The sequence below is a fragment of the Accipiter gentilis genome, chromosome 19 (assembly GCF_929443795.1).
Source record: "Accipiter gentilis chromosome 19, bAccGen1.1, whole genome shotgun sequence".
Taxonomy (NCBI): domain Eukaryota; kingdom Metazoa; phylum Chordata; class Aves; order Accipitriformes; family Accipitridae; genus Astur; species Astur gentilis.
Window position 1 is genome coordinate 24221357 of NC_064898.1, and position 66328 is coordinate 24287684.

The 66328-nt window shown below is 43.4% G+C and overlaps 1 protein-coding gene across 2 annotated transcripts; it reads left to right on the forward strand.

Annotated features, from left to right (window-relative positions):
- The first annotated feature begins 4016 nt into the window (after nucleotides 1-4016).
- On the forward strand, nucleotides 4017-56664 carry NARS2 (asparaginyl-tRNA synthetase 2, mitochondrial). Of its 2 annotated transcripts, none has more exons than XM_049823092.1 (14): nucleotides 4017-4250; nucleotides 7131-7240; nucleotides 8099-8219; nucleotides 8886-9026; nucleotides 12663-12743; nucleotides 21764-21864; nucleotides 35724-35856; nucleotides 42342-42440; nucleotides 42876-42913; nucleotides 44713-44779; nucleotides 46269-46406; nucleotides 47575-47672; nucleotides 49816-49842; nucleotides 55858-56664. In XM_049823092.1, exons 1-14 carry the CDS (start codon nucleotides 4119-4121, stop codon nucleotides 56000-56002), a joined length of 1431 nt encoding a protein of 476 aa, XP_049679049.1. In that variant the 5' UTR covers nucleotides 4017-4118; the 3' UTR covers nucleotides 56003-56664. The 2 variants fall into 2 exon arrangements, with proteins under 2 accessions (XP_049679049.1, XP_049679048.1); XM_049823091.1 differs by having other exon boundaries at nucleotides 42342-42439; nucleotides 42869-42913.
- The last annotated feature ends 9664 nt before the right edge of the window (nucleotides 56665-66328 follow it).

Genomic DNA, 66328 nt, shown 5'->3' on the forward strand with positions numbered 1-66328 from the left:
GGTTGTTTAGTCTGGAGAAAAGGAGGCTGAGGGGAGACCTTCTCGCTCCCTACAACTACCTGAAAGGAGGTCGTAGCAAGGTGGGTGTTAGTCTCTTCTATCAGGTGGCTGGAGATAGGACGAGAGCTCTGGGAATACAGTAACCCCTGTCTGTCCCTTTGCCATCTTAAAAAAAATTGCTGGAGACTGTGCCTGTCAGCACATGAACACTGTCTGCAGTTCAGGAGCCTGGAACGTCTCACAGCAATGTAAGTCTTGGCAGCATCAGCCCCAGGTGAGGAACTCCACAAGAGGGAGTATGGAGCAGGTCAGGGTGTATGGAGCAGCAGCTGATGTAGAGCTGAGCTCCAAGGGCAGAAAAGCCATCAGAGAGACCATCAGCTTTGCACTCTGCTAGTGCTTCATCATCATTTTCTTTTGGGGACTGATGGACCAAATTCCTGCCCTCTCCAGTGATACCATTTGGTCTTTAGAAGGAAGGATATTCAGCTGGATGGGAAAAGTTCAAGTCTGGTGCTAGAAATTTGAGGACAGACCTTCCTGCGTTACCCCCTTCCCTCCAAAGGCCCACAGCTGGCCCTGGGGCAGACGGGTCTGAGGGGAAGGACCTTACCCCTTCCCTGGTGTATTTAGATACTGTCATTGGTGTTCCTCCCTATTTATTCCTTAAATTAATTGTTTATCTGGCCTGGAGAGGATTTTATGAGTCAAATAACCCTGGAAAAAAATATTCTGGGCAGTATGGGCCGAACAAGAGAAGAAAAACCTATAGCAGAGAGCAATAATAAACGCACCATCTGTGACCGGGCAGAGAGAACACGTAACGTGCACTGAACAGTCATTACACACTCGTTTAATTCTCACATTAAGCCAGGAGTTCCCTGAATGATAGAGCCCTAATTTCCTACCAATTTACATCCTGTATCTCTGCCTGACACTGCAGCAGCACCAGCTCCTTCCCACGCTGTGATTCTCTAAGAAACCACATCATAACGCTGCACCAACATACAGCAAAGCTCAATGCTGGCCCTTACAGGAGGGGATGGTGACTGGCATTAAAACAAAACTAATTTTGCTCACTCAGGAGCACCAAGACGTGTGTGTCCCTGTGTTTCCACCCAGCACTGAGGCAGTAACCTGCATAAGTCCAGGCGGTCTGCCTGATTCCTTGCAGCAGCACGGAGGACAGATGTTGGACAAGTTGTCCTCGCTGGCTGAGGATGCACTTCTAGCCCAGTTCTCACTTACCCTCCCTGAAGTGTCCTGTCCTTCCTCTGAATGTCTTTCTCATCTACCCAGTTACTCCCATGCCCCTGCTCTGCAGCTCTAATTCCTCAGGACGGCCTTTCAAGACAGCTCGGAGCTGAGGTCTAGACTGAGAGCCACGGGTGGGGACATCGGCTTACTGGGAGCAAAGGCAGAGGTGAAGGAAGGCTCTGGCAAGCAGCATGGGGACTTTGAGCACAAGAAGCTTTTCATGCACAGATAAAAATCACCACAGGGGGAAGTCAAAACCAGGCATCTACAAAGCTTTCCTCTTACCCATGAGCCCAGCTTGTTTCTTTTAAATGAGGTCTCTGGCCAGCAATTCTTTTCTGACCTGAGACTTTGCAGCAAGGCAGGGATTTGTCTCCCTATAAGCGGTGTCACTACCAAAGCTGCCTCCCAGCACCTCCCGGCCATGGGGCATCACACTGCTGCTGTCTTTTGTTTCACCCACCATACTCCAAAGATCAATGCACAGGAATGAGACAACCTCTGACGACAAGCACAGCAGACATGTTCAGCCACTGCCTTCGTGCAGTGTGACTGCGCAGAAGAGGGACGCGCGTGGACCAGGCAAAGGGCAGAGTAGAACAGCAAAGTCCAGGCTGCATGGGGAAGTGGCACTGACTTTACCCCTTTTTACAGAATTGTAGAATGGTTTCGGTTGGAAGGGACCTTTAAAGATCATCTAGTCCAATCCCCCTGCTATGGGACATCTTTCACTAGACCAGGTTGCTCCAAGCCCCATCCAACCTGGCCTTGGACACTGCCAGGGATGGGGCAGCCACAACTTCTCTGGGCAACGTGTGCCAGTGCCTCACCACTCTCACTGTAAAAAATGTCTTCCTTATGCCCAATCTAAATCTATGCTCTTACAGTTTAAAACTGTTGTCCCTTAACCTGTCTACAGGCCTTAGTAAAAAGTCTCTCTCTGTCTTTCTTATAAGTCCCCTTTAAGTATTGAAAGACTGCAATAAGGTGCCCCCAGAGCCTTCTTCTCTCCAGGCTGAACAACCCCAACTCTCTCTCAGCCTTTCCTCACAGCAGAGGTGTTCCAGCCCTCTGGTCATTTTTGTGTCCCTCCTCTGGACCCGCTCCAGCAGGTCCCTGTCTCTCCTGTGCTGAGGACCCCAGAGCTGGACACAGAACTGCAGGTGTGGTCTCATGAGAGCAGAGCAGAGAAGGAGAATCCCCTCCCTCGACCTGCTGGCCACGCTTCTTCTGATGCAGCCCAGGATACGCTTGGCTTTCTGGGCTGCAAGTGCACATTCCTGGGTCGTGTCCAATGTTTTGCCCATTAATATCCCCAAGTCCTTCTCCGCAGGGCTGGAGACACTCATCTTCTTGACAGCTGCTTCTCACCTGCCACTCAGAGAAGCTGGAAGAGGCTGAGGGTCATGAGGCTGAAAAAGGGACAGGAGAAGGGTCTTGTCCCCCAGCAAGGCTTGCAGAGCAGAACCAAGTCCTGGGTCCCCAATTAGAAAAAGCATGGGCCAACACCGGGCTTATCCCCCTCCAGAGAGAGACCCAGGAGGACAGAAGAGTGGCAGATGGTCCCTTGAAATCCACAGCACACCATCCCCAGGCCACGCTGCCGCTGAGGAGGGCGGCCTCTCCCCTCACATTGCTCCCAAAAGCGCTCCCCGGGCCGGGTGAGGAGCAGGGCTGCAGCCTGGCCTGGCTGAGAGCCCAGCCGCCATCACCTTTTCCCCCCCAGAGGCTTCGGCCCGTCCCGTCCACAGCCCCCTTCACGCAATGGAGCCCAGCTGGGGCTCCTGAGGCAGAAGAGGCAGCCACAGCGCAGCCGAGGTCCCAAAAAGCAGCAGGATCCCATTACCCACACCCCCCCCGCCACAGAGATCCTGTCCCCCCCCGTGCTGATAGAATATGTCCATACATTTGATGTGGTTTGTTCAAACTTGTATGGTTTTAATATCTTGTACCTTCTGTGAAAACTGGTTTGCTGCTAGGTGACTGTGCAAGTGAGATTTGAGAAATGATATATATATATTAACACTATGGTTGAAACAATGGACAAAGGGTAACCGGGGAGATAATTACCAAGTCTAGTCAAGTGATTAGGTAGTAATTATACCTAAGTTTTGCAGTTCTTTGCTCTTATGACCAGATGTTCCTGTACACTAGATGAGAACAATGTTGAGACTGAACACATGTGACTGAAACTGCGTTAAGCTTCAAGATGAAGGAACAAGGACAAGAATAAAGACTTCAAGGACAGCCAGCAGGAACTTCAAATGGGTTGGTGGTCATAAAAGCAGCCCTTTGCCTCAGATGGATCATTTATTGCGCATGATCAGATGAAGGCAGTATACCTTGATAATCAGTTGCAACCATTGTTATGTATATGTACACTAATCTGATTAACATGCAATTAGTTATTCTATATAACCTGTTAGTGTTAAAGCTGTGGCATGCACGCTAAGTGGAATTATCCCCCGTGCATCCAGCTCTGCCATAAAGAACGCCTGATTTCTAAAACTCCAAAACGAGTCTTAGAGAGCTTCTTCGACCGGCTTTTCAGGATCAGTGCCCTGCTTGGCGCCATCAACCCACCCCGGCCGCCCTCCACACCTCACGCCGCGAACTACATTTCCCAGCGGCCCCCGCGTGCAGGGCGGCCGGAAAAGGCTGCCCTTCGGGGAGGGAGGGGCCTGGGCTCTTTTCCGTTCCGATTGGCTCGCTAGGGCAGCCCCCGGCGGCCATTGGATGAGGCGGTCACGTGAGGCGGCGGGAGGCGCGTCGCCTCACGGGAGTCGTGTGGAGAGCGGGCCGGGAGCGGAGCGGGATGAGGCGCGGCCGCTGAAGGGAGCGGGCCCGTTAGGCCTCCGCCAATGCTGGGGCCACGGCGGGGATGGCAGGCCCTCCGTCGCTGCGTCTCCTTGCCTCGGGCGCAGCGGGAGGTGCGGCTGCGGGTCCGGGAGGCGCTGGGGGCCCGGAAACCGGCTGGCGAGGTTAAAGTGCAGGTGTGTGGCCGGGAGGTCGGGGTGTGCCTGGGAAGGAGCCCACCCAGAGCCTTAACGGAAGGGACGGGAGCTGGAGTGGCGTGGCCCGCGCCGGTTTCACTGCTGTGCTTCAGGGAGAAAAGCTAAAACCTCTGCAGCACGGGTTACTAGAGGGATGGGTTTCCTTTATGGTCTCTGGAGCCAGCTCTGGCTGTATTTGTTCAGTTTGCCGTTGTTCGGTCAGATACAACCTTTTGAAGTTACTTGGCACGTGCAGGGAAAGGCTGTTACTGTGATGGGTTGTGCTGAAACATGCTCTTTACGGTTTTGGTTTTGTGGCCCATTTAGTTTGGGAGAGTGAACCACTGCCTCTGTGCTGATGTTTTTAAAGCTTTGCTCTAGGCCTTGTTCCACATCTAGGTTTATAGCAGCGTTGGGTGGAGCCAACAATAACAGTTTCACTGATGTTCGTGTCTAGCTCCTGTTGTGAACCAAGGCAGACCGAGATAAATGGACTTTTTAACAATGGTGCTCTTTCCCTTTCCTTAGCACAGGGTTGTGTGTCCCCCTGTTTTCTGGTGTTCCCAGCTGACAGAGTGGTGGTTGCAGATGCATAGTCCCTGTTTTAGTGCAAGGCCCTTGGCTAGAACTGTGTAGTTGTCAGTATTTCTGGATGCATCTGTAAAGGACTAGGGTGTTCGGTAACAGTCTTAAACTAAACTGAAAGACGGTAGATATAGATTTATAAGGAAGAAATTCTTTACAGTGAGGGTGGTGAGGCACTGGCATAGGTTGCCCAGAGAGGTTGTGGATGCCCCATTCCTGGCAGTGTTCAAGGGCAGGTTGGATGGGGCTTTGAACAACGTGGTCTAGTGAAAGATGCCCATGGCAGGGGGCTTGGACTAGACAATCTTTGAAGGTCTCTTCCATCCCAAATTATTCTATGATTTTACTGACCCAAAACCCAGGTTTTAGCACACAGATATTCCTGTACACATACAGATGAAGCCTAATAGGGTAGGAAGAAGCTCATCAGTAGAGGTGCTTTTCAGCTGTAGTTTTATGAATAATGCAAGATGGAATAAACTGATGCTAAAATTGGCAATACTGCCTTTTTTTTGCCCCAGGTCCTTGCTGCATTGTTGCTCTTCCCCTGTGCTAGCAAAAACGCTTTTGTATTAAACTGTGTTGGGGAACTGGACTGGCTTAAAACCAGCCTTATGGCCAGGTTATTGGAATGTGCAGTCTGGTCTGAGTCAGGATTGGCACTTGCTACATGTTGCTTCTGGTAAGGTGTGAAGTCAAAACACTGCTGCCACAGCCTCTGCTGCTCCAATACAAGTCTGTGGGTATGCTCTTATTTCCTGTTGCGGGATGCAAACTCATCTCCTTATTTAACAGATCCCAAAACAGCCTGATGAGGTAGAAAAGAAAGCTCTTGAGAATGTTTCTTTGTTCAGGGATTTTGTGTGTTTCATTAAGGAGCGTTTAGTTCTTGCATTGAAAGGCCTGTCTGAAATTGTGAGGCTGGAGCAAAAGTCAAAGTTTCTTTATTGGTTAGGTTCATGGCTTTAAAATCTTCCATAGTTCTTGTATGCAGTTGTCCTCTTTGTTTTATACAAGCCTGTCTAATGCCTTGTCTGTGTTAGTAGTCATGTTGTAGTTTTAAGAATGCTTTACTTTTGGTACTGTTTAATTCTTGAATTTGTTCAGTCTACACAGCAGAAGTAGATGGATTCGCATTGGTTTGTCTGGTATAAAATCCCTAATGCACTTGTGCAGTCTGAAGCCATTAGAACTGCTTGGGCACTTCGAGTTAAGCAAAAGGCAAAACTGTTTGGAAAAGAGGCAGTTTGGTTGTGTAATCGGCACTGTTCTCAGTTGTTCTCTACAGTATTACTGTAAGGTGAACTGGAAGCTCCCCAGTGGATAGTTTTGCTTTCAAGGGCAGCTTTGACTCAACTCTTGTGAGCTGGGGAGCAAGTAAGGGAGTTGTATTTTGGATGCTATTACATTTGCTTGGTGCCTTGGTACTGACTTAAATTTTAATTTCTTTTTAAAGGAAATGTTGTTTCTCATTGAAAAGCTCGAATTAAGACATTAGCCTGACATATATGTGGTCTCTTCTGCTGTTACAAAGAACCACTGTGTTACTGTTTTAATTCTTTTAGTCAAACTGGACAAGAACACTGCTAGATTTTTTTCTTAATATTTTTTTCCCCATGGGGACGGTGTACTAGTCTTGATTTTGAGGTGTAAGGAGAAATACCCAAGGCATTAACTTTTATTTTCGTTTTGCATGAATATGTAATTTTTCACTTGAATCTGAATTGGCTGCAGCATCATTGTTTTAGCAGTCCAGTGGCTTAGGGCATGCAAACAACTAGTGAACAAATTTCAGTTGGAACCTTCCTACAGGTGATACAGCAACAAAAATTGGTAATAAGAATCATCAAAACAGTCTTGAGTGTGTTATCATAAAGAACTATGCATTACAGGTCTCTCCTGTTTCGGTAAGAAGCGTTTTGAAGGGACAACGCTAATAAGAATATGTACTTTGCTAAAATGCTTTTCATCTTCAGAGCACATTGCTATTTTCTGTGTTCTCAGCTCCCCAGAGATGCAGGTAGATCTTAGTTTTCCCTGTTGTACTCAGGAGGAGAGTTGATGTCTCTGCCTAAGGATTTGTTTCTCTTTGCTTTGAAGTCAGTAGAAAACCTGACACTGACTCTTTTTTTTAATTATTTTTTATTTTTGTGGCCCCTAAAGAAATATTTCCTTTGACTTCAATAAGAAGTTGAAATAGGCCTGAAGTAGCATGTCCAGCTCAGCTGCAAGAAGAGCATGACTACACAGAGTAAATGCTAAGAAATAACAAATTTCTTTTTCTTTAACCCATAGGGCTGGGTCCGCTCTGTCCGATCCCAGAAGGAAGTTTTGTTCCTGCATATAAATGACGGAAGTTCTCTGGAAAACCTCCAGGTGGTTGCTGATCCCAGCCTGGAAAATAGGTTGGTCAGTTTGAGATAACTGGAGAAATACCTGTGTTGACCAGTGCTTGAAGGGGTCTGATTAGGCCTCCTTTCCTGTGCCAGTGACTCACCAGCAGCTGGCACCTGGCCACAGGAAAGGCACTACTGCAGTTTAGGGTCTCCGGATGTGTTTTTAGAATGGAGACTGACTACTCTCTCTCCACTAGCTGAGGCCTTGTGGTTCAGTTGCTTGTCCTGTGAGATTAATTTGGACCTAATTTTCTTAATAGCTGTTAGCAGTATGGACATTCTGGACTACTGTTGGACTTGCTTGGAAATCAGACAACGTAGCTGGGGATAACTGTCCCCAGGTTTTGAAGAGTGCTGTTGCTCTTCCTATAATAACTTCAGTGCTGGCTTAGTAGGCATACCCCCTAGATAGGCATGCCTGTTCTGTTATAATAAAATAATGCACTTGGTTTACAGCTTCATTTTGTTTGTTACTCTCAGTTGTTCTTTGGGCTAGGGTTGGGAGTTCTGGGATGATCTAGGAACCTTCTGCATGTAACTTGATTTCTAAAAATTTTTTTTAATTATTTTTTTTTCTGTAAGCCGGGTTTGTCCTCACCAAGAGCCCCTTCTAATAAAAGGCTGTCTCTTTTCCCCTCACTTGTTCAACAGTCCTGTCTTGTCCCAAATTCTTCTGTAGCCTTGTGAATCTATTCACATTCCCACCTATGTGTTTAATAATTTTTCATTTCATCAATTAAGCCCTATGGCTACAGTATCTCTTGTGATCTCAAGTGGTCCAGCTGAATTAACAGGAATCTCTCTTCTGAATGTAATTGACTTTGTATCAGTGCCTAGTTAAGCTGCTGTTTTTTCTTGGTTTCTTAGAGATCTGACTTTTGGAAGCGCAGTAGAAGTGCAAGGGAAACTGGTCAAAAGTCCTCATAGGATGCAAAACATGGAGCTGAAAGCTGAAACCATCCGTGTGGTGGGACCTTGTGATACTTTGGTATGTCACTGCAACGGGAGTCCAACTGATAGGACAGCTTTGGAAATTAATTTCAAAAGGTCCAAGTATCCAGCAAAGCATGCTTCAAACTGTATTTTCTTTTAAGTCTGAGTGGTCCTGCAGGCTTTGATTTGTCAGCAGTGTCTATACGGTACATCAAAGGAGAAACATGGGATCACCATGAAAGCTGTCCTCTGGGACAGAGCTGTTTCTACGTGGAAACTGTCCCACCTTGAAGCACTTACCTGTGCCAGGTGGTTCACCTGGTAAGTCTGGCTGGGATACAAATTGGAGAAGCAATGGGACTGGCAAAACGCTCCATGTTATGCCGGTGGAAGAACCGTATCTGCCACAGGCACGTTTGGAACCGGCTTCCTGTTGAAGCAGTGAGATGAACAGCTGGCTTTCAGGGTAGCTCAACATCAAAAAGGTGGAGCATTTCAGAGTGCTACTACCTTCTCTTGTATTCATGGCTCTTGCTCTGCTGTAAGCATTATAAAATCCACAAAATGACTAGAAAAGATATGCAAAAGCCTCTAGTTCTCTGGTCTGTAACAATGATTGAGTTTTAGTAGGCAGGGATGGTGTTCCATGAATAGCAATAAAACTACATTGACTCCAAGTTCTCATCCTCTTATTTTTCTTTTTTTCTTTCCTTGTTTTTAGGCATTCCCTCTGAAAACGAAGGAGAGGCACCCGCTGGAGTATGTCCGACAGTTCCCTCACCTGCGATGCAGAAACAACACACTTGGATCCCTCTTGAGAATCCGCAGTGAAGCCACTGCAGCCATCCACTCATTCTTCCAGGTAGTCCCTTCTGTACCGAGCCTTATTTGTAAAATGTTCCCCCAGTTTGGCTTCACAGGAGCACATTAGGAGGGAGGGAGGGATGTTGATGTCTCGGCTGCAGGGCATGGATTTTGGACACAGTGGAGTTTTTTTCCAGGCCTGGGCCTGGCTGAGGCCTTGGCCAGACTGTTGCTTATGATCAAGTTAGCACATCTGTGGTCTTGTTAGTGTCTTTCCACCCATTTCCTGTTAGTTATTTTATCCCTTTCACTAAGTTGCAATATAATTGCCTGCAAGTGTGTGTGGTCTGTGGAACACAAAATAATATGGAGTTGTTTAACCCATCCTCAGCAGTGACCTTATGGTCCTTGGACGGAAGCCTCCTCCCACAATGAAAAATCTGTGGTGCAGGAAGGCTACTGATGAACTGGCTTAGAGCTTCGTGTTATTCTTCCCCGTTTTTACCTTTCTATTACTGTGTTACAAGTCTGGGTGGATGCTGTTAGCTGAGATTAGGAGACTCCTGTTTCAATGCATTTCAAACTGATGGGTGGGAAGCACCTGTATTTTATGAATGTGTCACTCTTAAGCTGTGGGCATGGTACAGGCTTTGTGCAGGCGGTGGGGGCAGTGAATTAACTCTAATTACAGATGCCATATAGAGTCTGTGTGATTCTTTGCATGAGTAGATAAAGGTAGCAAGTCCTCTAGCGCACCTGAGCCCTTTTTTTAAAGCCATTCATTGAAATAAACATATTTAGATAAACTGGCTTTAGTTTGAGTAGAATCATATTTAGAGCATTCTGATTACAAAATTCATGTGTAGTAATTAGCATGGCCCAAAGAACAGGTCAGAGTTGTTGAGGTTGAAATTCTCTCCCAGGTATGCTGGTACTTGTCACCTGCAGTGGCAATGAAGGCTTGCTTGCTCTAGGAGTTATCTCCTATAACCTAAAGTTATGTGTATGGAATACACGGTATTTAACAGATTTTTTATTTATTTATGTATTTATTTTAAAAAGAAGAGCCTAATAGAAATGCTTTGTCAGTTAAAGCTGCTGTTGATGTCAGCGTTGTGCCGGCTTGAAAGACAGAACCCAACTGTTGGGAATCAGTCTTTTCTGGCGTCGAGCCGCTAGATGGCATTGCCTACAACAACTTGTGATTTCAAACATGGACACAAAGGCTTTACTTCTCCAAATTAACTCCAGCTCAGACTCTGACATACCTTCCTGTTTAAAATGCTCAAGAGCTGAGCAGTATTACAAAATATAAGGTATCGTTAATTTAGCAGCAGCAGCAGCTAAACTCAAGTTATTTTTAGAGGGATAAGGGAGATTTGGTCCCAGACCTGATATCTGCGAATGCTTATGTCATGACTCTCCTAGCACCAGGAACATCTGTGGTTTGCTCCATTCCTCATGAAAGGAAAGCAGTCTTTTTAAATTGCCACCTACATTATCCCAAGAGTGTTGGAATTTCTGACTTGACAATGCCAGAACATAGATTAACTAGAAGGTGTAATTGGAGTGTTTTCACTCTGCAAAGCTGTAAAGAGTTTAATGGTGAAAGAAAATAAGTGGGGGTTTTTTAAGACATGCTTGAAATTATCTAGACTCTCTGTAACTTTACAAACTTTTCTCGTTTTTTAGCCTATTCATTTCCAGCAGTAAATGACTAATGCCAAATGACTTCTGGATTTGGTTTGGATGTTGAAGGCTAAAACGTTACCTTTAAATCATCTCCTGAGTATCATGGTCCATACGGGATAGGAACATTGTTCCTAGGCACAATAAAATAGTTGCAGTGTGAACGGCAACCTCCACTTTGCACATTAACTAACTACCAGGTTTGTCAGAGACAGTAACGTGACTTGCAGTCTTTTAGAAGCTTTTTTAAAGGGAACTATCCAAGAGCTTTTTATGGGATTCTCATCTTTCAGACCTGTGCAGTTCATTCCTTTCCAAAGCATGTAAGAGGTCTTCTGTGTGAAATATGCTTCTTTACAGCAATTGTTACCACAGTATGAGGAATTTAGGCAACTTTCCAAAATCTCATGTAGGGTTGGGAGGCCACATGACCAGCGGGTCTGTGGACTATGCATGGGATTGTGGCAGAAACCTGCATTTTGTATTGGTAGGCTGAAACTACGCTCCCTGGGCAAAGCAAGTAGTTCTGGCTCCAAAACTTCTGTGTAGTAACTGGATTTCAATAAGAAGCTCCTGCCAGGCACTTGGCAAGCTGAGGTCTTTGCACCTGTAACCAAGGTAGCCTAGAGCTGACTGCAGGGACTTTGGTCCCTCTGGGTCATGTTATGGTACTTCCACAAAATGCATTGGATGTCTGTATGAACTCTTTGGTCAAAATTAATTTTAGTTTGTTTCTCAGGATGGGCAGTAAATACTGCTCCTGTCTTCCTAGCCTTTTAACTAGCTGGTGATAAGGACCAGGACCTGTCATGTGAATGGTCGATTTGTATTATTTTGGTAAAAGCTGTGAAACTAAGCTTTTAGAAACATTTGCTTTTTAATCTTTTTATTAGTGTTATGTGTAAATAGGCAATGGGTTATGCTACATCATTGCATGTATCATGCAATAATATTTATTTATAATGACTTTGTGTCATTTTTCATCCTCCAAATCAGATGTAATCTCATGTATCATGGTAATGCAGGCACACCCTGATTTTAAAGGGGTTCCCTTTGCGCTAGACACTACAGTGATGCAAGAGAAAACAAATCCTTTGTTCACTGCTGAAATCAGCTAGTACCAGATTCTTGTTTGCCTTGGCATGCACAGGTATGATCTCTGTGCTCCAGCAGTGATCTCTGTAGTGAGATTAAGTTAGGAACGTGACAGTAGAGTTCTGTTCCTGGTTTTGTCTCTAACATGCTGTATGTGGTTGTCTGAGGTCTGCTTGATGTACCCATCCACTGAAAATTGGGTTGCAGCTGGCTTAAAAGTGGCTGCACTGTAGAGAAACCCAGAGAATAGGGGCTCTCTTTTTATACAGCCTTCCTGGTTTCAGAGGCCTCTGGTGGGTCTATGAACTATTACAGGAATGGGTAGTTCTCCAGGTACCTAGAATATGACCAAGCCAGGGTTTACCCTGTCTCTTAAAATCAGTTTGACTTAAATATCTCGGAAGATGCAAGGTGGGACTGACATTTTCATGGTGGTTGGGTGTTTTTAAGTCCTCTCTCCCATAACAGTGTGTGATTTCTGTGATCTAACGCACTTGATCATTTCTCTTGGTGGAGAGCACTAAGTGTCCTCTGCCTAACCACCATCCTCCAAAAGCTGGAAGAAGCTGAAGTGTTGAGGCTGTAGGGGTGAAAATGCCCCAAAATGTAAAAATACCAGAGGTGGTGAGAAGAAAGGGCAGTGGTGTTTAGATGGGCAGTTGCAAAAACCCATAGTATCTTTATGAAATATGGAAGAAAAGCACAAGTAGTAAACATTGATTTGTAAATCATGCTAGCATTTAGTTAGTCCTCTGTCTTTGTCCACGTAGGGTAGAAGTTGTTTAAAAGTACATATGCTGTCCTGGTTGGGGGCTAATAGGTGAGTTATGATATGTACTGGTTGATGTTATCTTTGAAGTTGATGTTTGATATCTTTAGCTAGTTAACTTTAGTGTTCTGTCTGTTCCAGGATAATGGCTATGTGCATATCCATACCCCCATAATTACATCAAATGACTGTGAAGGTGCTGGGGAACTCTTTCAAATTGAGGTAAGTTGGTTGCATAAAGTTTTTTATTTTTGCTTGCAGAGCAATTCTGGAGTCATTGAAGGTTAGAGGAAATGTTTATCTTTACAAAACCTTTCCTTTATGTACTTCTATGATTATTTTTTTAATATAGCAGTCCTTTGCTTCAACTAATAATTTAGTGTTAAACAGGTGCATTACTTTTTTTTTACTGCTGTTTTGTGCATTAATCAGCACCTTTTGTACTGATGAGGTTTTACTATCCCTGATGCTGTGGAAAAGTTTACAAAGAACAACAAAGGGAAGTGGAACATCTTAGTAAACAGAAAGATGTGATCATAAGTGCCCAAGAGATGGGGTGGGACATTCAGGACAGCCTACTACATGCAAATATTTCTTAGCTTTGAAATTAAGAATATAATTTACAGGTAAAAAGGAGTTATCTCATTGTATATATGTTGTTCCTTATAAGATACTCCTGTTGTATGTTGGAATTCTCCCCCAACATTGCCTAGTCTCCCCACCCATCCACCAAATTACTGTCACAATCTGTCATTATATGAAGTACTTCACATTTTGGGTCAAAACCTCCTGTGACTTAAATACAGCTATAACCACTAAGATCTTCCCCACAGATTTCTCATGATTCCTAACCACCACATCCATGAATCATAAGAAATTCCATCTGCCTTTTATACTTCTCTATATGAAATTAACTCTTCTCTCAAACAATTGCATCCATCGCCAATTACGCTTATTGGCTCCAGCCTTGCTGATGAATCATCTGTAAGCAAAAGAATAATTGTTGAGGTAGCAGTTGCTTGCCGCAGGATCACGTCTTCCACTCTCTGCACAGCCTCATGACAAAAAGCCTCTGTGTACTGGTTCTTCAGGATCTCAAGGTCTAACCTGTGCTACTAGAGCTTCCCTTCCAGACCAGTACATGTGGCTCAGCTTTTTGCTTGCTGGGACAATAGAGTTGATTAGCTAAACTAAATTGTTCCTGTTTAATTGAGATCCCTTAATGCTACCAAAGGTTCGTTCCAGGCTGTTGCATGCAAATTAAGATGTGAAAACAAGTGACACTTAATGATGAGAACATTATACAGTTTGCAGCTGTACAGTGTATTACGTCTTTGGTACAAATTGTATCCACTTGAAAGCTGTAGAGGATGCAGGACTACAGCGTAGGTGGCTGGTAGTAACAGAAGCACTGATGCAAATGTTGATTGAGGTGCTAAATTGTGAGTCTGAAACTTGTATAAACTGAATGTTAACTAAATGCGTAGTTCAAGGCAAATCTCTTGCTCTCTCTGCAGTGTGATTGCTTAGGTGTAAATAATACCTGTCTTGGAGAAATGTAGTGACAGCTGTGCCTGAAAGGTGTGGAGCAAGTGCTGAGTCAGATCCCATTAAATGGCCTGTGCCACAAAGAAAGGGCTTCAGAAACCCACTTGCTGCTGGGAAGTGGGAAGTTCTCCCTGATTTCCTCTTTCTTCTTCAAGTACCAGTTCATTGTCTGGCCTGATTTAGGGCTGCATTTTGTTTCTGCAAAGCTCTGTTCGGAATTGGTATTGGCTAGCAGAGATCTAAGACCACTTGCTATCCTACTGTGACCACTTCATTCCACTGGAGCAGTGACACTGTTTATTGACAGTGGAAATCTGAGGAAAATTAAACCCACATTGGGCCATGCATGTGAGGCTGTCAGACATAAAAATAAGGGTGACAGGAAGCATGTCAGACATAAGGGTGTGGTATTTGCAGCAAAGCCTAGAACCTCTACATGCATTTAATCAAATGAACCATCAAGACATTCCCCGACTGCTGTATTCAGTCGCTTTTTAAACTAGCCCTTAATTCACTGCTTGGACAGGCCAAGGGAGAAAATAAATTCCTGTTCCTCTCATATTTGAGCAGAAGCCGAGAATTATGATGATGGGAATCAGTGAAAGCTACCTGCATATTAGGTTCTTCAATTTAAAAAATGTTTAAATCCTCTACTTAAAGTTTTAAGACCTATCCTCCAGTTGCAAGCAGAACATAAATTTGCCTATTGCTCCTGAATTTGTAGTAGTTACAATACACCTGCAGCTTACAGATTGTTTTTTCTGCCTTTTTTGGTTTTTTAGCTCCCTTGGGCAGTGTATAAAACTGATAATCTCACCAGTTAGCTGTCCCTCTGTTAGTGGAATAAGTTGAAAAATTTGGTTGAGTAGCCTTTAGGACCCAATTGAGAGGCTGCTTTTGCACGTACTGTGAACCGTTGCCTTTTAATAGCTGTCTTCTCCTGACTGACACAATTTTAATACTCTGACTGATGTCTGATGCCTGCTCAGGCCTGTGCATTCTTTGGAAATGGTGGAAAGTGAAGAGATGGGGGAAAAAGAGTCTTGAGTTAGAAGGAAAAGGCTTTTTGAAGGCATATGATCTTTGATTCCTAGACCTCTTAATCCTGTAGGATTTGTGTTTGTTTATATGTTCAGCTTCCTCATTATCTTTGTTTGGTTTTGGGTATAATGATTAGTCTGTACATAGCTTTGGCTGGGATTTTCTCATACCAGGACTTGGGATGGGGAAGAATCTCTTCCCTCTCTGCTGGGCAAATCAGTTCAGCTAAATATTTTAAAAATGAAGTACTGTAACAGTGAAAAGAGGGCGGTAAGCAGAGGAGGTTTTAAAAAATAAATAAATCACAAGATGGTAAGAACTCCAGAGAAATCTTTTGCAGTTGAGACCTTCTACACCTGAAAAACGTAGGTTTGAAGAGAAGTTTGAGGAGAAGCTGCCAGAAGTGCGAAAACAGCCAGGCAGACCCTAACCCACATGGAGAACATCAGCAATACCAACTTGTGGATTTCTGCACCTTTGATGGTGTCTGCCTTTGGTGGAACTCTGGAGTGGGGAAGAATCTTGCTTGTGCTGCCTTTTTTAAAGTAAATTTACTGAAAACACCAAAAAAGCTTTGAATATTGAAAGCTGGGGTTTAGTAAAGCACAAAGTAGGAAGAGGTAATTCTTGAAATAGGGGGAATGCAGATCAGCAGGGTGAGGTGGCGTTTTTTATTTTATTTTAATTTAATCTGACAATAATTCCTCTGTACCAGCAGTCTTAGCACTTCAGGGCAGATACTTTCCTCGCTTTTTTCTTTTTTTTTCTTCTGAAGTCTAAAATTCTTAGCAGCTTTGTATGTTGCAAGAAACTTTACCCAGTTCCCTTCTGGGTCTGCTTCCTAGGAAATCTGCCTTTCTTTTGTCTTTGTGACCCGGCTGCATGTCTGTTCCCTGCTATTTTCAGTAGCCTCCCACTCTGTCTGCAGTGTTGAAGGCTCCCTACTTTTTGGGTCTCTTGCTCTCTCTTTTCCACTTTGCTCCCTGGAAAGTTTCGTTGTTTGACTGTCCTCAGCTGCTGTGGAGAAGTTAGAGGCTCCTCTACATTCTGGAAAAGTCTTTCTGGCCCTGGACACTCCAGCTGGTGTGATGAAGCCCTGGACAGCCACTTTCCCTGCTGCCCAGCTGCAGCCTTTTAGGACTCAGCATGCAGTCAGTTGGAAAGCACAACAGCTCTATTGACATTCACAGCTCTTTAAAGTAGATCTCACGTGTTTTGTATTGCCTGTGACCTTATTCCTTCCTGGGGACCTTGCTCTATGTGTAAGGAGTGCTGCACTCTACCTTTTGGCTCCAGTGGAAGTAATGTGTGCTCTGTATTAGGCTTGTCTCTTCCCACACACGTATCTCATTGCATCTGGGTGGTGTTTGACTGAACTCAGGGTCTGAATCAGGCTATTTTCATTATTTGAAAGGATACTTAACTATAAACCTGAAGAACCATCCAGGTATTCTTCTCTAAAATGTATCCAGAGATTGTATAGTGCTTGGGTTTTGGGCTTTTTTTTGCCACCTGCTCACAGGAGTGAACATAAAAGTTTCTAGATCCCTGAAGGGTACAAGTTCATGGTTGTGCCTACTGTGGCGCCAGAAATATGTGCCTGCTGCTGAAGATGCAGAAACTTACTCCTACTCTTCCTTTGCTACTGCTGAAAAATAGCCCTGTCAGCACCAAGGAAGGCTGGGATCTGCTGGGGAGAATCACCCCTAAATGCAACAGTATTAGTGTCTGTCAGGTGTTTTCCCCTTTAGAGATACATTGTAATATGGGAGGCGGCCAGTCACTGGGAGACTGGGACTTCAGGGAAGTGCTCAGCAGGGATCAGGGTAAGCTGGAACTGAGCTGAGGGAGGGCTTGCGCTTGCATTTTCTAGCTCTCCCATTTTCTACCTGGTTCATCCCCACATGTAATTCCAGCCCATATTTGAGATGTTTGTCTCAGCAGAACCAGCTGCTATTGCCCAATGCAAGTCCAACTGATCAGAATTAGGACCGGATTTGCAAGCAGGACTTCTCGGAAGTTACAAATTTTGCAGTGGTTGTCTAAAAAGGAAAACCCAATCATTTATAATGGGACATCACAGAGGGCAGGTCTGGATTAAAGATGTGGTGCTGTGAAGCTTCAGCAGCATGGTGTTGTGGGCCTGGGCTAGAGCTACAGCAGTGATTTCTATGAGCTTTTCAAGTCTTCTCTGATCCTTTCATGCATTTGGCTTGCACAGAGTGAAAGACAGAATCAAACGGTTTTAACTCTCCTGAAGCTAATTGCCTCAAGTAAAAGTTAATATAAGACTGACATCAAAGGGAATAATTTTAAATTAAATCATTAGACATTTGAGGAGATGGAGAACAAAACAAGTACTAAATCCAGTTGTTCTCGTATTTAGAATGAGAATAAAAAGCCTTTGATGTTGACGTTGAATCCTAGTATGTTTATAGCACATTTACTCCGAGACACCAAGATGTTTCATACAGGTTCCCCCTCCTTCTTTCCCCATTGTAATTTGTGTAGTTTTCAACTAGGGTATGGAGAGAACTTGAAAGCCAACATGTTATTCCTCTCTAATCTTTTATCAAGTGGGTATTTGGGGGTTGGGAAGTGGGAGGAAAGTCCATCTAATTGAAATAAAAGTGCCACAATGTTGTCGCTTCATTTTGCTAGTCATGGACATGAAAAACAATTTCACTCCATGTCAGCAGTGGAGGGTTAGCATCACCTACTATTTATTATTTGTCTTCTACCAGCAGCTATGAGGCTGAACATAAACCAGGGGTGTAGGCACCTGAAAACATTGGCCTGATCTTGTTCTTGAATGTGTAAACTGGAGGAACCACCTCTAGTGGGTTAGTCGATATTTGTACATGTGAAATGTAAAGTTGCTAATTATGGGATGCCTCCTTGCTGAAGGGGTCCCTTCTGAAGGAAAAGGAAGGCATTTCCTTTTCCCCGTGTAGCAATTGGATTGACTTTTGCAGCTCGCAACACCTGTTCATCAAGCTTTGTGTCTCAAAATGAGGGAGAGGAAGTGGGCAGCTGTGGAGAGGTGAGGTGATCGGATGGTGATGGGGGAGTAAAAGTTTATCTAAATGTTGCTATGTTTGCTCTTCACCTTCTGTTGGAAGCCATGCAGGAGCTGCTCACAATGCAGACATGCATCTCGATCTCTCAGTGGCCTCTCAAATTGGCTGCAGGTTTTTGTAAGTCTAGTTGAGCTGTAGGCTTTCTCACACTCTTCCTCCAGTCACTTACTGTTGTGTCTATTTTCCCTTTGCCTCCCTGAGATTACATCTGATTTGGAGGATGAAAAATGACACAAAGTCATTATAAATAAACGAAGCCCCAGCTTCTGGAGACAGCTGTATCCTGTTTGTGGATTTGGGGGGGAAGTGTTGAGATTTCATGGCTGATTTCTTCTGTTCTTTTCCTGCTTCCAGTCTGTCTCTTTCTCGTTGTTTAGAAGTTGCATCCTACAGGATTAGGTGGGATTTTTCACTGATGGAACAAGGAATGTAACTGAACTAAGCTTGCAGTAGGATAAACTAGAGTGGTATGTGGTTCATCTCTTTAGTGTTCTGGCCATGGCTTTGGGGCTGTGGTATGTGGATGTTTGTATGTTTATTAATATCCTTATTGTTTTTGAGCAAATACTCTGGGTTTATTTGAAGAAAACAATAGGGGCCTGCTTCTGCATCCTTGGCTTTTGTTGTTTGGTTTTTTTAGAACTGCAAAACCTATGAAACAAAGGAAGCAGTCCTGGGGTTACAGCCACAAATTGTCTTATTTTCCTTGTTCTCTGTGGAGCAAGGCAAGCTTGCTCATTTCTTTAGTGTGATGCTGTGAAGAGATAAAACTGCCTTGTGATCTGAGGTCTTTGGCAGTATCTGTTTTATCTTTGTGATGAGCAGTAGAGCTTTTTGAGAACAAAAGCAACACCTTCCAACTCATTGAGAAAAATGGCAGGTTGTAGAATATCAAAGGCTGGGAAACAAGCCTGAGCCTAGCAACCTCCCTGTGACAAAGCAAGTTGGGGAGTAGGGTGACTGGAGGCAGTGGCATACTTAGCTGAGCTAGCAACACTTAGCATAACTCCTAGGAACTACACTTTGAAAAGTGAGTATTTCAAACTTATCTCAGAAGAAAGTATTAGTTTGGAAGTGAATGTAGATTATCTTCGAAGTTTTTTTTCTGTCTTTCTACTGAACCTTTGACTCCTCCAAAGCTTAGGGATGACACTGAAATATAGAAAATGCTGAAACAAAAATCTCATTCATCTTCATGTGTTTTCTTTAAAAGTCACAGAATTGTGACCTCTAGAGATCATCTAATCCATTTTACCACGCTCAGTCAGGGGCAGCTGAACTGCTGAGTTTTTAATATCTCCCCAGATGGAGACTTCATGGCATCTCTAGGCAACCTGTTCTAGTGTTTGAGCACCCTCGCAGTAAATAAAAAAAGTGTATTCTTGTTTTCAGATGAAATTTTGTGTGTCTTTTTTAAAATCTGTGAATCTGTGCCCACTGGCTCTTGTCCTCTCCGTGAGCACAGCTGAGATGAGTCTGGTTCCTTCTTCCTTCCCTTTCATCAGGTATTTATACACAAGGATAAGATTCCCCTCTGAGCCTTCTCTTTTCCATGCTGAACAGTCCCAGCTTTCTCAGCCTCTTCACATATGAAAGATGCTCCAGTCCATTAATCATCTTTGGCCCTTTGCTGGACTCACTCCAGTATGTCCATGTCTCTCTTGTACTGGGAAAGCTGAGCACTTCACCCAGTGATCTTGGTGAGTCACCAGTGCTGCGCAGAGGGGAGGGTTCCCCTCCCTTGACCTGCTGGCAGTGCTCTGCCTAACACAGCCCAGGAGGCTGGTGATTTTCTTTGCCGTGAGGGCTCCTTGTTGTCTTATGGTCAGCTTGGTGTCTGCCAGGGAAATGGTGAAGCACAGTTCTTATGCTCAAATGACTTTTAAAGTGCTCAACACGGAGATCTTCTAATTTTTCTTTTGTGCCTGCCTGTAAATTAAAAAAACAAAACCATACCATCACTTTAATGGGGCTTTTTTTTTTGAGCATTTTTATAAAGAAACACTGAACTTGCTAAATTTTCCATTACTCATAGTTTTTTATGCTTAAAATGTCTGGTGACCTGAAAAATATGCAAAAGCTGAAATGAAACATCATTTGTTTTTCAGTGCCCATATAATATGTAAGATGTGATTTTTTTCCAACTCCATATTGTTTCGGTTCTGCTTTTTTTGAAGACTGAATAACAAGTCTTTAGAGGATATTATATTCCTTTTTTTTTCTGATTACTGTTTTTCTTTTTGCAATAGAAACAAATTCATTTGCCCATGAAAAGGAAGTAACACTGGGTTTAGAAGTCTTTGCTAAAAGGCAGTGCACCTGACATGTAAAATACTCCTCCATTTTGTCATCAGACTTAACTGAATTTTGAAGGCAATGCTGTCTGAAGCGTCAAACTTCCAAATGATAGAGATTCTTCCCTTCCCCCTCACTGTTCATCTTGGTAGGAAAGAGTGAAAATCAATACGTACATTTGGAGACTGGGTTAATAGGCTGGCATCTTTTTCGTATGTTGCTGGGCAAAATGTTCTTTAACAGATGTTCCAGAGGGATTTTAATTTTGTATGTCTGCATTTCCCAGAAACATGGGATGTGGTTTTTCCACCTGTTCCCAAACTCCTAGGTAGACAGAGCCCTTAGCTGTATACATGATACTTTACTGGCGAGCCAAAAATCAGAGGCTACTATAGAAAATCTGCATTTCTACCACTCTTGTTCTCAGACTTGCTTGTAAAATGGTGAATATGTCCTTTCTGACATTTTATTTTACATTTTGTTACCTCCTTCCTTTCTACAATGTCATTCCTAATTCAGCTCATCCATGTTTAAACATGTAAGGTACAAAATTCTTTTATTTGAGTAAAATTTAGAGCTCCTGACATACCCACATACAAAGTCAAGAGGTGAGAAGTGAAGAGCCTCATATTCATTTAGCTTTGTATGAACTCTGTGCTGCCCACAATGTTTTGGGCAAACAGTCAAACTCTATGAAGCTGTGTCATCTTAATGAGTTACTTCCCACTCAGCTGATCTGATATAACTAATTGCTGGGGATCCAATTTACTATCCCTGTTAGTTTGAGAAATGTATGAAAGAACTGCATATCCTTCCTCTGTGCTGACATGTCCAAGCTTTGCTGGTAACACTGGAGGCATGTGACACAGTTCACGAACTTGTTCTGCAAGTTGTTGTGATACCTACAACGCATATTCTCAAAAGTCACTAAAAGTAGAGATGGGAGCTGTGGTGTTTCCCACTTAAAGTATGACTTTTCACTACACAGACCCATTATTTGCATCGGACCCCTAGAAAGAGAAGTCCCCAAGAATCATTTATCTTGGAGCTTTTTCTTAATGTGTTTTGCTTGAATAGGATTTAGAGCCCATTAGGAGTCTGAGGAAAGATGGGAAGCGTTGTCTTACGACTTACCACACTGTTGGATTCCATCTCAGCAGTGTTTGGGTTCAATCTCATGGAATTTCTTAAGAGGAAAAAAAGGGAAAACAAGCCAGGAGCTGTGCTTTTTATTCAAACACTAGTAGTCTGATTTCTTGCTCGTTTTTTGACTTACAGACATCAAATGAGGCAAGGGAACCTGCAGAAAAGACCCATTTCTTCAATGTGCCTGCCTTCCTGACAGTTTCTGGCCAGCTCCATTTGGAAGTGATGGCGGGGTGAGCAAGACAAGGAATTTTTGGCTTGACCTGTGAGATCTTCTTGGTTGTTAATTTTGCTCCATTGGTGTCCGTTAGATATCTGCGATGTGTGCCAGAAACGAACTGAGCAGCAGTGGGTGGGTGATGGTGTGAGGCACCAGCCTACGCAGGGGAAAACTAGACTGCTTTTCGATTCTGTTCTGTGAACTAATTTTAAATACTAGGAGTCTCCTGCTTGCCATGGATTGGGAATATTGGATGGAGACATAATCTTTATGGGAATGACTGTAGGTTTGTTGCTAGTAATTGTAATACCTTAAGTGTCTTTTTGTTGTTCACATTTGACATGTCTAGCTATCACATTCCTTTCCTCTTTTCCTCTTTATTCCCCAAGCTTCCTTTTTCTGTCTCCTTCAGTCTTCCTGTTGTGTTTCTTCCTTCTGTCAATTCTCATTTTTCCTGTTTTATGGCTTTAGCACTTGATGCTTCGTCATAAAATAGAATCATAGAATGGTTTGGGTTGGAAGGGACCTTTAAAGTTCACCTAGTCCAACCCCCCTGCCATGGGCAGGCACATCTTCAACTAGATCAGGTTGCTCAGAGCCCCGTCCAACCTGACCCTGAATGTTCCAGGGATGGGGCATCGACCACCACCCTGGGCAACCTGGGCCAGGGTTGCACCACCCTCATGGCAAAAAATTTCTTCCTTAAATCTAGTCTTTGTTCATTCTAGCCACTAAAGTGATCACAGTCAAAGAGTTAATACTGAATTTGATTACAAAAATAAAATTATCCTTAGGCTTTTAGTGTTAATGTTTCACTGAGATTGTTAGGGGTGAAAGTGTCAGTCTGTCAGAGAGACAGTTCCCTTTGATTAGGGTGTTTGGTCCTCATCTGCACTGAATTTTCCCAATAAATTAACTAAATCAGTACATTAAACAAATGGAGTCAAATCAGCGCAATCCCTTATTTGAAGGTACAGTTTTCTGAGCATTTGCAGTGTGGCTTCTCCTCAGACATGGTATTTCAGCCAAATCGCTACTTGCCAGCTGAATGGCTGATAAAGCATGTCAGAGACCAGATCTCAGGCAGGTAGCACTGTAGTTGTTTGCCACTTGCCAAGGGGGTTTGTCATACACTTGTAGTGACTTTAGAATCACTTCTAAACTGATTAGTTACTTTCCAGTGGAAATCTCTGGAAGATGAGAGGGATAAAATCCTAGCTTTAGAAAATCTGAAGTTGGAAGATCTGCCTTTTCATGTGGAGGTTCTGACAAGTATTTCTAATAGCCTTAGTATTTGCTGTCCATGCCTCATATCCAGTGTTGAGAACAAGTGTTTTTTATTTAATCACTGTTGCACAGTTTAATTGGCTGCTGGTAAATAGCTGCAGTGAAATTGTTCAAAGGGCAAGTTTTGCGTATATATCAAAAGGTATAAATTTCTTCAGAAAGCAGTTTTCTGCTTGGCTTGTTCTCTCTGAGAGACTGTCTCTTCTCAGACCACCTAGACGGCTGTGGTCTGCTGAAATACTCAAGCTAAAAGGTCTCGATGGGCAGGATGTTTCTCATGTGGTGCCCTGGCTGCTGTGACTGAAGCACAGGTCACTTGGCAGGCAAAGGCTGATGTGTCATCTCAGATATTAGCTGGAGAAAGCTAATGAGGAAGAGGCTTATTTAACTGTAGGAGCGGTGGAACTTTTGCAACCCTGAAAGTAGATGGGATGACATGCATTTGTACGTGTTAGACTTAATTGACTGTCATGTGTTGTGACCTTTTTTGAAAGACGTAATTCCACAAATCAAATAAGCCCAAAGGAAGAGTATGGATTGTAATGATTAACTTGAAGTACAATCTCACTCTCTTACATCAGTCTGTTCCCTTTAAATAGTACACAGCCTGCTCTAGGATGGAGTAGAAGGCTAAACTGGGCAGATGCAAGACATCTCTGGTAAATATTTTTTCTGTTGATAGCACTCAGGTGCACCTTGCTCTCTAAGGATGGGTAAAAAAATCAATGCTCTTCAGCATGCAGTACGTTACATTACAGCTTCATGTTCCTATTTTACAGTAGCATGTTGTTCTTACAGGCATTTTAAATAGTTCCGGTGACATCTAAATTTAGATAAGCTGTGTTTATTCATAATGGGGCATAGCTATTCTGTGAACCTGCTCCTTTTTATTTTATTTAAGCACACTGAGTTTTTGAGACCTACAGCTGAAATGGTATTGAATCCCTTCAGTCTTCAAAAATAGATCAAGCTCTTCTAGATGCAGAAGCACCACAGTGATGCATCACAGTATTAACCCTCTAGATACTGTGAAACCCTTTAGATACTGTGAAGGTTCTATCTGTGGTTATTAAACTGGGTATTACTCTATGAATGGGACTCCTACATGGTCAAAGAACGTAAGTGCATAATAGTAACCAGAGCTGTTTGGCAAATGAATGTGTTGTGATGATGCTGTCAGAGTAGTAAAAGGTGGGAGTCCTTCTCCCCTCAAAATGGAAATGTTCTGGTCTTCCCAATAAACTCAGCAGCCAAAACAAATCCATATGTTTTGGATTTGATCCTGTGAAATTTACCCTTTGTTTTAGCCAGACTAAATTTTTCATGCACAGAAAAGGAACTATTCTTCAAAAATTCCCTTTAGCTTAAATAAAATCTTGACTTGCTGCAGTCTTAAGGCTTTCAGGAACAACTGGTCCCTGAGAATTTGTGGGAGGAGACCAAGGTAGAAATGCTTGGGATACCCTTCCCCATCCAGTCTTGGCGCATATCCTGTCGTGACTTGCTGTGAGATGTGGGAGTGCAGAGACAGAGCCTGCAGAAGTCCATTAGAAACCAGGGGTGGAGCAGGACAGGTATGAGAGGCAGGGAGAAATTTGTCCATGGGATTTATGTAGTAGGGAACAAAGTCAGCTAGGCAGTCATGTCTGTTTGGAGTTAGCTTTTAGCTTTAGAGAGCTCATGAACAACTTCCAAGCTGTGGTTGGAAAAGTCAGGGCAGGGGAGGTATGGAGAAGACTTACCAGATGTGCCTGGAACCAAGTCTTCTGCTGTCCTTGCTGAGAGTTATCTGCAGCCCGCAGGGTATCGTCTTGAGTACCCGTGCCTGCATGTTGTCCGGGGCTCGGGGCTCAGGGCTCCATTTTTATGGCAGGGCTGCTTCATGCTATTCCTGATTACAGGAGAGAACAGTGAGCCATTTAGAATTTGTGAGTTTTTAACCTTTTTCTTTGAGGAAACGTGGGGAGAGAGGTATTCCTGCATTTATTGACTGTCTGTTATGCTGTGTGTGCTTCTTATTGAAGGCAAGGTCAGAGAAGTTCATCTTGTCTCTCAGTATGACACGAACAGCCTAGTTGGCACAACTTCTCATTTCATTGTACTTCATCTTCACAGTGACGGCATCTAGGTTGACTGCTCAGGCTGTCTGAATCATTGTCAGCTGCTATAAATCTATAGGCTCTTTAAGGTCTCCAGAAAAGTCTTTATTCAGTAATACAGTTCTCCCCTTTAGTCTTCTCAGTCTCAGATGAGTCAGTAACCAATGTATGTGGTAGAAGTTTGTAGGACTGTGTGTGTCCCGATAACTGGTTTTAAATGCCATTGGTTTGCTGTGAAGTCCTTGTGGTATTTCTTTGCCCTGTGGTCCTTTGGTGAGGATAAAGGCCCCTCTAGGGACCTGAACTGGGCTGGAAGGTCTGTGACAGCTGAAAATGATTCAGAGGCATACTGGAGACGGCCAAAACCAATTCTTGCCAAGAAGTACAGCTCACTGGCTGTATTTACTCATATTTTTTTGTCCTTTCACCCGTCTGTGCTTCCCACAAGCTCTACCTGCTTCTCTCCTTTCAGCCCCTCTTGCTAATAGTTTACATCATTGTTTTGCATTGCTTTTCCTTGCACCATGTCTTATCTCAGGCAGTGCCATTTCTGCCTTTTGCATTGTGACCTTAACTAAAACTGCTCTTCCTAAAAGCTCTGGGGGCTATCCCCTCCCTAAATTGCAGAATAAGTTCTCTCCTCATTCCCTGCTCTCTCCCTAGCTCTGTTTCTTTTCTCTTTGCAGGCCCTCAGTAGGTTTTTGCTCTCTTGTTCGTCTCACGTTCTCTTGAAGTTCTCTTCAAAAGGGTAAAAGGCTCAGGGGCAACCTAATAGCAGCCTGCTCAGACCTGAGAGGAGGTTATCAAAATGACAAGCCCACTCTTTGCCATGGTGAACGACAGGAGGATAGTGGGGATAAGTTGAAACAAGAGAAGTTCTGAGAGGGTATAGCAAGGAAAATAATATATCACCGAGAGATCAGTCAAGCATTGGAAAAGATTGCTGAGAGAGACTGTGCACTCTTCATCCTTAGAGGTTTTCAAGACCTAGCTAGATAAAGCCTTGAGCAACCTGGTCTGGCCTTCTCGCTGACCCTGCTTTGAGCAGAAGACTGGACCAGCAACCTTCCAGCCTGAATTATTCTGTCCTTCTAAGTTTATTCTTGGCTTCATTCTCATTTTCCTCTCCACCAATCTTGTCCACAAGACCATCTTGGTGAATTCTTTCTCTAGTTCATTTTCAGTTCAACATCCTCTCCTCAGGAGCTGTATTTTTCTGCCTAACTTAAAACCTCAGCCTTTCATACTGACATCTGCCTGTTAATGTCTAACTGTCAAACTTGGTTTAGTTGAAACTTAATTAATCCCACGTTCCTCAAGCACATCCACTTGATTTCTAAACCACCATGGATTTTGCTACTTTCTGCCTATTCCAGATACTCTCCTCAACCTTGCAACTGTTTTTTCTGGTTGCAGAGAGGCTCTAAAAAAATCTCAGTCATCCAGACCATTTTAGTTGTGTCTGCCTGAGTTTGTAGAGAGCTGAATGCAGTGAATATCCTGTTGGTTTCAGAAGATGCTGAAATCACACTGATTTCACTTTTAAAATGCTCGTACTTCACTGCTTTTTGAAGCATATAAGAGATGGAGAGAGAGCTGTCATTTCGGGTTGGTGTTCAGGAAAGCACTGCGGAGCTGAAGAGAGATGTGTTTGATGCCGCCTTCCTCAAAAGAGGCTTCATTTTCAGCAGTCTGGCAAACACAGCCTTAAAATTTGATTCCAAAATGACTTGCTAATGATGGAACAGATTGCATTGTCTTGAAGCAAATATTTGCTCTACATTGTACAATTTTAAATACTTTTGAATGCAGCTGCAGGAGTGGTGTCCAGTTGTATAACATTCCTGTTGCTAAGAAGTAACAAAAATAAGTGTAATTATTTATCTTGGATGCCTGAAAAAAATCTCTGACATTTCTTGCACAACATTTGAGTCTGACTCACAACACAGACTCTTATAATTAGCACACTAACTTCCATTAATTAGGCTGACACTTAATTGGAGCTATAAAAAGCAACTGTGACATGTCTGGTTTTAATCAATTACCACATGCTTCAGTCTGGTTCATGACAGCTGCAGTGATTGTTAATGACTTAATATTACTAGGGGGGCCAAATTCATGAACTTCATAGGTACAACAGTGAGCACAGGGTCGCTTGGCTGGCTAGAGCTTTCTGGTCCTCATGGATATGCTGTTGGTCTTCGCTTTTTTCGAGGGGAAGCAGGTAATTCCCTTGCAAGAAGCATGGTGAGTGCACTGAGAGTAGCTGCAGTTCAGCCATGTCCCTGGGTTCCATGTATGAAGGGCTGAGTGCAATCCCAGAACTGTCTTGGACTATGCTCTCTTTATCTCCTGACTGTAAAAATCAAGTGCAGATAGCAGCAGAAGAACATGTTTTATGGTCACCTGAGGAAAAGTGTCATCAGATGAAATTCTTAGTCCTCCTTTTACAAGTAAGCTGAGATAAACCACTATGTTTCTGTCTTGAATCCAGTGCACGGTGCCTTTTCCTTCTCTGAATGTCTTGCCATCCTTATTCAAAGCAGTAGTAGGTGCCATAGGATCTGTGTCAGACATCCCAGTGTCCAGATTTGTGTAGGACCTTGCAGCTGAGCTTCATGTGTGTGCCCAGACAAAACTGTGATAGCCGCAGGGGTTTAAGAAACCACGGCTTTGTGAGTTACAACAGGGCTGTTATAACCCTCTGCCCGCGTGTTCCTTGTACCATAGTAGCCACATTCATGGTGGCTTCTGTGAACTTGTTTTATTTTATGACTGAGGCAAGCAAGAAGCCTGTAGGCAGTCTGTTACTGCAGCTCAGCTGACCGTCAGTGGCTTACAACGCCGTGGCAAACTTGATAGTTTACGAGAGTCTGAACGTGCCTTGTGTTCAGGCTGCAGCTCCTGCTTCTCAGGGAGTCTCTCTGCCCCAAGAAGTGGCTCCAGTATGGGATGTTAAGGCAGGCAGCTTCATCCCTATTTGCTCCCATGGCTTTCCTTAAAATAGATGCACAAATCCAATAGTGTGCGCTCTGAATTTCTTCAAGGGTTTGCTGTCATTGCACTGAAGTAGAATATGGGTATAGAGACATGTCATAGTCAGCTAGAATGTGTTGCATTTAATACAGCTTTTAGTAATCTTTTTTAGTACAGTTATTTACTTTGTTTAGTTACTGTAGAATTTGAGGCCTTGGAGATTTTAAATAGCTACACCCCAAACTTTGAAATGTCACCTGAACCATGACTCCCTTTGTGCAGTAGTGCACTCACTGATGCAGTTTCTTGCTGTGATTCATATTTATGGAGTTTGTAGAACCAGTGTCCATCTGAAAAAAAAAAAATGATAAAAATATCCTCTTCGTAGCTATTATAATGCAGTTTCTGGAGAACATGTGTTTTTTCCACTCTGAAAGGAAAAGTATTTAACCCAATTTCTCCTCCCCCCCCCCCCCCCCCCCCATGTTGGTAATGTATCTTTACGGCTTAGAGTAGGAGTCACTGGGATGATTAAGTTTTGAAAAACACCTTTGCTCCCTGTTTTATTTAAATCTTTGAAATATTTTATATCAATCCTTTGTAGAAGATCTCTGTTAGCTGGGGCATGGGAAATGATTATTTGAATAAATGCTTAACCGCTCTGGAGGCTTTCATCAACCCAGCTTGAGTTATCATTGCTAATCGGTCATTTTATTGACTTTAAATAGAAATAATAATATCAAAACTAAGACAAAATAAGTCTCCACTGAGAACGAAGTACAACAGTGTGGCATAAAAGGGTGGAGGACCTAAGCTGATGAGATCTTTGAGCCTGGAGCAGAAGACACTGTATGGCTCTGAGTAACGCTGTTTCTTTTGTCTTGATTTTCCCGTATTCTCCTGCCATCTGTAAACTAACAATACACTGTCTAGGTGTGCTGTATGGTTTAATAAACAAAATGTGGGGTGCTTTGCCAGATAATTAGGGTATATAGGCCATGTTGTTGTTAATTACTCAAGTGTGCCTGGATCATTTTCAAGCAGAGGTGGATGACCTGGGGAGGATGCTTGTCCCGTCACCGTCTTTTTTTGCCGCTGAAGCTGGAGCAGAGGATGTGGCAGGGGGAGAGCTGGTCCTGGAGCGTGGCCGGAGGGTGCTGCTGCGCACGCGACCTTGCGGGCATGGTAGGACTCTGCCCTTTGGAGGCTGCAGCGAGGGAAACGGCTGTGTTGCTTCAGTCTGACTGGCTGCGGGGGAAGTTTGGCACTTCCCAGTCCCTGTCTGGGAACGTAGACAGCATTATTTATATTTTTTTTTTAATTTATGTATTTATTTTTGGCTGCTTACAAAAGGAAGTACAGTCCCATCTTGTCACAGCATGAATTGAAACCTTAGCACTCAGCACACCAGCTCTGCTGCCCAGGCCTAAGCTTCACGTACTGCTATAAAAGCCCTTGTCAAGATGCAGCTTTTTTCATCTGCCCTCAGAGGGCAGACAGAAGTGGCATGTTTTACGAGGAATCTTTTAAAACTCCTTTTCTGCTGCTTTTCTGGATAAAATTCAGTCCCCGCTGCCACCTTTACAACAGAAACGTGCATTTTCATTGTGCAAAATCCAAACCCCCAAACAATAGTAATGAGAGCATTATTTTTATATTGAGGTTTAAAAACAGGTATTTCTGTCCAACTCTGAAGTTTTATTTAAACAGTCTACCCAGCTCAAGGATGTAAAGTATTCTCCCTCTTCTCAAAACTGCTGGGTACCCGTACATCACTAGCATCATTAGGAGCCCTGGGTTTTCAGCCCCTCCAAAAATTAGACCAGGGAGGCATTAGATCAGTATGTTTCAATGGTTTTCTGTGTGCATGTGGTTTCTCGCACCGGGCCAGAACATCTTTCAACGTACAAGTTTCGGCATCTCTGAAAATCCCAGTCGTGCCTAGGTCAAGCACTGCAGCTGACTGGTGTCTTCTGGCAGCCAAGCAAAGTCATCTGCTTATTTTGATGGAGCCGGCAGGTCGTCCATGTTCAAAATGAATATGGTTGTGCTGGAACAGAGTGGAATTAAATCAGATGTCTCACTTTATTAATTTCTTCCCTTCCTAAGGGAAAGGACAATGTGGCTGACAAAGCTAAGCTCCTGGGCTTTAGGGTCACCTTTCTTTCCTTCCCTCCTCTGCTGACATCATGTGTTGTTTTGTCCTTGGGTTAGAAGCTATTGTTTCTAGATTTTCTTGCAATCTACATTTTGGTGTGTGCGTGTGGTAGGGAGGTTTGGTGGATGATGGTGCGGGGGAACATACTGTGTTGAAGGGTCACATGCTGTGCTCATTTAGCATGGCCAAAGATAAGATTTGGCACAAGTCGCCTTTCAGCTTGACTCTTCACTGCAGACCTTGTCAGAGTAATCACTGTATTTGTGTTTATGCAGATACCGGTAGTATTTTGGAGTGAGAACGAGGGCACTGTACAAATGAATAGCTGTGTGTATACTGGTGAGGTTTAGCGCTTAGCCCTGAGTCACAACAACCAGCTTCTGCCTCCAGCTGTGTCACTACTGTGTGGTGTGACCTTGGCATAGGCTGTAAGCTGACTGTGCAGGGATTGCATCTTCTTGATTAATAGCCTTGCTCAGAGTTATATCCCCTTGGTTCGACAGCACAAATAAGTCTTTATTACCCTGGTAACAGCATGGAGTCCTGGCTCAGAAAAGGAGCACAATCCATTCCTGGCTTGGGAACCATCAGCACAATTAATTATATTTGGATTGCAGTGTAAAAATTGCCAGTAAGGCGGAGATGCTCAGGCCTACAAACATTGCGTGAGTTTAATTAAAAGGATGATTTTAAGCAGCTTTGGGCACAGATACTTTATACTTCTCTATTGGTTTCTATCACTGCCTCAGTAATGAATTGTCAACGAGTTCAAATAAAATGAGCTTTCATTCTGCATGGCGTAAAGCTCTCAAAGGCGGAGAGGTACCTGTTTGTGAAGAGGGTTGTAGTAGTGTGTAAAATAAGGGTGAAAAGGGGGAAGTTTTTTCCTTCCTGGATGTTCATAGGGTAGAGATCACAAATGCAGCCTGTGCAAGAATGAGCCTCCACCAAGCAATCGTCTGTGCTGAGGACGGCTGTGCTCCAGCAACGCATCCAAGCGCTGCTGTCTGCGTCTAAAGGGACTCTTGTGAGCCTGTACCTAGAAGGTTGGCTAAGCCCTTTGCTGGGCTGGGGCAACAAGCTCAGCGTTTTGCAGGATAGGGCCCTCGCTTTTGCAGCGTTTCAGTGTGTTGGAGTGAGTGCTGTGTGTATTCTCTTGGCCTCCACATTCAGCTCTCAGATTTTCCCAGAGAACTGGGCAGAGCAAAATACAGTCCCAGAAAGGGAGCAATTAATTAAACAGCTCTGTGCCGCCTTCTGGTGTTGACCTCGACAGCGCCTGTGAACTGCATAAATGCACTCAGGCTTGCTGTCCAGCGCTCTGATCTGGGTGAAGCTGACTGCAAAGGGACTCATTTCAAAGCCTCTCTTGTGTTCTTTGGTAGCACGTACAAGGACAGTGTTACAGACGTTACTGCTCTGCCTGTAATGGCTAAAGAAAAGGACTCGACAGATTACTGGGCTTGCTTTTTTTTTAATTTTTATTTTTCCCCTCCTGTGTATGTGCTTTTGTTGAAGACGAGGAATTAGCACTACTTATTTTTTTGAAAGACTCTTGAGTGCCCCTAACCCCAACTGACCTAGGCACTTTTGGAGACTTAGCCAGAATTTTCCAAGTTATTTTTAAATGCTAGAAGTCTTGCAGAGGTCTGGGAATGTTAAATGATTGATTATTTGCATCATAGAGCATAGGAGTCACAGCCCTGGACTGAGGCTCCATTGTGTTAGGTAGTGAATGCACATAGAACAAAATGACTGGTTCTGCTCTCGGTACCATGAAATTGGAGCGGAGTCAGCTCCCATCCCTCTTTTCTAATATATTTATACATGCTCAGTGTGATAGAACAGCATATCAAATCACAGATATGTTTTTTAATAGCAGTTGAAGTACAAATAAAGGTCAGATTTGTGTAGCGTGCATTTGTTTAATGTCTTGAATGGCAGAGCACAGTAAACAGTATATGAATGCCTGGATGAAAAATAATTGTTCATGCTTGGAGTTGATAACAGTGACTATATGTATTTTTAGCTGTTTCTCTGTTATGTCCAGGCCTCTGGTCAGTGCTGCATTGCCATTACCAGATGACTTGCATTTACTGTGCTCCTTTGATCGCTTTGCCAGCATGACATCTGGCTAGTTTCCCTTTGCCAGGGTCCCAGGATCATGGTGAAGTTCTCACAGTTATTTGTATCTATCTTTTCACTTTACAATTAGCCTGAGAAAAGAATGATTCCTCCCCTCTCTGCAGATATGGGTTTATTTGGGGGTTTGGGTTTGTTTGCCTTCTTCCAAGGGGCAGACGGGCAAATTCAGCCCTACACCAGTGATGTCAGGTTCTCTACAGGTTGTCACAAAGCCCTGCAGTTTTTGAGCATCTTGGGATAATCCATGAAGTTGCAGTGCTAATGATTCATTTTGTAAATGTAGGAGGTGCTCAGTTTACAAGTTAAAGAAGATTGGTTATGACAGGATGCCTAGAGTTGAGAAAAGACTGAAATCTGTTCCTGTGGGAGTTGTTCTGCACTTCTCTCCAAAAGCTCTGTCTCAGGTACAGGGAGAGGCTTTATTCTTCCAGCACAAAATCAATCTGTGACTGTGAAGCATTTGACCATGATTAACATCGTGGTGCAATAAGGGTTTCTAAATTTTTTTTTATTACTTTTAGGTATCTTGCAGCCAGCAAGCCCCTTGGAAGATAAGTAACTAGTCATCATGCTTGGGCTGCTATTCAGTAGGAAATAAGTACAGTTAGCTCAAAGTGCTCATAGTAGCCTGCATTGCTGGAGACTGTCATCTGCCATGGTAACCTGCAGTAACTGAAGTGTCAGTGCCCATGCCTGGGCAGCTGTTGAGAAATGTGTCTCTCACTGAAGCCAAACTGTTGCTCTGTGGGACAGGATCTCTTTGCTAGCCAGCTGGTATCACACTTTAGTTCTAAGTGTTACTTTGAGGACTTCATGTCAGCAAGAAATTGGAGACCTGCACATCAAATCGAGCAGACCTGAGTGGGTACTTTAGCAATTGCAAGCTTTTGAAAAGACTTTTATCTTGTGTCTAGTCCTGGCCCAGTCACAATCTGAACTTGTGACTAAACTCATTTATTTAGGGAAAATTATTTCTTTAACTGAAGAGCCCCAAATTGAAATATTTCAGCAAAAGCCTGAAACATGGGCACAGGTAGCACAAGAACCTGTGTCTCCTGTTTCCCACTACAGGCCAACTTCTGTAGCCTGGCAAGTTTTTGACCAGTTCTGCCTTAAACTTTCAACAATTTTGGCCAAGTGACTCATTGTTTGATATTTGTTGTTTGTATTGCTATAGCAGTTGAGGCTTTTAAGCTTTGGATTCGAGACCTTGTTGTGCCAGGTGCTGTAGGAACATGGGGAAAAAAACCAAGAAAAACAAAAAGGCCTTGTGAGGAAGAACATGCATTTCTGTATAACCCAAGACAACAGATGGCTACAGATGGGGGAGCACAAGGAACTGATGAGATAATACTGGCCTGTGCAGTGAGTAAGTGTCTTGGTACATCACTTCTACACAATCTAAACATTGCTGAGGTTTTATAGACACTATAGCGAAGGACAGTTTGAAGGAGGATGACTGAGTTATGGCAGAAGTTTACAGTAACATCACAGCAAGTGAGAAAGGCAGCAGAGGGAAAAGAGGCATGCTGAAAATTATGCTCGAGGAAAGATGTTTGCTGCAAAATCTGGTTGGCATCGTAGATGCTGTGGTCATGTATGAGAGAGTACAGGTACGGAAGCAAAGTAGAGACAGAAAGTGTATTTATTAGAGCAGGGAGTGCCGAGCCAGTGGGGAAAAGAAACCAACAGGCAGGCTACGTATTCAGAGTCTTGACGTGGAACTTTCTTCTGGGGATTTTACTGTTAGCAGCTCAAGGAAAAAAAAAGTGCTGTTTCTTTGGATCGTAACTTTTAACCATCATGTGACATGAGGGAACAGATGAGTGAAGCAGAATGTGTGTGTTCTTTATTTGCAGCGCAGATGCCTCTGTACGGGGCAAAGGAAAAATGCTGCTTTTTGTAGCGTTGTTTATTTGAACTTCAGTTTAACAAAATTAGCCTGTGCAAAAACTTAAGCGAATGTCCTCTTTAAGTTGAAAGCTTGCAGAGCAAGATGCAAGTCACATGCCAACCCCAGCAATTAGCACACATCCTTTCATGAGTGTTAAACTGTGCTTAATCTCTACTGGTCAGGTTCTTTTTCTCCTACACACTGTCTACAGCTAAAAATGTCAAGTTAAAGATGAACCAAAGATAGCAGCTGCCTAGTCCATGTTTTTTTCTGAAGCAACTCGGTCTCTCCCCAATCGTAGTTTGCTTCCCATGCAGCATGAGAGGAAACACAGCTGTCACAGCATCTGTTTGGGAAGTTCTTGCTGGCTTGAGGATGTCTAGGAGCCCAAGTGCTCATGGCCCACAGTGTAAAAGGTATTGCTTGGAGTGCAGCTTCCCCACGGTAAAAATAAAACCTTTAAAGGTGTGTTGCTGTATGATAGGAATGTTTCTTACAAAGGAAGTGGAGAATCAAGAAGGCTTTTGTATCCTGTGTAACACAGCATGACGTGACTGCAGAACAAGAGAGGATGTATTTAAATAGGCTCCCAAGAAGGTTGCTGGAGAAATAGCTTCATAATAGGAAATGCATTGGTTGCTTCGGCATAAAATGATATCCCAGATGTGTTCTCTGCAGTAGAGACCCTTTTTAGCTGAACCATTTTTGGCTGAGTGGAAGGAGCCCAGTTCTTTATCTCGAAGGCTCTTTCAGCAATAAACTTTGGTCTTGCCACTAGAGGGGGACTGCAAGCCATACACCGTCCGTCGGTCCTGCTGGGCTTCGCCAGCCACCTCTCAGTGCTAACACCAGCCCAGCAACTCCAGCAGCAGGACCCTCTCTGCTCTATTGAGCTCTGGGGTGTCACAGCACCCATAAAGGTCAGACCTTGCAGCCAAATAAACGTGAAGGGACGTGGACAAGGGGAGCCTGACTGGTGCAATGTCCGTGTGCTTCTCCAGTGATCTGGTTCTGCAGAATGTCATTTTTTATTCCCACACAGCTACAAAAAGTGTCCTGAGCATGAATGGTGTTCAGCAAAATCTGGTTAGGGTTTGTACAACCTCCCTGAGTCGTGAAGAGGTGTGAGTAACCCAACTCCGTGCCTGGTTGAAGGAATGTAACAGCAGCATACCCAGCAGCACCATTAAACTGGTCAAAGATGAAATAGAAACATGAGTACTTCTAGATCCTGGGAGAAAAGTGGGGGCTTTAAGTATAGCAAACTTGTTTGTGTGCTGGGCCTGACCTACCTGTTTCTTGTCGCCTTGCAGGGCTTTTACCCATGTGTTCACCTTTGGCCCGACGTTCCGAGCAGAAAACTCGCAGAGTCGCCGGCACCTGGCGGAGTTCTATATGGTGGAGGCTGAGCTGTCTTTCACTGAAAGCCTCGAAGACATCATGCAGGTGGGCACTCCAAACGTCTGTGCTGCAGAACCGGTGCCAGAACTTCTTACTCTTCCCTGAGCTGTGCTCCTTGCCCTCAACTGAGGTCGCAGCTCCTCTCACCCTGTGTGAACTGGGTAGAGGTTGCACAGGGACTTCCCAAGGATCAGGGTTTGCTGAGCAGAAGTGAGGCCACAGAGGGGATTTGGAAGGGAACGTATCGGCACGAACGCAGCCCTCATCTGTATGGGAGGCTGCACAGTTACTGTATTGCCAGGAAATGTGTAAATGTGCTTGACTGGTGCTAATGAAAGTGGCACTCTACCCTTCAAAACCTTCAGCATCTCTCCAGTGAATCTGAGCGGTATTTATGCAGTGTGTCCCTTGGCGTGCTCTGTAAAGAGCGCCTTGAAACCTGCGTTGAAATCTCAAGTAGAAACAGTTCCTGGCATACACTATCCACTGTGGCTTTAGCAGAAGACTGAAAGAAATCCTTAGTCAGCTAGCTTCTGATTTTTCAGGATTGACCTCTCAGTTGCAGTTTAACCACATGATGGATGCTAATGCATCTTACTAGTCTCAGCATAAGCCAGTTATGCCTAGTAGGACTTGGAAGTAAACATCCACACACACTGTCATATATCAGATAAGCTCCTTGGAAAGCTATTGGAGAAATAGCCTTAAAAAGAAAAAGACCAGAGTCACTGGCTACAGATTTATAAAATAATATCCAGGTGGTGGTTTCTTCAGCCTGGATCATCTACAGTCTGCTGAGTCAGTATGGCCTGACAGCAGAGCTGACATACTCTGTCTCTTGTGTGTGCTGCTTCTGCATCTTGGATGTCTGGATGGCACTGGGCTGTGTGGACTGACCCATTGGAAATCCCTGTGCTCTGTCATTAATAGCATCCCACTCTTTCTTTTCTCTCTCCATTTCTCCAGAACAACTTTGTGTATTCTTAGAGCATAGCATATGTATATGTTTGCACCTTACTTCCTGAGCCTGCTGTTTCTCTAGGTAATCAGGACCTGATTGAAACTTTAACTGCTTTTATCTAGTATAATAAGCAGGGTCTTCTGTTAAGTGGTGTTTGACCCCTTGAACACAGCAGGAACGTATCTATACTCTTGTGCTGAGAACACTAATTTCTTGGCTTTTGAAGTATAGACAGCCAGTTCAGACGATTCAGAGAATTAGATCTGAGAATGGTTCTAGAATGTGTAGGGCTTTTATTTGTAGGGAACCGAGGAACCCTTCTTGGCTTGGCTTTTGTTGTTGCTAAACATCTTGTGAAGTCTCAGCTTGTGCTCTCCTCTTTCGCTTCTTCCCTCTATCCCAAAGTCTATGTTATAGGGACAGTTGCTTGTCAGAAACTCTCCTAGCAGCCATCCTTTTGCATTTCTCATAGCAAGTCTACATTGCAACATGCTTACTTTTGTGATGTTCTCATTTGCAGAAGTGGAGTTCCTGTTTTGTTTATTTTTAAACCATTGGGCAATCTCTCTTTAAAAAAAAAAAAAACAACAAAAAACAACCAAAACTGACAGCTGCTCTAAAGCCTAAGTTAAGTTTCTTTTTCCCTACGTAACTGACCGAAATTCAGTGTTCTCTCATATATCTGCCCGTTGGGCAGTTTGTTTGTCGTCATCTGCAAGTTCTTTGTTCAGTGCAAAACGCCCAGTTGAAAGCCTTGGGGGCTCTTGGCCAGGGTTAGCATCTGAACTTTGTCCTCACATAAAGAGCTGGATTGTTTAAAATTTATTTTTAAAATTGGTATTCAACATTTGGACTGAATACCTCTTCAGCAAGTTAGTGTGCTGGGAATGCTCAGCTTCTTCAGGGACATCTTGAAGTATTTGCTTATACACCATTAAAGAAGAGCCTTGCTACAAAGATGTACGTGTTTACCATTCGCTGATGAGGCTTAAGATCTTTCTCTCGGCCAAAGCTCCAAAAGAAACATAGCTTTCCTTACAAAATAAAAAGAAGATTTAGTAACAAAGCTATGTGTATTTGTGAGCAAAGGGCCTGAAATCTTAGAGCAACGTCTTTTTTCCCCACTGTAATTGCACAGAGTAGTGCTCAGTTATTCCTAAATTAGTAGCACAGTTCTTGTGAAGTCTTATGTGTCTTGATCACGCAATCTAAATTTCTGTTCTGTGCCAAAATGTGTTTTAGTGCTACAAAGAAGCTTAAACTCTCACAATACTGGTTTCACAATACTTTCTGTGGAAAGTCCCATGGTCCCATGTGCTCAGTGCAGTACTCCGTGCTGGCTGGCTGGCTGATAGTGTTACTACTTCAGTGTACAGGGTTATATGTAAGTGCATCTAAGGAGAGGCCTCTGTGGCCTCTTTGCACAAGAGTCTAGTCAAGAAGTTGAGTCAAGTTGCCCCAAAGCACTTTACCTCCAAACTGGATGAGAAAGAGGGGAGTTAGAAGAAGGTCAGATAAGACAGTGGAAGGGGGCTGATTTGTATGGAAGTGTCTGGACTCACTAGAGCCATTGCCCCTCTAGTCCCTGAATTGGAGGCCCAAGGTCTCCAGTCTCATCTGTCATCTGAGATGCCTGCTGCCACCCTCTTCCTCTCTCTTCAGTGTTGTGTCATGTAGCCGTATTTGTAGATCATTGTCTTCTATTTTTCATTCCACTGTCTTAGCAGTGCAGCGGATTTAAAGGATCCCACTTCACTCATGATGCTAATGGGGTCTCAAAGAGGCCATATGATGCAGTCATCATTGAATTTCATCTAATGCACATACAAAACCATGCTAAAAAAACCATTATTTAGGCTGTAAAGTTAGGATATGCCAGAAGGAAGTTTTCCTGAGGGCATTTTTGGGTGTTTATGCATATTGTTAGTCTTCCTTAACAAGAGCACATCCTAGCACCACTGTCTCTTTAAGAGATGGAGAATACATCTCTTTAAGATGGAGAATACAATTTAACACACAGTATTTGAGCTCTGTCCTGAGGGCAGAAGTATTGTCTTCCACTGGTTATGTACGTCATCAAAATTAATTTGCTGTCATTACAGCCCAGTGACATGGAGCATTATTACCTCCGTTTTACAGAAGGGAATTCGGGCATGAAATGAAATCAACAGTGGCACTGATTTTTGGATGTCAGCTTCAGGAACCTTAGATTCGAAATACGGGTGTGGTTTGATTTCCAGAATAGTTTGAACTCGGAGTACTTTCTGTCTTCAGTGCCAAGGCTAAGACAGTTGGGCAAATCTGACTGCAGTCTCAAGGGAACAAACACTGGTAATCACATGGGAAAGGTTTGTTCCAAGTGTCTTGCGCAAAGTTCTTTAGAAACATTGGGGTATCTGCAGGGCTGTGGGTTCCTCCTCTGAAGTGGTGTACAGCTGCCATAGCTGAGGCTCCATCAGCATTTATTGTTCAGCTTCGATGGCCAGCGAAGCAGTGGTCTGACAGAGAAGAGTCTCCTTCTTTTCATAACAGCATGTCTCCAGAGTGGGTCCTGAGCTGTCGATTATATAGCTGAGAGGGGAGACTTTATGATCAAGAACAGATGCAAATCTCCCCTCTGTGTGTGTGTATGTGCACACACGTATCGTGTGTGTGAGCAAGCATGAAGGTAAGCATTAATGGTCCATTTGGTGACTGTTTCATATGTAAATGCCCTGTGATCTACACTGCATCCATATGCATACGCCAGGTAAACGCATAAACAAAAATCATACTGGCAGTTTTTGTGATTTTTCTGAAGGTGTCTTATGTAATAAAGATGATTATTTGAACCCTTCTTGCAGTGTAAACCACCTTCAATTGCTGCTGCTGACATTTACTGCCGTTTTGTTGATGATTTCCTCTGTTTCAGCTCTGGTCAAAATTTTATTTGGTAAGAGGATAAGTTGCAGCATCAAAAGATCCAAGTTAAAATTAAACAATACAGTTGGGAGCCGCTTCTAATCAAAATTGGACAGTTAACCATTAAGTTCCACAGCAACATTGGGGAAGGACAAGATTGATACTGCTGAACTTCTTTGAAAGGTGAAAATCGATAGAAAATCTGGGAGCAATGAGGAAGAATGGAAATCTTTCACTTCCGTCTTACTCACCTGCCCTCCTACCAGCACAATTTGTACATTTCCGTTATGAAGCAACCAAATTAAAGGGCTTTTGGACATCAGGAATCCAACCTCTGAGATGAGCTACTTTCTTCGATTCCAATGGCTTTTTCCCTCTGTAAGACTCCTATCAAACATGTTTCTTTCAGGATACGTTCAAACCAATCACTTCTCCTGTATCTCCAGCTTGTGTTCCCTCAAACCAGCAAACCACTGGTTATGCTTCTCCACTCATTTTTTTCATATAGCCTACTTTCCAGTCATTCATTGTATTATCTGCTTAAAGCCATAACTTCTCAGTTGGAGAGCTTTTTTTCCCTCCTTTTTCTTTTTTCTCTCCACTTTTCGTGCCTAGTACACATTTGGCATAAATAAGAGCAGCGAGGAGGCCAATGCATGACCCACGTGTCTGTCTTTTTTGCCAGGATAAAACCTCAAGTTTCAAACCTGGAAATATTTCTCAGATTGTTTTTCCCATACCACCCACATCTTTTTTCCACAAGAGGAAGCTGCTTATGTTGAATGCTGTGGGAACCTAATTGTTACTTTATCGCACAGTGAGGAAAAAAAGTGCTAATTAAACAACATGCTTTTCTGAAACCAGATGATACTTTCATTTTCTGGAAAGAGGAAGCTTAATGTAAAATCCCTTCAACTCTGCCTGGTGAAACCAGATGAATTGCCAAGTAGTTTTCTAATTTCATTTGCATAAGCCTTTTTCTAGCTACTTTGAAGAAAGTTCAAAGCTGACTGTTTGGTTATTTGCCACTCAGCAGCAGGAATGCTAGCTTTTCATTTCCTCTGTGTTTGAGTACCAGTAGGGGTAAAATTGTTCATCTGCATATGATAATGCTGTTCCTTTATTTGGATCTTACCTTTTTAAAAAGAGGGCCCAGATTGATGCAGGGGTCTGGAGGCTGTTTAGCTCCAGAGGAGTCAGAATGGACTGATTTACCACCTTCTCTAGGCTGGTGGGATGCAGAGGTTGTTCATCAGTGCAGAACAGTGTTTCAGCAGTTTGGGAGACGTGATGAAAGATGTTCTGCTAAACATGAGAGTTTGAACATCGTGCCCAAAATCTTGTCTTGGCTATGTCAGTTGCCCAGCTTCTTCTTTTCTGTGCCTCTTGTTCCTCTTACCCTGTAAGATCTGGTTCCTTGCGAGGCAGAGACCTGCTCCTTCCTCAGATCTGCTGACTGAACATCAGGTTCATCTTTTCACAGTTAGTCTCTTCTGGGCTTTGTGGTGTCTAGGGACTTGCTACTCACCTAGATATTATCAGTGCATACTTCACTTCTCTCAACTCTGCAGTTAATGAAGCAGTTGTTATGCTCACAGAAAAAAAAAACAGGAATGTGCCAGGACTTTCAGAGGTGCTTTTTGTTGTAAAAAACCTGGTCCCATCCCAGGCTGAGATGATGTGCAGCCCAGCTGCATTGCTTTGTTCCTTACAGAGGAGATGAGAATAAGGAGGGTGATTTTGAAGAAGAGTTGGGACCATCAGTACTACACAGGTATCAACTATCTCCTTTGTACGGGCCTAAGACTACAAGGAGTCATGGGAACTCTTAATCTGCACAACAGCAAGTGCCTTGGATGGTCTGCTTTGCTTAACCAAAAGAGAAAAGTACTCTTAAAATGGGTTGATCAAAATGCAGTGGCATCCCACATGGGGGCTTTTTTTGTTTAGAACCAAAACGGCATTTTAATTTCTTCATGGGTAAAGCCCATTTTACTGGATAAGTGTATCCAAATTGGATGATAATGTCGTTTAGTTAATCCACAGTAGTTTAGGGAAATGAAACCACATCTTTTTTTAGTTTCTCAAACATCCCTGCGTTGATGGGTCTTCTGCTTTAGCGCTCTACTCATCTCTGTACAAGTTCTCTTTGCTTTGCTCTTACTGCGCAGAGTCTCTCTAGCTGGGATCTGTTTGATGGGGTGGCTCTACACAGTACACCTTTATTCTCTCCTTTAGTTCTGCCTCTTCTAACAACAAAGTAGAAAAACAGAATTGCTCATTACAGGACAGATACCTCACTAATAATTAATCTGAGACCAGTCACCACAAATGATTGTAATGTGTGTGTTTGTGGCTGACCAGGGCTGCTGTTTGAATATTTTAGCTGTGTTTTTTTTCACTGGAGATACCTGACTGAAGGTACTGAGGCCATCAGCAGACACTGAAACCCTAAACCCGTAGCAGAAATACAGGTTCCACTCCTCTTCAGCTACTGAGCAAGCCTGCTAATTAGGAGTGTTAACAAGCTGGTACCCTCTTATGCAGTCTAACCATGCAGGACAGAAGCTCCTTCTGTACCCTTTGGCAGATGTGTACTGTGTTTTATTTATAGTCCGGGACATCTAAGCAGTGTTAATTTCTCATGCACTCCTGTTTTCTCTATTAGGTTATGGAAGATCTTTTCAAGACAGTGACAAGCACTGTGTTCTCCAAATGTCCTCGTGATGTTGAGCTTTTTCATAAATACATAGCTCCTGCCCAGAAGGTAATAAATGTGACAGGAAAGAGCTGCAATCCTGTTATGCATTTTGGGGGCTCTTGGCTATAGGAAGGCTTAATTTTTATTTTTATTTTTTTACTGTGTTGTCCTGTGTTAACAAACTATGAAGAGCTAAAAGTTGACCTGAGCTTAAGCAATTGTTCAGATGAACAGAGAGAACACACAACTTTTTGTAGCTAGTAGTAAGTGTGGTAGAACTGTAGCTGTCACATCATCTAGCAGCCTCTGAATCATCAGCTCCAGTAATCGGGTACCCTTTTAGCACTGAATGGCCGGGAGTGGATTTTGACCCATATCTAGATCACAATGCAGACCTACAAATTAAAACTTAGAGGGAGGTAGCTTTTCTAAGTTCCCTCTGGGCCCCTGAACCCTTAAGAGTAGCTTTATGGTTTTATTTTTTTTCTTGTTTTGACCAAGGACAGGTTGGAAAAAACGCTGAAGAACAAATTTGTGATGTAAGTACTTCTATTTTAAAATTATCTGCAAGAGGGCTTTTGGGGGAAAGAGTTCCTATTTTGTATATGTTCTTTTTCTTTCCCAACTCAATGTCTTCTGGGTTAGCATAATGTCTCCAAAAGAGCATGAATTGCAGTTCCCTTTGTACTGTTTGTCAGTTGCCCTTTCATATCTGCATGAGACGGGTATCTGAATCTGCTGGCCTTTGGCTTTTGCTTCCCTGGACAAGATCCTCTTTCTGTAAGGGTATCCTCCTTCCAGTATGTACTTGCACAGTGGTTTGCTCGCGGTCTTGCTTAGTTTTGGCTTTGGTGCTCTGCCTTCCTTCAGACTTCCACTCCGATGGCTCCCTTTTAATGAAACTCTTTTTTGATATTTAAAAATCTCAAAATTGGTTTTGTGTTCCTGATTGCTTGTGCAAGTCCTTTTCCCAGTTCTTTGTGTGTTAAAGAACTGAAGGCTTTTGGTTTCCCTCCTTGGCCCCCAAGAATACCTCCTCTTCCCTACTTATGCCTGTCTCTTCAAACAGTGGTGCTCTCCATTCATCCCACAGAACATTGTAGGGCTGCTTAGCCAAGCACTGGTTTTCCTGTTAAGCAGCTACAGCCACACTTGGGCAACAGAATCGTGATAGATCCCTGTGCCTCGTGCCTGCATAAGCACCATGGGAGACATCAGCGAAGTCGCTGTCTCCCCATTTCAGTCCTTCTCTCTTTGGACCTAACTGGTATTTCTGAGAGGACAAAGTTACACTCAGCTTCTCCCATGGTCCAAGGCAAAAGAGAGTGAGTCAGCCTCTCTCTCTCTCTCTCCCTCTCTCGTTTCCTCTGTTTCTCTCTTCGTCAGCTGCTGGCAGATCTGGGGCATTCCTGGCTTACACACATCAGTTACATGCGTTGAACTTGTGCCAGTGACATACCTCATTTGGACCATGGTGACTCATAATCCAAACATATGGAGCAATATATTCCTTCTTGAGGTATTTCCTCCAGAAGCCTTCCCTGTATTAGTGAAACCTTGTAGCTGGGTGTAAAGAGCTCGTTCTCTTTAGGGAATTTGGCTTATAATTGGATTTAGCTAATGATACAGAGAGATGAAATTATGGTGACCAGGTTATTCTTTCTTCTCTCTGTCCACAATATTTGCGTGGTATGTGGAAAACTTGTCAGCAAAAGTATCTTCCATTGAGTCTTGATTTCCAGTTGTCAAACCTGCAGCATCTTTCACTGCACTTTTTCTGTTTGCTCTGCCATGATGCTGTTCTTTTGTATTGGTGGAAGTCAGTGGAGAATCTGCTCTCAGATCTGTCAGAGGAGTAGAGAAACATTGCTGCAAATAAATCTCACAATTTTTGCAAAGTAAAATGAAAATGTTTGAGCTACAAGCCCTTTGCTCTCTGGGCTGTTATTTTTGCCTAACAGCATCCTGAATGGTAGAGCTATGCTGATGAGGGCATATTGTTTTCTTAAAAAAAATCCACAGATCTCTATGAAGCAATTCTCTGCAGAGCTCACTTCTGACTGAAATGCAACATTGCAATAATGCAAAAGTGTCTTGAGAGCTTAGCGTTTCCTGCCCTGCATGTAGCTGAAGCACAGGAAAACATAGGGTTCTTGCTGTATAAAATGGTTTTTGGTTTCGTTCCAAAGAAGCATTGCTGGGAAGTCTGACATCACAGCACAAGTTGGCATGGTGGTGGGGAAATGCCTCCTTAATTTTCCAGTACGGCACTTAGCCAGAAAACTTTCTTGTTAATCCTTTCACAGTTATCTTAAAGACTTTTTTTTTTCTTTTGCAGAATTTCCTACAATGAAGCAGTGGAAATTTTGAAGCAAGCTTCTCAAACTTTCACTTTCAAGCCAGAGGTAGGTAGTTGTGTGGCAGCTTGTCCCTATGCCTGTTCATGCACACAGCCAGCCTGAACTTTGTAGATCTCATTTCGCTCTTTCTGATACAAGAGTTGTTACTTCACACAGGTTATCTGCCTCCTGGGGTGTTTGCTCAGTTGTAACCCAGGTACAACTTTGCCCTTTGGGGAAGAAACGGAAGCAATATAAGGAGCGAGTTCTGTAGCAAAGAACATGTAACGTTTGCAGGGAAGGAAGTGATGAGTTTGCTGTTGAAGGACCAAGGCTTTGGCAAAAGCGCTTCTCTTTACTGTATGTGAGTAGTGCCAAATGTGTTGCCTATTCAGTAGGAGTCAAGTAAGGAGAGTTGCTGTAACAGTCCTCAAATAAAGAAATAGTATTAGGACAGCACCATAAGTTTGACAAGGACTAATAAGCCAAAACCACGTCAAAATACGGTGTAATCTAGATCTAGGTAAAGGCAATCCCTTGTCTTTCCAAAGCATAGATTTTGACCGGGAGAAAGAATCACATGCTAGTCTTTCTAACACTGTTAGATTATGGTTTTCTGAAAGTCATATTTTGCCCAATCTCAAACACACACACCAGTAGGGAGAGCATTCGTGGTGGTGCTAATCTCATGTGTATGTGTATACTGAATAATCTTTATCTCGTTCTGATGCTTTGAGGAAAATAACCCTCTGGCTGAAGCCACCTTTGTAGCCAGTTGGGTAACTGTCTTATCTCTGTGTACAGGTGGGTGTAGAATCTCAAGTCCTCTATCAGTACTACCTTGATATGAGACAGCAAACTCGGGATATTTTCAGATGAGGAGAGTCTGCAGAATATCTGTTCCCCTCTTTCCGTTCCACTCCCCTGATATTCTTTGCACATCCTGTAATGGACTGGAGGTCTCTAGTCAAAAGCGACAGAATTTATAGCATTGCTGGAAGAAAGGAGAAGTGAAGGACATTACAAATGTCCAACGCTTCTGATAACAAAGAATTGTTTAATAGGATGCTGGGTTTTCTTAAATGAGAATTAATGTAGTGTGTAACAGGACACAGCAGGGAAGAGAGCAGTCAGCCTAGTAAAGCTGCTTTCTATATTCCAAAGGTAATACTGAAATAAGGTTTTTTGCTGGGTTGAGTAAGCTGGTTTTGGATAAGTGCCTATTTCCCCTAAGCTATGTGGAGTGTGATTTGGGGGATTTTGTTTGGGTTTTTTTCTGATTTGATACCAGATGGTTGGGCTTGATGCAGGGATGATCTGGCCCTGTTCTGTGGAAGTTAACCATGTTATTTTCATTGCTTTGCTCTGCCTTAAAACTCGTGAAACTCTTGTCTGCTTAGCAAATTTTCCCAGTGGCCTGTGTGAGAAGTTGCTGTGCTTGGTTTCATGTTATTCAAAGCTACGCATCTCTCCTACGCAGCGATTTTTCTGTGTCTCTTGCCACAGGCAAGGTGCACCAAAGCAGCATCCCAGGTCCCTTTTGCTGTCTTTACAGTGGGGCTGTGACCTCCAAACAGAACATGAAAAGTACCTGGTGACGCACTGTGGAGAGGTTCCCGTGTTTGTGATTAACTACCCATATGACCTCAAACCTTTCTACATGCGGGACAATGAAGATGGACCTCAACATACAGTAAGTCCGTAGGTCACACTTCCACCTCTTTTTTTGGCTACATATGTGACTTACCCTACTGATAGATAGACAGATGAGAATAGTCTTCTGCTGGGCCTTTGGTCAAGAAGTCCAAGATAAGATGTGACCATCAGGTGATCCTGTTCAGTCGTTTTTCCTGTTGTAGAAGAAATCCCCAAAGCAGGAACAACAGGAGGAAGATTCAGGAGTTGGGTAGTGTTAAGTTTTTGCTTAAGTCCTTTAAGATAGATTTGCCATAGTTTATTTCTTTTCCTGGTAGACTTCCGTACTACTAGGTGTAATGCCTAGAATTGCAATGCTCCAAGCAGCCCGTGATACTCTTGTCATCCAAATCTAGCATCCACGTAATACTCAAATAGCAGATGGACACAAGAGGTAGACTCTTCCTCCACAGGTCTCATGCTTTGAAGGTGTGATTTCCCAATTGAAGTGAGACAACCTGAAACATTGCTTCTACCAAAAAGAGCGACTACCCCACCATGTGCCACTGTCACTTCACTGGCTTTAATTCTAGCAACAGTCCAGCTGTGGGATGGGAGAAGTAACTCTACAAAACAAAACAGAGAAGAAAACCAGCCCAAACCTAACAGCATAGGTGATAACACTGGTATCCTAACACTTGGATCAGCACATCAGTGCCATTGATCCATTGGTATCATTACCACTACAGCTGGCTCAAGGAATGGGGGCAGATGGATTAAACACAAGTTACAAGCGTCAGAACAGCTTAAACTCTAAGGGAATCAGGGCTTCAGGAAACTTGCCTGTGTGTCTTTGTCTCCTTGTGAGCTGCTGCTGGGTTCTTTATACCCTGCACAGGCTTGCCTACATGCACAGATTGTCATCAGAGTAACCTGGTGGGATTCAGTTCACACCACCTGCTGTAGATGTCCTCAGTCTGGAACACCACTGCACTTATTTATGTTTTCTGTAGACTTACTGATGGTTATCATTGTAAAGTTCCCTCCTAGCCTTCTCTTGTCAACAAGGGGCTTTTCAAGCATTTGCAAATACTTATGTAAGTGTCCTGGACTCAATAAAAGAATTACGGTAGCTTCTTACAAACAGACATCCAGTGTCAGCTGTACTTCTGCTGTAGACTGTATGGCTACTTGGCATGGCTTATGATAGGTTTCTTTCTTTTAAGGTTGCAGCTGTTGATCTCCTTGTACCAGGAATAGGCGAGTTGTGTGGAGGCAGCTTGAGAGAGGAGCGACTGCCCTTCCTCGAATCACGCTTACAGAGGTATGAAAAACCCATAGGTGCCGGGAGACTAGCCTGACCAAGAGAGTGTTTCAGCAGCCCTCAGTGGTTGGCAAGACAGAGGAGTGGAAGGGCAACTAATGGTATTTAAAAGAAGCCTATTTTTGTCTTTTATATACCTATTTCTCTGAGTAGGTGACTGCAAACTGGTGAAGAAGTTCTTGTGCTTCTGTTGTAGGTATGCAAACTTCCTCTCTGTTTTAGCTCATCAGAGAAGAAGAGTTTATTTTATGTTAAGAGTCCAGGGCAGTAGAATGCCTCAGCTCTGCTGGGACTATCTGGAACAGGGTCTGATGTGAGGCTCTTCATCCTTGAGCCTTTTCTTTGTAGCTTTTGTGGCTGAGAGGGGATTGCGAAGGTGGAGATTGTCACGTAGACAGAGCTTGGATGTATTTGTCATCGCATTGTGTAACTGAGGAACTGCAATTTTGGTCAGAATCTTTGCTAGCTGTGATGCAGCTGGCCTCAGTGGCATCATTTCAGAGAATATGGTTCTTTGCTAACAGTTTGGTGGGAAGCTTCACTGGAAGTACCTGGGACCTGTACTGTGTCATACAGGCTCCTTCCCTGCTGCTTTGTTCTGGATCATGTGACTTGGAGTGATTTTAGGCTAAATTCAGTGTCAGAATATCAAAGCTGCTGTTTAGTTAACAAGAATTGACATTATAGATCGTGTATTTCTCCATAGACAATTACTCCTCGGATCCTGTCTGACTGCTCAAAAAAACCTTTCATAACTCAGATGAGTCCATTTGGGCCAGTCGTACACTTGTGCAAAGCAATTTTGGAGGAGGATTAATCCCAGAGTAACAACCATTTGCATATTAGGAATGAGTTTGTTGCTTAAATCAGCCACATGCTCACCGAGATATATCTAGTCAGTGGAGAAGAGCAAAATCCATTTCAGCATAATGAATCCAAAAGGCGCTGGGCAATTAAAATCACCAGAACATTGGTTCTCAATTTGTGGTGTAGGATGATATTATTCCCTGTGCTTCCTGCTACTCTCCCTGTGAACTCTCCCGAAGCAGGCGTGCTTCAGCTGAAGCAAAATACAATGTTGCCTGCTGCACTTTCACTTGAAATTTTTGCCAGTAACATCCAGAGTCCACAGCCCTCAAGGTGTGGGACTGGAGCAGAGGGGGGGTCTGTGTGGAGGTTGAAGCCAGACTTCCTTGTTTGTCAGGAAAGTCATAGGAATTATTTCAAGCTACAAATGGGGTGTGTCCTCAGTGACCTTAAAGTACAGCTCTGCACTGAAGATGACCTGGAAAAATAAGACCTCTTTTCACATGTTTTTCTCAATTTTGAGTACTCAGGATCTGATCTGCTGAGCCCAAATACTTTAAGGCTTTTAAATTCTACTTCCTGCAGACCCAGCATAGCTGAGAGAGATAAAGAATGGGGTTCTTGTCTCCTTATACACACTTCATACAATAGCTCCCCAAGTCCCAGTCAGGGACAGCTGCAATGCACTGAAGATGAGAGAAGTGGTCTCGCTTTGCCTACGCAGTTTTCTGTTCATGTTCAGAGAAAGGGAAAAAAAACCTGACAACTTTGTTCTTGTTCTGCCAGGGCAGGGAAAGGAGAGAAGGTGCATGGGTGGCCATTAGAAAAAGACGTATTTTATTTAGTAGCTTTATGGAAGTTGATAGACATTAATAAAGGTATAGGAGTTTAGTGTTTTTGTGGACTACGGAAGGGAAGCCACATAGCCGCACATGTGAAGAGATTTTGACTCACTCATAAATGAGGTTGGCTGCATGTCATTGTAAATTTAATATTCAGGCCTGTACTTCCAAACATTCACAGATAGAGTACTGATATGCTTAAAGTTAAGAATATGCACAAGTCTTTGTATGAAGCTGGGAACAACCCTTTATGTTGAGAAAACAAAATTTGCATTTTAAGAAGCAGGTGGGGAATCTGTTCAAGATTGTCTACCAATTACCAGAACTGATAGCCACTGATCATGTCTTCCCTTAATCTCTTGCCTTTCCTTTTTTGGACTCAGTTTAGTCATCAGACCCTCCCTTTTCTTGTAGCATTCTCTTCCAGTCAAGTGCTGCTTGTGCGGATTTCCTCTGTTCCTTTACTTACATGGGATTTTCTTTTTGTTCCACAGATTAGGACTCACAGATGCATACCAATGGTAAGACACTAGCTTGGTCTGCAAGCTCTACTTCTTCTTTTGAGAGTCTTTAAACAACTATTTCATTTTTCTGATTTGTTTTTTGAGGGGACATTTCTTGGCCCAGTTGCCCTGCCTTCAGTGCCAGTCTGAATGGAACAGCCAGTTCATTTAAAAAAAAAGTTTAATCTAATGCTACTTAGTTCGTCTTCCCAATTCGTCCACTCACAGTGCAGGTCACTCCTTTCAGGATTGCATGAAGTGGATTAATTTACCTAATGATTTTTGATATTAAATCATTAGGCTGTGTTCAAAGTTGAATAGACTCTGACCGCCATTGCATGAGATAAACAGGTTGGAGAACCACAAGCAATTTGTGACCTTTAACAGCTCCATGAATAACTCCCTTTGCAATTGACAGGGCAATTGGGTCGAAAAATCTTCCTTAACAAAGCAGCTGAAGCAATTAAAACTGTCCTGTTAAGGAGACAGATCAACCTTTGAATTAATGGTTTAGCCTATTAAAATGACAGAATGATCTTAGTGTTCCTCTTGACAAGTCTTTCTTGGTATGTACTTTGTCATAGCTACTGAGAGGGTGATAGTGCAGACAATTTTAAATTTAGAAGAGTATATTCAAATACTCTGCAGTATTTGGATAGATCATTAGGGAGGCTGCCTTGAAAAAAAGCAGAGTGAGTGCAGGGTTCTTTACTCTCCTCTTGCCACAATATGAGATCACTTAGGAACAGCCCAGTGCATGGCAGACCTATACATCATCCGTTTGCAAACAGGGTGAATTAAATGTCTTCCTTTACTGTTTGCATTTATGGGCCAGAATACACCATATCACTTCATCTGGGGGAAGGATTATCCTGAACAAGGATGATCAGTTGTGTGGTTAGATGCTGAGATATAGCCTGAGGAAGTCTGGTGTCCAGTGGCAGAGCTTTCCAGCACTAGTAAGATAACACAGCCCTGCCTCATGGTTCCCTCAACAGAGAAGATTAAGACATTGTCCGTTGCCCATTTGCATTTTCATGTGGTATGTAGCAATCACATTCTGGAAACCCTTTCTTCCTGTGATCTTGTTTTGGATACTCTTTCCTCCTCTATCCCCTCCACTCCATGCCATAGCAGGGTCTGGTGTCCTAGGAAGTGCAGGACAGGAGTAATCCGGAATGCTTCTGGACTACAGTCCAAAATCTGCCAGAAAACAGGTAGGTGGTTTGCCAGCATCCATCTTTTCAGTGGAGGTGGCAGGAGAGACTGAAATTATCTCCTCCAATTTAGTGATTGAATTTAGTCTCCAAAGCTGGCTCACAAACTCCTTGAAGAACAGTTGAGTCATTCCTTTTAAAATATAATATTTTCTGACTTTAGAATGGGCAGCTGAGTGAGATGTGGTCCCTTTTGAAATCCTTTATATATTGCCATATCTGTTTCTACCTGTTTTCTTCTCTCACTAAACGTGAGGATATTGTGGGGACTGATTACTTCTAGGACAGCTTCAGGAGTGCCTTGTTTATGGGAGAATCATTGGGCAAAGAGGCAGCTGATGATCTGAAGTACTGTTGTGCTTCTGCCTATTCCTACCTTTTAGAAAGCTTTTCAAAAAAAGTGGATAAGGGGACATGGTCAAAGTCCTCTGAATTTTCCTCAGTTCACTACCATCTTTCCTGTTGTGTGGGTTTCTTTCCATAAAGAATATGAGTTGCAAAAGTATTTGTCTTGATTTTGTGGAGTTATTTTATTTTCACACTCCTTCCTTTAAACTGTAGATAGAAAAGAGCTCAGTGCTGTACATGCTGATCTTGGCTAGACTTGGAGCGGTCTGTGGAAGCGAGGTGGGAAAGTCGGGCAATCAGAGTTAACTCTGGAAAGTCACTTGCTTTTCTCTGTGACCAGGGAGTATTGAGTATATTGCCTTGTAAATGGGGGTCCTGATCCTGTTTGCAGCCTCCAGGTGCCAGCTTAGCACGAGCAATAACAAAGCAGGTACTTTGTAATGACCAATGTGTCCCCACTACCATCAGCTTGAGCAGCATTTCAGACTGTCTTTCTACATGTAAGGCACCCGTTTCCTCACTCTGATTATCATCATGTGCATTCAGCGGAGAAGATGGCCTCATACTGAATGAACCCTTTACAGTCCAGGTACCTTTCTGATCTTTTGATCTAACACTGGTGAAACTACACGGTGGCAGAGCAGGTGTTACCTGCTGTCTTAGAATGGATATTACTGTGTTGTCTTGGCCTTGCTCCTGCTCTGGATGGAGACAATTGGGCTGTGTTGCGCTCTTTAATTTCTAATTTTCTTTGAAGCTTGAATGCCGGAGTGTTCTGTTGGGTCCTTGTGTGGCAAGGTAGAAAAGAGGAGCTGGACTTAAGGAACAGCAGCACTGGTGAGGCACTTGGAATCCACGGCCAGTGACAGCATTCCTATCATCCTTTAACCTCTTTCAGAGGCCAGCGAAAACCAGTGGCCCATCACTGTCCTTGGCAGTTGCCTGATCCTATTACTTCTGCTTTAGGGTGTAACTGGAGCACTGTGCTGGGCCATACAGAGGCAGGTGGAAAGTCAGTGCTAAAGCCAGCGAAAATGTGCCCAAAATCCATTTGTGTTAATGGGAGTGTTTTAGACTGACCTCCTTGAATGCTTTTTCTGTGGATTCCCAAAAAGTTGTAGCAGAGCAGAAGCTGCCTGAAACCAAAGGCAGTATTTTACCCAGCATGAGAACCTGGTGATGCTTTGCATGTTTATTTCCTGAAACGTTCAACAAAGTGGTCTTCCAAATGTCGTTTCAGTAGTAGTTTTTCATTGCTCTCATTTCTTTCCTTTTTTTTCCAGAAGGATATTCAACTTCATGGACTGAAATATCTTTGTTCTTTCAGCCTTACTTTTTTCAAACTGGCTGCAGAGGCTTCAGTATAACAAGAGGGTTACATAAAAGAGCAAGGTTATATTTGTTTTGAAAGGTGACCAAAAAGAATACATTCTGCTTATGAATGGTCACTAAGAAAGCACTGATCTTCATAGTGCCTTGCCGTGCAGCACAGGAGCTCGTGATGATCATAAAAGGGTATAGATTTTTAAAAGGATGAAAGGAAATGCTTTTCTAACTTGGCACTTAACAAGCTCCTGGAATTCATTGCCAGGGGATGTTGTTGCAGCACATACTTTAGTAAGATTCAAATCTCTGAAGAACTACCAGTCCTCCAGGTCCAGAGCATGACCTCTGGGGCTAGCTGGGGTCGCAGAAACTTATTTCCCCCCTGGAATAATGTTGCACAGTCCCCCAGTTGCCAATGGAGGGCTCAGCTCTTAAGTATGAGCTACTAGGAGAAATAGCTAGACTACTTCATGTGTGTTTTTGAGGTGAGAAACATCCGATGTCTGAAGACTACTGAATGAAGAAAAACCTCAGGGAGCATTTTCCAGCCTAAAGGGAATTTTCTCTTCATCTGCAAGGAGTTACTTTTTCTTTCATCTAGGAAGAATGGAAAATTTCTCAATTCCTTTGCTGCTTCTAAGCACAGTCATCAGAAAGGATTCACAGTCTTGATCCTCAGCACGTTTAATTCAATGGACTTTTTCCATTAACTTTAATGGGTTGTGTTTTGCTCCTTTTGCCAAAATGGCTTCTCAGAGTGCTTTGAGATCTACAGATGAAAGCCCTGGATAAGCAAGGGTAGAATTTATTGTTATTGTTCATTTGGAAGAAGCTGAGTTATTTCATCTCCTTACAATGACTTTATAAACTCTGTTGCCAGCAAAAGGGGGGAAAAAAGATGCTAGGCTTAGTCTCGACTGTCTTTGCATAGGCTGAGATATGCCTATAGATGTCATCAGAAATGTTTGTGCTGTTATTTATATTGCTAGTTGCAGCTAGAGTTGTCACCAGCTGGTTTGCCAGTTCTGCTCAGAACTACTGAGCTGGTACAGATTGATCTGCCACAGCTAGCACCCATATCCCTCGCATTTACAAGGTCTTTCCTATTTCACAAGCCACCACCCTCAGCATCAGATCTGCCCATCATCCTCCTTGCAAACCCTTGAAAAGCTGCAAAGTGGAGCTCCTGGGGGCAGTTCCCAGTCTATTAGCAGAAACTCAAGTTCTTGATGCAGTCTGAAGTAGATAGAGGTGAAGACCACCATGCTGTTGCACAGTCTAGTGTTCATATCCTAAGCATAATCTTCATCACAAGGTGTGGGGTGGACACAGCTGAGCCTTACCAAGCCAAGCTAACACCCAGCAACGCAGGTAGAAAGCACATGGGTCCCAGGGATCAGAAAACATGGGTCCCACTCCTGAGCCTGCTGCTCAACTTGCAGTACAGGCATAACCGCACTTTGTGTGTCAGTGCGAGCAGGAAGAGGTAAGAAGTTCTACGATTCTATCACATTCTGCTTCTGGTTTTACTACTTGGGCAGTGGAGGGGAGGGGGGAAAAAACCCTGAAGATTGGATTGAGTGTAATAAATGGCTTCCCAAATTTTAACTACTGTTAATGAACTGCAAGGAAAAACAATATTTCATAGTATAAAAGGCATACTGTCAAACTGAGTCTGTCAGGGCAGTCTCTTGCAGCTATAGAATTGGTTGGAGAGTATTTTTATTTTGCAAGTACAGCTGATCAGTGGCATTACTTTGCTTCACTTTGTTAAAATGTAGTCTTCAAGCCAACAAAATTCTGAAGTCCAAGCAAGTACACTTAAATATATATAATGTATATCTTACATATTAATACATATATATATATACACACACAAATATTATTTTTCCTTTCAGTTCATTAACAGTAGTTAAAATCTGGTAATCCATTTATTACAATCAATCCAGTCTTCAGGGTTTTTTCCGTAGTGTGTTTTCCCTTCCCCTCAACTTTATATTTAAGTGTACTTGATATTTTTTTTAAACTGCAATGATAAAATATTCATGCACAAAGATTAGAAGTGTGTAATAATACATCTGGAGTCACTCAATCCCTTACTAGTGCATTCATATAGAGAAGGATAACTTTGTGGCCTCAGTAAGCTCAGAAGTGGCCCCAAAAATCAATAGAACCACTGCCATGTTTTTCACTCCTATTAAAATAAAACTGTTGGTGACAGTTTATAGCTACAAATATAGTTCCTGTGTATCACATCAGCTACAGTCCAGCTGGGAAATGGAGTATTCTAAAGAAGGACCACCATAATCTTGTTGACACCCATGTATTTGGAATATCTGCTTCGAGATGTTTTTTGTGCACAACAGGTGCTGTTCTCCAAAAGGAAATGTCTTGTTCCAGATCTCATTTTTGGAGCAGATACGTCCGAAGATTTTTTGCTGACTTACTGTGGAAATAAATGAATCAGTCTGTAAGAGTAATTGGGGAAAAAGTAACAAAAAGCCATCATAATTACCTTAAAAGAAAAAAAACCAAACCCAAAACCTGAAGGAATACTCAGTAGACAGCAAGACTGATTTAGGCTTCTGAAAAAATTACTGGAAATGAAATGACTTAGACTATTGAAAGGAAGATAGAAAATGAAAGAATTTATTGTAGGGCAGATTTCAGCACAAGCATGGCAAGGGCTAAACAAACACAAGCAGGCAACTCCATCTCCAACTGCGGAAATGCTTTGTGATTCTGTAGGAACCTGGATTTGTGCCTCTGCTAGAAGTATTTTAGATACTAAAACTTACAAAGATGCTTTCAATATGAGCAGAGCTTTGGTGTTCAAGCTGTTCTTCATACCCAAATGAGTTCTTGCTCGTAAACAAAACAGGCTCTAGCATATTGGCAAAGCATAGCTATGCTGGTTTAAATGTGTTTGCACTTGGGATTTCTGCTAATACAATTCTGCCTGTCAAGGAGCCGCCGCACCTCCTCACACCCCTGACCAAGGCCATCTGTGTTGGCAGAAATCCACAGTGGTTAGGGTCAAAGGGAAGTAATTAAGATGGAAAGCAAAACCCTGGATAAAAAGCTCTCTGTAATTACATCAGCATAACTATGCTGCAAATGTAACTGTCTGTTTAAATTACAGGTATCTAGACCTCCGAAAATTCGGCTCAGTTCCTCATGGAGGCTTCGGAATGGGATTTGAACGCTACCTGCAGTACATCTTGGGAGTTGAGAATATCAAAGATGTTATTCCTTTCCCCAGGTTTTCTCGCTCCTGTCTCCTGTAGCTCAGCAGTTGACTCACGTGGAGAAAACTGCTGGTGTGATGATATGTATATAACGTATTAGGATATGACTAAGTGTGTTTTAATAGGAAATCGAGATAATTTTTATATCAGTGAAACTCTTGGTAAATTTAATACTGGCTTATTGAAAAAAAGTATTTGTTCTGGTGAGATGATGGAAGCACACTTGGTGGATAATTTCATAGCAGTTCACGTCTTCAGTGCGCTGCAGGAGTACTAATAAATCCCACTTAACTAAAGGGTTAAGATTCTCGTGAGACTAGTACAAGCCATGGAAGTACTGAATAAGTGTTGTTGGGAGGTAGTGGGGGTTTTATGTGAAATATTAATAAGGAGGTGTGACCTAAAATGGACTGGGAGCCAGGACTGCTGTGAGGCTTTAATAGGCTTTAATTAAATGCCTGCACAGTGCTTTGAAGATTGAGTGTTATAAAATTGTGAAGTATTGTCATGGCTTTGATGCACTTGCTCTTACGAAATGGCTACTGTAAAGCATGATTCCCCCCACCCTGAGTTAGAAACAAATGTTGTTTACCTTGGAAAAAATCAGTCAAACCTAGCAAGGAAAAAATGTGATATTGGAACTGCTGGAGTGAATTAGGTGAATGATGTTTGATTTTGTGAATCGTCAATAAAGATGTACACTGGGTTTTGTAACTCTGTATGGTTTCTTCTTCTGTTATAAAACCATAGCACTCGGCATCATAGTGTTTCATTCGCTGTCTTTGGTAGATGTTTCCTTTTCCGTGTACCCAAATTAGTTGCACAACTTCTGCCTCTTTTCTGTCTCCAAGAAAGCACATGCTCATAGCAGAAAGAAATGTTCAGTTAGATGAGAGTTCATTCATCTCTCCAGAGCCAACTTGCAGTTTATTGGTGGTTTTTTTGTTATTGCTTTGCTGCTTTGTTGTTGTTATTGAGAAAATCTCTCATGTGCTCATCGGACCAAGCAGTTCTGTCTATATTTTGAAACAACCAACATATGCTCCTGAGCATTGCATATGTATTAAGTAATTGCTTATCACTATAGGATCTGAACTCCTTGCAGTCTTTAGTGGGTTTATGCTTTCAGCTTCCCTGCCAGGTAAGGAAATATTAATTTCTGTCTTGAAGACAGGATTATGGGAAGATCAAGTGACTTGCCTAAGGCAATTGGAAACCAGTGGTTTATCTGGGACTTGAACTGAGGGTTTCCAGCATCTTTCTTCCCTTCCAAATTATCACAATCCAGTAAATGGTCATTTGCATAGTGCTTACTACTCTGGAGCCTGTGATGGCTGCAGCATAAACAATATATATAAAGAGAAAAAGCAAGGTGACAGCCTTATTGCTAATGAACCTTGTGTAAATTGGCACATACAACGTGAAGTAGCTGCAGAACAGCCCTGAAGACTTCTTTTCTGAGCAGATGAAAGAGACTGAAAAATAGTAATCAACTAGCATTGCACTGGTAATATTGCAGTCACAGTTCTCTCTGGTAGGGCTGTATAATACTGCACCTGCAGTATCTAAAAATACTTATTTATGTCATGTGGCACCCACCATGTTTCAGTTTGGTCCACGTCTGGGGCTTTTATGTGTTACGATCACGCAAACAGCATCACCACAAGGTCATTACTTCGGGGTGTTTGTTGCATGCACCGAGATATCCCCTGCCTAATGAGATTTTTTTCATATCTCCTTCATCTGCTTGATTAGGCAGGTGTTAACTGTGTGTTTGCTGGTTTGCGTTTCCTGGTACAGCCTTGAGTTGGTAACTCTGGTTCCATGAACCGATTCAAGCACCTGCCTTCCCTTTGGAATCACTAAGAAGTTCCTACATCAGACACCCGAGTATCTTCCTGCATTTGGACCATCTCCTTTTAACGCGTTGTCTTAAATGTTATTGCTGGCCTTTATGTTTTGGAATTTCTTCTCTCAGCAGAAAGATGTGGAAAGAGTACAGCTGCCAAACAGCCTCATCCATACCATGTTCCTAAATAACTTGTGATGAGCAGGTGTCCTTACTGAGATCCTTAGTCACTGGTTCTGTCACAGTTGCTGTAAATGAGAGCGCCTGAACTGGAAGCCCATCTGCTGAAAACAGAGTGGGTGGATGGCAAAACCATCTCCCGTCCACTCTGCTCTCATCCCCGCTGCAGCTCTGGGCTGGCGGTGTTGTTTGTTGTTCCTGGCACCGGCAGGCTGTTGTCAGCGGGAGGTTGTTGATCACGTTGTGAGATGTCAGATCCGATGGGCAGGGTGGAGCTAAACAGCGAGGGGTGAAAAACAAGGTGTAGAGAAGAAGACAATAGAAGGTGCCAACAAGTCCTAGGATGATGTGGCATGAGTCACAAGTTACAGGGACGGATAGCAGGACTGTTTCAAACAGGTTTGCAGAGTGGCTGTCAGGGCCTTAGATGAGGTGACAGCTTGCAAGAACAGAGAACGGGTGTGATCTACCCTTCACTCTTTGCCTTGATAAAAGATTGTTACAGGACAGAAGGAAAAGTTTGAACCTTCTATTTGTGGATAGGTAGGTATATGAAGGTATATGGTAAGAAAGATGTAGCAAGGATGCACCGTGAGTGGTTCTTCATGCTTTTCTGCCTGGGTGTCCAAGAGGAGCAGTCTCCCCAGTCTTCTACGTGTATTTCTGTTTCACTCAAAGGTACTCGGTGAGTTGGAGACCCAGTGAGCAGGGTTGAGCTAAGGGGGCATTGCCCTTAGGTCTAAAAGCTTATCCAAAAACCTACCCCCAGTAATCTGGCAGAATAAGCAGGAGAGTGGGGATTTTCCCAATAGAACTAACCGGATGAACGTTCAGGCTCAGAAGGGAGTAGAAAGGGTTGTCTAGTCTTGGAAACAGCCTTCAACACGCGTTGTTTTTCCCAGCGGTGGGAGAGAGGAGAATGTAGAGGCTGAGGCCCATGTGCGTGATGATATTACTTAGGGTTAATACCGAGATTGGCGTTCCTGTGAGAAGCTTGATTTATGGGTGCTCAGCAAGGGTGGGAGCTGCTCTTTCCCTCCAGGCTGGCATTGTTCGCCTCGCGCTATGTGTATATAACATGGGCTGGTATTGCCAAGGAATGCGACGTGTTTTCCCTGGGATTTCCATGTGGAATGTCATGTATTTCCTTCGAATCTCCTCTCCCAGAATGAAACGGAAGTTAATCTGGAGGACAGGGGAGGTCGTTCCTCTTGGACATGTAGGCAGGGAAATGCATCGAGAATTTCTCAGATTTAAGCCATTTTCCTTGCTACGTCTTCGCTTAGAGTCTGTATTCTGGCAACGGCTGAAGCCAGATAAGACCTCTGACAGTTCTTCAAATAAAAAAAAGTTATTCTTTGCACACAGGAATCTTCTCTTAGCCTGAACACGCAGTGCAGTAGCTTACATTGGAGGGTTTTCAGTGCGGTAAGCAGTCAGCTCTCAAGCCCAGGTGACCGGCACGGTCTCTGCTAGCATCCTTGCGGTAAGTATTTCTTGAAGTTTCAGTTCCTCGGCAGCTAGCACTGCCTCTTAACAGGTCTGTCCTCGCTTTGAGCTTCAGAAGAAAGAATCGGTGTTATTGATTACTGAGTCTGTGGCTTTGCAACATTAGGACAGAGCGATGGGAGAGCAACACCGCTGGGAATAAAAGAGCAGTGCCATAAACTTTGCGTAACCAAATGCCAGCCTCTCAGAAGAGCGTTTAGAGGAAAACCTTTTGTTTTCACTCCAAGAATATCAGATAATCCCTTCACTTAAGATTTTTTGTGTGCAGGAAAAAAGTATCCCAAAGTACTCTATTCTTAATTAAAAAAATAATACCTGCAGAACTAACGCCATGTCTCAGTCTTCTAGTTTTTAAATCCCCAGGAGAGCAAAAGCATGCTCTGAAGCTAGTAGCAGAGGTTGCGCTTCTCTCACTTACGATGTATGTTGTGATACTATGGCAGTGTCTAGATCTTGGACTGTTGTACTAGCTTCTGTACAAGCGTAAGCAAAAAGATCCATCGCTGGGCCAAACGTTTAAAAGTCAGCAGACCAGCGCAGGGATTTTAGCTGAATTACCTGCATTCAGGCCCCCAGACCTGAGGGAAAAGCAGCAAGGTGCCCAGCTCAGCAGTCCTCTCTCCGGTTTATTTGGTAGTAGTTGTAATTTATAAAGCATCACTTTTTTGAGGACATGCCAAGACTTTGATGGGAAATGTAATGTACGGTTTTGCTTGCTGGACTAATATTGATTGTTTTGGAAATAGCTTATAGATGTGTTTTTCTTCAGGGGGAGAAGGGGACTAATTTGCCAAAAACCACTTTGGACATTGTTTCCATTAAATGTGTGTATAGAGATAAATGTGGCTTTGCTGCTGCTGAAACCAACAACAGCCATTATTACTGTTGTTTTAGCCTCTCTCTTTATGCGTAGGGAGAATTGGGAGATGGGTCCAAAGGAGAAATAAGAAAGACTTTGTATAAAGATTGTCAAAGTTCTAATTTCCTCAGATCTAACCAAAGCTGCCGAAGCCACAAAAATGGTGGTCTTGGGGGTGAATTTATTGTTTTGTCTTGCTGTTTGTTGCAGAGCCGTGACCTTCAGAAGGATTGTAAAGTTTTATTTTATGATCCTGCTGGTAAAGAGACATATGTAATTTACTATACGAGTTCTTACAGACTTGGCTAACAACAAGTTTGACCCAGAGTTCAAAGAAATTATGGCTCCCGTTGTTTTATTGCTGCTGTGAAATGTATTATTATCTGTCCTACAGCTGTGTCTCAGTGTCTGCTGCAAAAGGTGTTCGGCAAAGACGCTCTAAAGGGAGAGCTTTCATGTAAAGGGCAAGAGAGCGGCGAGACTGTGTGGCCATTTAAAAGTCATATACTAGCTCCATCAGAAATTGTAGGCTCGATTGTGGGTGAAATGTGGGTGAAATGACTTCAGAATCCTTGTTGCTCTTATTGCTGACACTATTGTATTGTGGGAAATAGAGGCACGGAGTAATTAAGCTGCTTGCCCAAGGTTATGGAAGATATGTGGCAGAACCATGGAACTGACCCAAACCAACCAAATCCTTGCTCAGCACCTCCCCGTGAGACTTAGCTCTGTTTGCCTTTGGATGCACTGTCACACCAGAAGCAAGGCAGGATGTTTGCAGCTGATCCGGTTTCAAACGCATTTTTGGCATTTCTAAGATCCTAGACTGTGCTTCAGTGATTTTTATCTATCTCTGAATGTCCCAAGGCCTTTCAAAAGATAGCAGTCCTGCTGTTTATTTTTATTACTCTTACAATTGATTTTTTCTGAATAATTTGAGGCAGCCAACAGAGTACATTTTTAATTTTTTTTGCAAAGCTTGATCTTGCTTTTTGCTCTTCACCAATAGCTGTATATCTTACTGTCTTCAGCAGGTTAACGTACTGATACTTGTATGTGCTGTAAAAATGGAGGTCTAAATTTTCAGAAGTCACCGATCATGTAGGTTGCTGGCAAAAAAATACGCAAACTGCTCAGAAAAAGTGTGGTCTGGGAGGTGGCCTTGATGAATCATGTAAACACGTAAGTTTCTATATTGGACTATTCTGTACTATCTGCCATGACTTCCAAAAGAGGCTAGATTTCCAGTCACAGGAGAAAATAATTATATTTCATAGACACAATGGTTTTGTAATAATACTTCTGCAGTGCCTTTACCTCCAAAGTGATTTTTGAGCATTAATTCGGTGCTATCTTTGTGGCCCTTTGAAGATCCTGGGCTCCAAGTGCTCAGTACTATGATTAAGCTGTGTGAAGCAGGCTTGTGATCCATATTTTTCTGAGACACAGGTCTACCGGTCTCTGCTTGTCCCTCGGCTTTGCTGCTGCTCTGTTGATGAATGCACAGCCACGGGCTGCCCGTCCAAGCAGGAGACAGCTAGACGCCCACCCTAGACAACTTCAGGGCTTACTGACCTCTCTGAGTCGGTGCTGCCAAGGCTGTTCCCGCAGCTGTGATGCTCCAGGTGAGTGCAGAAAAGTCAGGGACAGGATCACGGTTAGATTTCCGGGCTCTCCTGCCCGTGTCGAGAACAGGTTTCTCCCATTTCTGCACAAAGTTACAGAAAATCGGTGCTTAGCCAGTAGCTAATTTGCAGCTCCAGGAGATCCAGCTGCAAGCACTTACCTACTGCAGAGATTCTGGCATGGCTATAACCGATGAGACCCTGTTCTGGCAGGTTGGAGTCACACGATGGCATCTCCGTGAAGCACTCGAAACGACCTCTGCGGTTGTTTAGTATAAATAAGTCACCATGTGCGTTCAGGCTTGTCCAACAGCGGGTACACAGCGTCATAGCCACCAAGAAGGGGCTCTGCACAGCAGATGGAGTGCAGGGAAGGGCGTGCTTCGGATGCCTCTTTGTAAACGTGCATGGGTAGTGCTTTTCCGTATCACCCTACGCATCTGAACTTTGCCACCCGCAAAACCCGAATGAACATGCAAATCAAATCTGAGGGCCTGGTTTGTACAGTGGCTTCAAACAGTCTTTCAAATGCCATTATTACTAATGGCGTTAATAAATTATTAGCGTTTATGGTGATTTAGGAAGTATAGGGTTCAAGTATTTAACAAAATTAATGAGCCTGTTTGTTAACCAACTTGATGGATGACTTGCCGGGCAGGATTACGTTGCTGTCTCCTTGGAGTACATGCTAAAAGACGGTGGGTTTAGCACTGTGTTACTCCAGTCCCTGATTGAGATCTAGTGCCATCTGTAACAGTGCTGGTATGGAAAAAAAGGAAGAAAGTTTGTGCTAAACCCTCTGAGATACAACGTTATGAAGTGTTCATTTCCCACATCATTAGAAACTCAAAATAGCCATCTGGCCAAAACCAGAGATGCATATGCCTGCATGTATGGTTTAACAGCATTCAGCTGTGAGGGTGGCTGCTCTGTAGCTTTTGGGACTGGGAGCTGGAGAGCATCTTCTGCCACTGATCCTAGGGAAGTCTCTTTGCACTTTGGTCTTTTTTACGGTTGATCTGCAATTCAAAATTGAGCTGAATTTTTGGAGTTATCTGTCTAAAATGCAATAGACGTTTCAGCCAGGAATATAATATGCTTCCTATGCTTCCAAATGGTCTAAAATGCTTTGAAACCACAAGAGCGTATCACCTCCATGCATTACTCCAGTAATTATTTTCACCATTAAAAAAGTGCTGTATTTCAGTCTCCATTTGCCTGGCCTCAGCATCTGTCAGGAGGATCTCAGCGTGTCTTAACTCTCAGCATTTTGGGGTCATTAGAAAAGACCACAGGGTCTTGAATTTTCAAAATTTGACCTGAAGTATGATGGGAACAAGCTTTTACGTGCTGCTTCAGTGCCTTAATACTGGTAGGGGCTGGGGGTGTGCTGAAAACAAGGTCTTTATGCTGCTGGCCTTGTTACATTTACCAGGTGCCACTCTGTCACCTATAGATTACCTGTAATAGAGCTATGTCTGCTATACACAGCATTTTGTATATTCCTTGTTCTCAGCTGGTGATGTACAGCAGAAAACGGGACCTGAGGAACTCATTCCTCATCAGCCATTCACTCCTGCACGTGGTCTCAGCTTCCCTACTTGTACAGTAAGGATAATCAGATTTCTATGTCTCAAAGCTCATGTGCATCATAGGTCTATGTTCCAGTAGTTTTGGCTCTCAGCTGTGCATGGTCTACGCTTGTAAACAAACGTAGAGATGCATACTCCAGATTATTTACACTTTCTAGGAGAGGCCTGAAGGTCATATGACAGCAATGATTTCCTCCTCCTAATAGAATTTTTAGTTCATTATATTGGCTGTACAGTGCAAGCGTATATCCTGAAGGGGTGTCACTGGAAGGAGGAGTAGGGGGAAAGCATCTGGTTTTATTCTGGCTTCTGTTTTGACCAGCAAATATAATGGCACATGACCGTTGAGCCGACAGTAATCCAGTTACAAAAGTCTTCAGAGTTACTGCACCAACCAAATTAAACTTGATTACGTCCAATTATGCTGAAAAGCCAGACAACAGCTCTTAGCTTGGGGTGAAGTAACTTCTTGCGATCGCATGCGGGGAGGCCTTGTGGGGTGTCAGGAGGATAATTGCTCGTTTGCTCTACCACAGAGCACCATCTGCTCTTGAAGTAATGCCTAAGGATGTGAGAGTATACCAGGGTCGGGGAAACAGGCAGGGGAGCCTGGCGAAGATTTCCTCCTGCCTGTTTTATTATCATTTGTTTTATGGTTGCTTGCCCTGGGCCCAGCTGCAGTCAAAGCCCCATTGTGCCAAATAGTGTCCGTAGAGGGAGTCCTTTCCATACAGAGCTTCTGGTCTCATCAGGAAGAAAGAAGAATGAAGTGGCCTTTATGCTTAAATCGGAATAGCGTCCGTGTCTGGAGCATTGCCTGCTGCTCTTTCCACCAAGCAATGCCACAATGGTTTTCTGTCTTGAGAAGGTGAGGAGAAAAAAAAGGGAAAAGTCCCAGTTTCTTTTTCTTCCATGGTAGAAACAATGTAAGTGGGGGGGGGGGGGGGGGGGGAAAGGGCAAACATAGCTGCCAAAAACCTATCTGGATCCAGGCAGGAGAGTTTGCATGAGGAACTCATCCATCCTAGAAGGAAGGACCATGCATGAAGAAGCTCTACCTGGGCCCAAAATAGAAATATTTCAGTAGCATTCTGTCCCAGCTCAGCTCCAGGCAAAATTATTTCTAACTGTCCAGTTTACTGAGGCAAGCAGGACGGGGCTTCAGCTTGGACTGTGGTTCTCAAATAGGAAAACCCGTTTAATTATCTTCAAGTGCACGGACTGGAAGCGTCCTCTGGCTGCATCCACAGACACCGTCCAGCTCAGCACCCCGGCCCCCTCCCCGTGCTGCCTGGCGGTCTGAATCCATTCTTGATGAGACGTGCTGGGTTTTGCCAGGATTTCCAACAGAGAGGGGACAAAGCAGGTTTAATCTGTTGTTTTCCCATCACCGCCACTAGCAAATGGACCGTCAAGTCCCGGGGAGGGTGTGCGCCTTCAACGCTGCTGACCTGCGAGTCATCTCTTCCCTTCTCTCTGTTTTCAGTCTCTATTAAGGCATCAGAGCCCTGGTGCCCACATCTTTGCCAGAACACTGTAGCGAAGACGCTTCAAACCGTCTCATTATCTGATCAAAGCGTCCTGTGCTACTATTCCCCCTGCTCGTGGGAAGCAGCCAGTGCTGCTGGAGCTGCTGTCTCTCGTGCGAAGGAGAGGACCGTCTTGTGGTTTGGCTTCGATTGCGGTTGTTCTGGGGGGCTTGCTGTGCTCTTTTACGGAGGGTGGAAAGCTTGAAAAGACTCGAGTTCTTGAAAGAAGCGATTTATTTTTTTATTTTTTTTTTAACCTTGAAAATTCTTGATGAAGTAATAAAAAAAAGCTGCTTCCCTCTAGCTCTGCTGCAGGAACTGTTGCGTAAAGATAAAGTCAGGTCGTATTGTTGTGGAGCTGCATCTCATGAGACCCAGCGTTCGCTCGGAATTGAAAAGCAGGCACGTAGCACCGAGCGGCACAGCAGATTTTTAAAGCCTTTCCCCCAGCCCCCCAGCATGTTTCGGTTTATATTAACCTCGGTATAGGGCATTTCCAAGGGATTAGTGCCTGGCTGGGGTACGTAGCCCAAAGCATTTCAACCAGCTGGTCCCTAATCCGCAGGAAATGCCCGGTGTCTCCATCCATCCCTACTGCTCACACCAGCGAGCCGGAGCCAGGAGGGCAATTGCTCTGCTGCAGCTTTCCCTTCTGCCAGTAGATGGCACGGCTCATTTAAATAAATGTGGAGCCGGCAGAGAAGCGGTGGGCATTGTGGTTTCTTTCTTAGAAGTTCTGATTTTTCATAGATTTCAGTTTCAGACAAGAAGAAGGAAGCACACTGAAGGTTATGATTAAAAACCTCGGAGGTTTCTGCAGGAGAAAGCGTAGCTTTGTCACGCACCCGGGCACATTAAACACGCAGCACAAGGGCTTTTTCTTGGAAAAAAGTTTTTCTTTCTGCCCTACCCTTACGCGAGGAGTATGATTTCTTACATGGCATCTCTTAATTTCTCCCTTGCTATGCCTGCTAATTCTGCTGTTCCCCCTTCGGTTGCTCCTGCTGGCAGAGACAGATTCTTGATGGCTTCATATAACTCCCTCGTCGCGTTTTTCCAACACGGGGATGTGGTTTTCACAGTTTTCCGCCAAGGCTGCTGGCTGTTAGCTCAGACTCCGGAGATTTACGCAGTCAGCTGGGGCCAGCCTGAGTTCAGTCTCCACCGCCGGTTGGAGGAACAGCTTGAAGTTGGTAAAACTGTTACGAATGTGCAAGTGGTG

Coding starts and splice junctions, on each gene's coding strand:
- NARS2 (XM_049823091.1), top strand. CDS start 4,119: ATGCTGGGGCCACGGCGGGGATGGCAGGCCCTCCGTCGCTGCGTCTCC. Junction 4,251..7,130: donor CTGGCGAGGTTAAAGTGCAG/GTGTGTGGCCGG, acceptor TTTAACCCATAG/GGCTGGGTCCGCTCTGTCCG. Junction 47,673..49,815: donor CTCGAATCACGCTTACAGAG/GTATGAAAAACC, acceptor TTTGTTCCACAG/ATTAGGACTCACAGATGCAT.